The 72,089-nt window shown below is 44.0% G+C and overlaps 4 protein-coding genes and 1 long non-coding RNA gene across 5 annotated transcripts in view; 2 read left to right on the top strand and 3 right to left on the bottom strand.

The window, feature by feature from the left end:
- LOC309562644 (uncharacterized protein) overlaps nt 1-11,099 on the bottom strand; it is a 19,639-nt gene extending 8,540 nt beyond the window's left edge. Inside the window, exons 1-2 of the mRNA XM_082266917.1 lie at nt 11,003-11,099; nt 5,978-7,470 (exon numbers count right to left, since the gene is read on the bottom strand). Of these exons, the coding sequence (XP_082123043.1) occupies nt 5,978-7,470; nt 11,003-11,066 (1,557 nt within the window). The 5' untranslated portion in view covers nt 11,067-11,099. The remainder of the gene's footprint in view (nt 1-5,977; nt 7,471-11,002) is intronic.
- Nucleotides 11,100-20,090: 8,991 nt separating this feature from the next.
- Nucleotides 20,091-25,203, bottom strand: LOC309564401 (uncharacterized protein; the record flags this gene model as incomplete). Its single annotated transcript, XM_082269029.1, has 3 exons — nt 20,091-21,818; nt 24,284-24,475; nt 25,135-25,203. The coding sequence occupies 3 exons, from the start codon at nt 25,201-25,203 to the stop codon at nt 20,091-20,093; spliced, it is 1,989 nt and encodes a 662-aa protein (XP_082125155.1).
- Nucleotides 25,204-28,299: 3,096 nt separating this feature from the next.
- Nucleotides 28,300-57,944, top strand: LOC309564400 (uncharacterized protein). The gene is made up of 10 exons (XM_082269028.1): nt 28,300-28,360; nt 30,890-31,009; nt 31,808-31,915; nt 32,001-32,124; nt 32,343-32,626; nt 32,741-32,879; nt 36,216-38,017; nt 52,568-52,741; nt 53,248-53,386; nt 56,254-57,944. Exons 2-10 carry the CDS (start codon nt 30,914-30,916, stop codon nt 57,564-57,566), a joined length of 4,179 nt encoding a protein of 1,392 aa, XP_082125154.1. The 5' UTR covers nt 28,300-28,360; nt 30,890-30,913; the 3' UTR covers nt 57,567-57,944.
- Nucleotides 57,945-59,106: 1,162 nt separating this feature from the next.
- Nucleotides 59,107-59,549, bottom strand: LOC309563038. The gene is made up of 2 exons (XR_014225700.1): nt 59,278-59,549; nt 59,107-59,222 (listed from the first exon to the last, which is right to left on the bottom strand). It is a non-coding gene; the product is annotated as an uncharacterized lncRNA (long non-coding RNA).
- An 8,710-nt stretch (nt 59,550-68,259) lies between these two features.
- LOC309564399 (uncharacterized protein) overlaps nt 68,260-72,089 on the top strand; it is a 252,084-nt gene continuing 248,254 nt past the window's right edge. The window contains exons 1-3 of the mRNA XM_082269027.1: nt 68,260-68,352; nt 68,485-68,655; nt 68,742-68,865. Coding sequence (XP_082125153.1) covers nt 68,275-68,352; nt 68,485-68,655; nt 68,742-68,865 — 373 coding nt within the window. The 5' untranslated portion in view covers nt 68,260-68,274. The remainder of the gene's footprint in view (nt 68,353-68,484; nt 68,656-68,741; nt 68,866-72,089) is intronic.

The following is a 72,089-nucleotide window of genomic DNA, read 5'->3' as shown; positions in this document are numbered from 1 at the left end:
ATCATCATGATTGAATTTTGATCCACATCCCTGGGTGACGTGATTGACATTATGAGTTAAATATCAGCGGAGACGGATCCTTTGTGTGGTAAATGTAGATGGGTACCTGGGGACCTCATTCATCTCCTCTGGTGTTGCCTAAAGCTTCATCGATACTGGAGTGGGGTCCTATCAACTCACAATTGAGTTTTTCAAACTGATGAACCTCTGAAACGGATCTATTGCTTGTTGGGAGTCCTTGAGGAGGCGGTCCTGGAGGAGATAACTAGAGTGGCCTTTGCTCATTCCTTATTTCAGGCCAGGAAAGTGATTCTTGTAGCCTGGAATTCTGTAACTCCACCAACCATTAAAACATGGGTGATCCATATGGGGAATACTCTTCTCCTTGAACAATATAAAGTACATACCAACATAGGGGACGTCTGGGCAAGTTTGAGAAGCTCTTGGCCCCTTGGCTTAATATGCATGGGCTGAGCTCTAGGAAACTCATCCAGACGAGACCACTACAGTACCTGGTTGAATAACTATGTTTACTGTAGGGATGCACAGATCCGATATTCGGATCGAATATCGGCCATAATAGCTGGATCGGGGGATCGGTAAAATTAACATATCCACGGGCCGATCCGGTTTTGCTCTTTATATAGCTGTGAGGGAACAGAAAACAGCTGTCAAAGAAGAAGAGAAAAAAAAGAGCCTCCTGCAAATGCCTGTCAGTCTCCCAGTAAAGTAAACACAATGAATACAATGTATCTTTTCGTTCCTGCCGGAGGAGGGAAGTTTAACCTCTTAACCGGTTGCCGACCGCCGCACGACTATATACTGCGGTGGTCAGCCCCGGCCAGGCAGAGTGACGTATCGGTACGTCACTCGCCTGTCACTGACTTGCGAGCCTATCGCGGGCGGGCGCGCGCCCGCCGAGGCGCGCGCCCGCCGCGGCTCGTTCACAGACAAGTCAGTGCGTGTGACCGGCGGACTCGATGTCCGCCAGTCACACTGCGATCGCTCCTGTGAAGGGAGAAAGACAGAGCGGCTTGTGTAAACAAGCTGCCTGTCTGTTCTCCCTGTGTAAAAGTGAAGATCTGTCCGTTCTACTATGTAGAACGGTTGATCTTTGCTTTTACACCAATAGGAATGTCCCTACACAGTTAGAATCACGCCCCTAGGACACACTTAACCCCTCCCTGTCCAATAAAGTTAACCCCTTCCCTGCCAGTGTCATTTTTGCAGTAACAGTGCATATGTATAGCACTGATTACTGCAGTAATGTCACTGGTACCCCCAAAAGTGTCAAAAATGTCAGTCAAGGGTCCGATCTGTCCGCCGCAATGTCGCAGTACTGAAAAAAAAAAATCGCAGATCGCCGCCATTACGCGTTAAAAAAAAAAACACCAAAAATTACAAAAATCTTTCCCTTTGTTAGTAAACGAGATAACTTTTGCGCAAACCAATCAAAATACGCTTTTTGCGATTTTTTTTACCAAACATAGGTAGCATAAAACAAATTGGCCGAAAAATGTTAAAAAATTTTGATTTTTACTTTTTTTTTTGGGGAATTTCATATAAAAAAATGTGAAAAATATTGTTATTTTTGCAAAATTTACGCTCTTTTTTTGTTTATAGCGCGTGATCAAAAAATCGCACAGGTGATCAAATACCACCAAAAGAAAGCTCTGTTTGTGGGAAAAAAAGGACGTCAAATTCGTTTAGGTACAGCGTCGCACGACCGCGCAATTGTCCGTTAAAGTCACGCAGTAAAAAATCGCAAAAAAAACCCTGGTCCTTTAGCAGCCAAATCCTCCGGGGCTTAAGTGGTTAAATGCACATTGTTATAAGGTATCTGCCGATACCGATCCGGAAGTATTATTTCGTTATAAGCTCACAAAACAGTACTTCCGGATCGGACTCGGCGATTTCACAAAGCAAAAGATCAGCATCGGGATCGGGACCAAAAAAGTCGGATCGGTGCATCCCTACTTAATATGCCGGGGCTGAGCCCTAGGAAACTCATCCAGATGAGACTACTACAGTGCCCAGTTGAATAACTATGTTTAATGGCACTGAGCGTATATATGGTCTCTTTTTTCTTACCTTTGAATTATGTTATCTGGGTCAGATTTATTTTGGTTGCTCTTTTTTAGATGCGCTTCCAGATTCTGGTAAGAACCCCCAAAAAAAAACTTTTCTGGGCAAGAGATGTGGAGAAATGAATATCATGAGAGAATGTTCTATAGCAACCCCACCTTTCAATGGGGAAAGGATGTGGAGATAGGGAATTTATGAGGGAACATTCCATGTAGTGTCTCCATGTTTCCTGGACCTGGACCAATAAAACACCAATGGATGACTCTCTAGTAACCAAGCACGTTTTTACTTTTAAAATTGTAGTCAGTAAAGAAAAGAAAATGGACTCAGAACATAATATGGTAAGGCATAGACCTTTATTGTTTACTTTACAAAATTAGAATAACTGGTCACTAATACCAAGATGTCATCTAAATCTTGTGTAATTAGCTATTCTCTCTTCGCCAGAAATGGACTATGGATATCCCTGGACTAGATGATGACGACTGGAAGGAGATCTGGGATTTTTCCTCCTTTTTCTTCCCTTGTCTCAGCCGGAGATACAGTGGTACTATTTAAAATTCTGTATAGAGCGTACTATACCCCGTACAGGCTCCACAAGATGTCCACCTCACAGTTTCCAACTTGCTGGCGCTGGCCACACCAACCTGGTGACTTCTTTCACATCTTCTGGACCTGTCCCGGCTATAGTACAATATTGGCATGATATTCTAGAAGTGATAAGCCACAGGACACAGATAACTGTACCATATGAACCGAGACACTGTCTGCTTGGGCGAGTGGAACAGCTTCTCATGTCCACCTCACAGTTTCCAACTTGCTGGCGCTGGCCACACCAACCTGGTGACTTCTTTTACATCTTCTGGACCTGTCCCGGCTATAGTACAATATTGGCATGATATTCTAGAAGTGATAAGCCACAGGACACAGATAACTGTACCATATGAACCGAGATACTGTCTGCTTGGGCTAGTGGAACAGCTTCTCATGGTCGTAGCAAAGAGAACCTTGATCAACCCTTTGTTAGGTTACGCTCGTAAGGTAATTACTATGTGTTGGAAGTATTCCCCCCATGGTGTCCTTTTAGATGCGGCTGACCAACACCAGCCTACCTCGTTATATGGCCACTTACGCTAACAGAGGGTGCCCCCGTAAATTTGAAAAAATCTGGTCTTGCTCAATAGAGGACACCTCCAACGGTGCCTGAAGACGCACCTTAGAACAAAAGTCCAGATACAGTGAATTGCCTAGAAGAAATGCCTTGTGATATCTAAATGTATTCTTCACGACGTTTGAGCCTTATGCACATGACCAGGTCCCATCCCCCTCTATGGGGTTGTTGTTTTTTCAGTTTTAAGGTTTTGTTTTGTTTTTATAACAGGCTTTAGAGGCCCTGCCCCCACGTCGGTAACTTCCAGTAATGCAGAATGAAGTGCAATGACGAGCAGCAAAAAAAAGGTTCTTCTCCGAAAGATGGATCCTGATTGGGTTCAAGTGCTACAATGATCCTCTGTGTATTATTGGCATGTCTGTTAGATACAGTGCATCCAGAAAGTATTCACAGCGCTTCACTTTTTCCACATTTTGTTATGTTACAGCCTTATTCCAAAATGTACTAAATTCATTATTTTCCTCAAAATTCTACAAACAATCCCCCATAATGACAAGTTTGTTTGAAATCTTTGCAAATTTAGTAAAAATAAAAAAACGGACAAAATACCATGTACATAAGTATTCACACCCTTTGCCAGGACACTCAAAATTGAGCTCAAGTGCATCCTGTTTCCACTGATCATCCTTGACATGTTTCTACAAATTGATTGAAGTCCATCTGTGGTATATTTAGTTGATTGGACATGATTTGGAAAAGCACACACCTGTCTATATAAGGTCCAACAGTTAACAGTGCATGGCAGAGCACAAACCAAGACATGAAGTCTAAGAAATTGTCTGTAGACATCCGAAACAGGACTGTATGGAGGCACTGATCTGGGGAAGGGTACAGGAAAATTTCTGAGCATTGAAGATGCCAATGAGCTCAGTGAGATCCATCATCCGTAAATGGAAGAAGTTTGGAACCACCAGGACTCTTCCTAAAATAGGCCGCCTGGCCAAACTCAGCAATCGGGGGAGAATAGCCTTAGTCAGGGAGGTGATCAAGAACCCGATGGTCACTCTGACAGAGCTCCAGCATTTCTCTGGAGAGAGGAGAACCTTCCAGAAGAACAACCATCTCTGCAGCACTCTACCTATCAGGCCTGTATGGTCCCAATGAGCACAGTGACCTCCATCATCCGTAAATGGAAGAAGTTTGGAACCACCAGGACTCCTCCTAGAGCGGGCCGCCCGGCCAAACTGAGCGAACGGGGGAGAAGGTCAGGGAGGTGACCAAGAACCTGATGGTCACTCTAACAGAGCTCCAACATTTCTCTGTGGAGAGAGGAGAACCTTCCAGAAGAACAAACATCTCTGCAGCACTCCACCAATCAGGCCTGTATGGTCCCAATGAGCACAGTGACCTCCATCATTCGTAAATGGAAGAGGTTTGAAACTACCAGGACTCCTCCTAGAGCGGGCTGCCAGGCCAAACTGAGCGAACAGGGGAGAAGGTCAGGGAGGTGACCAAGAACCTGATGGTCACTCTGACAGAGCTCCAGCATTTCTCTGTGGAGAGAGGAGAACCTTCCAGAAAAACAACCATCTCTGCAGCACTCCACCAATCAGGCCTGTATGGTAGAGTGGCCAGACGAAAGCCACTCCTCAGTAAAAGGCACATGACAGCCTGCCTAGAGTTTGCCAAAAGGCACCTGAAGGCCATGAGAAACAAAATCCTCTGGTCTCATGAAACAAAGATTGAATGCTTTGGCCTAAATGGCAAGCATCATGTCTGGAGGAAAACAGGCACCGCTCATCATCTGGCCAATACCATCCCTACAGTGAAGCATGGAGGTGGCAGCATCATGCTGTGGGGATGTTTTTCAGAGGCAGGAACTGGGAGACTAGTCAGGATTGAGGGAAAGATGAATGCAGAAATATACAGAGACATCCTTGATGAAAACCTGTTCCAGAACACTCTGGAGCTCAGACTGGGGCGAAGGTTCAACGTCCAACAGGACAGCGACCCTAAGCTAACAAAGGAGTGGCTACTGGACAACTCTGAATGTCCTTGAGTGGTCCAGCCAGAGCCAAGACTTGAACATCTCTGGAGAGATCTGAAAATGGCTGTGCACCGATGCTCCCCATCCAACCTGATGGAGCTTGAGAGGTCCTGCAAAGAAGAATGGGAGAAACTGCCCAAAAATAGGAGTGCCAAGCTTGTAGCATCATACTCAAAAAGATTTGAGGCTGTAATTGGTGCCAAAGGAGCTTCACCAAAGTATTGAGCCAAGGCTGTGAATAATTACGTACATGGGATTTTTTCTCATTTTTTATTTTTAATAAATTTGCAAAGATTTCAAACGAACTTCTTTCACGTTGTCATTATGGGGGATTGTTTGTAGAATTTTGAGGAAAATAATGAATTTAATCCATTTTGGAATAAGGCTGTAACATAACAAAACGTGGAAAAAGCAAAACGTTGTGAATACGTTCTGGATGCATCATGTGTTAGATTACATCAACAAAAGGCACCTCGAAACAAAACACAAATGAGGGGTCTAAAGGGAAGGAATCTATTTACTAAAAGAGCTATAGGTGTCCGTGAGTGCGGGAAAGGTTTCACAATTTTCCCGAAATTCGGGTGCCATAATTTCCAAAATGTGCATTAAAAAAAAAAACATTCCTAATGTCGACATTTACAGCTTTTTATCATACATTGATTGTATAGACTACACAATTTAATATTTTAAATGGCACCTTCCAGTTGTCACCGGCATCAGCAAGTGTGTGTTCTCTGATGCCTAATAAGATTTCCCTTATTTGTAAAACACTTCCCGCACTCTGAACATGAAAAAGGACGCTCGCCTGTGTGACTTCTCTGGTGTGTGATAAGATTTTCTTTCTGAGTGAAACACTTCCCGCACACTGGACATAAATAAGGACGGTCGCCCTTGTGAGTTCTCTGGTGTCTAAGCAGGTGTGATCTCTGAGTGAAACATTTTCCGCACTCAGAACACGAATAAGGACGCTCCCCCGTGTGGATTCTCTGGTGTATAACAAGTCCTCTTTCCTCGGTGAAAAATTTCCCGCACTCCGAACACGAGAATGGAGGTTCACTCATGTGACTTCTCTGGTGTATAAGAAGAGCTCTTTTCTCAGTGAAACATTTCCCGCACTCTAAACATGAAAAAGGGCGCTCGCCCGTGTGACTCCTCTGGTGTGTAATAAGATGTTCTTTCTGAGTGAAACATTTCCCACAGACTGAACATGAAAAGGGACGTTCACCAGTGTGACTTCTCTGGTGTCTAAGCAAGCTTCTTTTCTGAGTGAAACATTTCCCGCACTCTGGACATGAATAAGGAGGTTCGCTCATGTGAATTCTCTGGTGTGTAAGAAGTGCTCTCTTCTCAGTGAACCCTTTTCCGCACTCTGAACATGAAAAAGGGCGCTCACCCGTGTGAACTCTCTGGTGACTTATAAGTTTCCCTTTCTCAGTGAAACATTTCCCGCACTCTGAACATGAGAAAGGATGTTCAACAGAGTGGCTTCTCTGGTGTCTAAGAAGCTTTCCTTTCCCGGCAAAACCTTTTCCGCACTCTGAGCATATAAAAGGGCGCTCACCTGTATGAATCCTCTGGTGTATAACAAGGGCACCTTTCTGAGTGAAACCTTTCCCACAATCAGAACATGAATACGGACGCTCACCCGTGTGGATTCGCTTGTGTCGAAGGAGGTCTCCTTTCAGAGTGAAACATTTCCCGCACTCAGAACATGAAAAAGGGCGCTCGCCTGTGTGAATTTTCAGATGGGTGAGAAGGTTTCCTTTTTCAGTGAAACATTTCCCGCACTCCGAACATGAGTAAGGGCGCTTGCCTGTGTGGATTCTCTGGTGTACGACAAATACTTTTTTCTCAGTGAAAGATTTCCCGCACTCCGAACATGAAAAGGTTGCACTGGTGTGAGATTTGAGATGGACAAGAAGATCAGGTTTCGTCTTGAAAGTTTTCCTACACCTCAAACATGACAACGAGCTCTCCCCTGAGGGAAATGTCTCTTGGCTTAGAGAAGATTCCTTGGGATTAGACGGATCCGTTGGTCTATCTGCGCTGTGAAATCTCCAATGGTTATCGGAAGTCAAAGTATGAGATTTTTCAGAAGATTCCTCAGGATTAGAGGGATCTATTGAGGTTTCCAAACAGTAAGGTCTGTGAGGAAGATTCTGAGTTATGGGATTTATTCCTGGAGAATACGGACTTCTCTTCGACTCGTTTCGTACATACCGACCATCTGTTGGAAAGCAATTTTAAATAAATGGTAAAAATAGCTTACATTTGATTTTGTATCTTCGTAACAAATATATAAACTATATGAGCATATTACCTTCTCCTCATTTATTTCAAACATTAGGTAGTTTAACATTTTTTGGAGATCAATGGAGAGGGACCTTCCATATGGCGTATAATACCTTCACCTCGTATTTTGGAACCATATATTGCATAATTAGACCTTTCATATGGTGTAGAGTATTTTCCTCATTTGTTGGGAACATGGCGTTATATTGAGGAATGGAGATGGACCTTTCATATGGTGTACAGTATCTCCTCCTCATTTGTTGGGAACATGACGTTATATTGAGGAATGGAGATGGACCTTTCCTATGGTGTACAGTATCTCCTCCTCATTTGTTGGGAACATGGCGTTATATTGAGGAATGGAGATGGACCTTTCATATGGTGTACAGTATCTCCTCCTCATTTGTTGGGAACATGACGTTATATTGAGGAATGGAGATGGACCTTTCATATGGTATATACAGTATTTCCGTAGACGACTGTTTAGTGGAAACGCGTCACAGAGGAGCGCCGCATCGTCATTGCAAGTTGCCGAGGACCGCACTGCAGGCGGCCACGGCCTCTCCAATATTGGTATCGGTTTCCTGTGTCCATTAGTTAACATCTAACTGTAAGTGCACTGGATACTTTTGTTTTAATAAATTGTCAAAGGTACTGCGCTATGGTCTGATTCTGTTTCTGTGAGATACACGTGGAAGCCCTCACCTGTGCGGAGAGTAACACCCAGAACAAGAGTGGACCGGGATTGGGTTGAGACACCGAAAGATCAGTGAGACAGTCGCCTTTTGGTTTGAGCGATCCGGTAAGAGGCCACACTTACTATCTGATTATTTCACGGTGACCTCCCTGAATTCCCAAGACACTACTGGGCTGATTATCCGTCCTTAACCTCTTTTCTCTATGGTAAGGGGCTAATCCCCACAAAGGTGGTGGAACCCATCTGCACCCCACGGATCTAGAGGAACCCACAGAGTGGATTTTACTTTAGCCTGTGAGGGGACGATTGGGACTTTATGCACTTTTATATGTATATGGACTATACACTGAGGTGGCAACCATTGAAATATTGGACACTTTTTCTTTGAATTACTTGTGCACTTTGTTGGTTTATGTTGGTATCACATTATCCATTTATTATCACCTATTCACCATAACACACCCAAGTATATGCACCAGGGTGCATAGTATTTACTGTACACCCGTTCAAGTGCACATCAATTTTGGAAACACATCACAGGTATATGGGGGACACTCATTATAGTGTCACACCTTTTCCTGATTTGTGACACTAGTGAATTTTAGCGCACCTGATTTCTTTTCTACACAATTTTATCACCATTTGGTTCGAAGGTTGCAGCTATTAACACTATTGATCCTGCGCACTTATTTAATTTTATACATATACAGTATTTCCTCCACATTTGTTGGGAACATGAGCTTATATTGAGGAATGGAGATGGACCTTTCATATGGTGTACAGTATCTCCTCCTCATTTGTTGGGAACATGACATTATATTGAGGAATGGAGATGAACCTTTCATATGGTGTACAGTATTTCCACCTCATTTGTTGGGAACATGACGTTATATTGAGGAATGGAGATGGACCTTTCATATGGTATATACAGTATATCCTCCACATTTGTTGGGAACATGACCTTATATTGAGGAATGGAGATGGACCTTTCATATGGTGTACAGTATCTCCTCCTCATTTGTTGGGAACATGACGTTATATTGAGGAATGGAGATGAACCTTTCATATGGTGTACAGTATTTCCACCTCATTTGTTGGGAACATGACGTTATACTGAGGAATGGAGATGGACCTTTCATATGGTGTACAGTATCTCCTCCTCATTTGTTGGGAACATGACGTTATATTGAGGAATGGAGATGGACCTTTCACATGGTGTACAGTATCTCCTCCCCATTTGTTGGGAACAGGACGTTATATTGGGGAATGGAGATAGACCTTTCATATGGTGTACAATATCTCCTCATCATTTGTTGGGAACATGACGTTATATTGAGGAATGGAGATGGACCTTTCATATGGTGTACAGTATCTCCTCCTCATTTGTTGGGAACATGACGTTATATTGAGGAATGGAGATGGACCTTTCATATGGTGTACAGTATCTCCACCTCATTTGTTGGGAACATGACCTTAAATTGAGGAAAGTATCTTATCTGATCATATGACATACCGACTTCCGTCCTTACATCTGCGGAGGCATCTGCCACTCATTCTATAGTAGACAGCTGAAGGGTTCAATCACGGCGTCCCGCATGTATCCAAACAGCATTTACAGCAGCAAAGGAGGCAGGCTCCGTAAGAGGGCGCGTGTCTTACGTCTGGAGTCACGCCCAGACAACGTCTTTTGATGACGAAACGTTGGCGACTCCAGACGTAACGTCCACACGCCCCCTTACGGAGCCCGCCTCCTTTGCTTCTGTAAATGCTGTTTGGATACATGCGGGATGCCGCAATTGAACCCTTCAGATGTCTACTTTATGTGCCTGCATTTGTCTTCTACATTGTGAGTAGTGCTTTTAAATAAATTTACTTTATGTGGTTTACGGGATTACACTATGGTCCTTATCTTCATTTCCCTCCATATGCTTATCTGACTAAACGGAGTGATTAGGAGAGATCAAGAGGTATCACCCACCTTCTTGGATTCACTGATGTATGGTTATTTATCTACATGCTGGGAGAGGCTTTCTCATTTATTTGAGTAGCCATGGCGCTCTGGTAAGCTGCTTTTATTATTTGTGCACTGAGGTGTCCCCCTCCTACACTTTCCCTGGGTGTCACCGGAAGGAACGTCTCTCACAATATTTTGCACCTGGATTTATTTGGACTTATATTTTTTTCTGGGATTTTATTCACCATAATTTATCCTGGACACTATCCTTATATTATTGTTTGTGGAATTTTTTTTTTCTCACTGGTTATTCACATTTATAGCGCTACACTTTATTAGTATTGCTTCTATGAATCACTGTTGGTTGATTTTGTGTTAGCTGCTTTTCATCATTAATTCATTCATCAATTTTTTTAGCGCAGAAACACCCCCTTTAGAATTTTATATGGTGTACAGTATCTCCACCTCATTTGTTGGGAACATGACGTTATATTGAGGAATGGAGATGGACCTTTCATATGGTGTACAGTATCTCCTCCTCATTTGTTGGGAACATGACGTTATATTGAGGAATGGACCTTTCATATATGTTGTACAGTATCTCCTCCTCATTGGGAATATGAAGTTATATTGAGGAATGGAGATGGACCTTTCATATGGTGTACAGTATCTCCTCCTCATTTGTTAGGATGTTATCCTGTGGAAAGGAGATGTGGAAATCTGTTCGTTCTTCAGAACTTTTGCTCACATCTCATACTTTATATCAATTTAAATAACATGAACATGTAATTAGTACATTTACTGTTTATTACTTACCTGTGCCAATATCTAGAGAAGATTCCTCCGGTTTACTTTTCACAATCATCTCCCTCTCCTCCATAGACTGCTGATCTCCACTCACCAACGTCTCTTCTTCTTCGTCTTTAATTTCAACTTTGATGTCTTTCAGTTCTTCTTCCTAAACCCCAAAATGATAAAAACACCTAGAAAAGTTAGCTCTATCACAACAGGAATGTCATCTCATACAGTTTAGAATAACTTTAAGGTCCCACTTACCTCCTGATGGTGAGGGATGGTGTGATCTTCCTGTGTGGAATCCCGGGAATACAGAGGACGGGGACATCTCTCTGGTGGGTTCCCATTACTGGATCCATCTGTAGGAAACACACACACTGACTGAATACATTGTTTCTATGTGTTTATCAGATGATGGGGGATCTAGGTGGAGCCTCCGTACTGCTCTCTCCTTTACAATAAATTCTCCTCTTACCCGGTGATGTGAGGGGCGGCTGATTCTCCATCATGACGTCCTTGTAGAGATCCTTGTGTCCTTCTATATACTCCCACTCCTCCATGGAGAAATAGACAGTGACATCCTGACACCTTATAGGAACCTGACACACACAATGATACAGTCACCATCCAGACACATCCCTTGTCTGTTACTGGATAATGTCCCAGAATTCCCGGCACCGCTCACCTCTCCTGTCAGCAGCTCAGTGATCTTGTTGGTGACTTCTAGAATCTTCTGCTTGTTCTCTCTCTCAAGACTCAAGAACGGAACTGGAGATATGCTGATGGGACTCAGTCCTGAGGACAAGCTGTGACTTCTCATTTTCGTATTATTCTCAACGGATGTTTTCATAACTACAGCACAGTCCTGTATTACACACAATAATCACAATAATATTAACGTTTTTCTCACCTCTCCTAATAGGACTGTTTTAATAATAACGATAAGAGTGATGTCATGTGACCTCTAAGAATCCTCCTCACCTCTCCGGTCATCAGGTAGAGGATCTCCAGGGTGTTTTTTAGAATCATGTCCTTAAAATAAATTTTCTTTTTTTCCATCTTTGCATAATGAAGAGATAATTGATCCTCCATGATGACATCCTTGTAGAGATCCTTGTGTCCTTCTAAATACTCCCACTCCTCCATGGAGAAATAGACAGTGACATCCTGACACCTTATAGGAACCTGACACACACAATGATACAGTCACCATCCAGACACATCCCTTGTCTGTTACTGGATAATGTCCCAGAATTCCCGTCACCACTCACCTCTCTAGATAGCAGCTCAATCATCTTCTTGGTAACTTCTAGAATCTTCTGGACACCATTTATCTCAGAAGTCAAGGAATAAGGTGGAGGCAACGTGACAGGTGATGTCCCTTGAGAAGAGATGGTGGGTGGTAATGGCTCACCAGATGTTTTCTTCACTACTTTATGATCCTGTGTAAAGACCGATAACAATAATTATTATGACAGACCTCCCAGAAGACTAGTCAAGTTTATGTATCTAGTTAGGGTTGTTTTTTAAATTACAGCAATAAATGTGACTTCATGTGACCCTCCCAGAATCCTCCTCACCTCTCCGCTCAGCAGGTAGATGATCTTCAAGGTGAGATCTAATAACCGCTCATTCGTATGGTTTTGGTCTTCATCCATCCTCATTGATGTGGTCACGTGATCTCTACAGGACGCTCCTCTATGGAGATGAAAAATAAACTGAGAATTATCTGGTCTGTACTGGGATGAATAATGTCTGCACAGTGAGTTCTCTGAGTGCCGCCAGAGTTCTGGCACCTTCTCTTATGATATTTACCACTTGCCAACCAGTCACGTTGACTGTGCTGCGGCAAAGTGGTTCGTTATCGTCTGGCGACGTAGACCTACGTCACCAGACATTCCCGCCTCACTCCCGCTGTATTCAGTTACAGTGGGAGTCGGGCCAGGGGAGGAGTAGCGGCTATCGCCGCTGCTCTTCCCCGATCATCGGGGAATCGAGTGTGGAGATCCGCCTGCTTGTGTAAACAAACCGGGCGGATCTCCTAAGTGACAGACAGGGTCAGATTGCAGGGTTCAGCATAGCTGAACATGCGATCTGTCCTTGTGTCACTCAGTCACCTCCCCCCACACACGTCAGTAAGCACCAGGCATACAGTAACCCCTCCCTCTCCAATAAAAATTAACCCCTTCCCTGCCCCCGCCGCCATTACTCGTTAAAAAAAAAAACACAAAATTACAGAAATCTTTCCCTTAGTTAGTAAACGCAATAATTTTTGCGCAAACCAATCAAAATATGCTTATTGCGATTTTATTTTACCAAAAATATGTAGCAGAAAACAAATTGGCCTAAAATGATAAAATATTTAGATTTTTACATTTTTTTGGGGGGGAATTTCATATAAAAAAATTTGAAAAATGTTGTTATTTTTTTCAAAATTGTCGCTCTTTTTTTGTTTATAGCGCAAAAAGTAAAAATCGCACAGGTGATCAAATACCACCAAAAGAAAGCTCTGTTTGTGGGGAAAAAGGAACGTAAATTTCGCAAAAAGTGGCCTGGATGTAAGACAGCAAAATCCTCCGGTGGTAAAGTGGTTAAGGCTACAACAATGGAAATTAGAGAAAATTAAAGAATCCCATTAAGGCCCAACTTTATCAAAACCGTTTATTTTGAGTAAAGATAGAATGGGAGGGATAAAACCTCTTTCCTATTAGACAGACCTGCATATAAGGATCTCCACAATGAAGACAGAAATAACAACCTGATTGAAGTACAAACCCTTCCTTACTTCACTCAAAAGTAATATGAAAGCTTATGCTGGATTTGAGCTTCAAAGGGGATTTACAAGTGTCAATGTGCACTGCATGCACTGTGCACATCGATGTCACCCAACGACCACCTCTACCAAAATAGGTCTGTGCTGTGATTGGTGCTCAGGATCAAATGATAGAGACAGCACAGCCAGTCGGGTTATGGTGAGGGGTCAAAGGGAACCAACAATCCTCTACTAACAGTGAGGTCCAGAACTGAAGCATCACTTCCATCAAATCACAAAATCAGGAGCTTCATCCCTATTCTATGTACTGTAGGGATGTTCATTCCTTCTGCTGCCTTGATTAGAACTTGTACTGTAGTTCAGTCTTGTTCCCCCCCATATCCTGATCCTGAGAAGACATGATGTCCATTATCTCACAGTGATGAGAGCCAACAACCCCGAGACAGCTTTATGGAGGATGGATAAATGGTTCTATATTTAGGATGAATCCGGTCTATAAACCAGAGGCTCTGGATGGACAGTTGGATAAATGGTTCTATATTTAGGATGTATCCGGTCTATAAACCAGAGGCTCTGGATGGACAGTTGGATAAATGGTTCTATATTTAGGATGTATCTGGTCTATAAACCAGAGGCTCTGGATGGACAGTTGGATAAATGGTTCTATATTTAGGATGTATCCGGTCTATAAACCAGAGGCTCTGGATGGACAGTTGGATAAATGGTTCTATATTTAGGATGTATCTGGTCTATAAACTGTTATTATTCGCTATATATGTGTGTATCATCATCTGCTGGAAATAAAAGACATCACAGTGACTATGGAGGAAGAGGACGGAACATGACGGGGGGGGGGGGGGGTTACTGGGTGTAAATATAAAATAATATCTCATTACCTCCTCTGCTGCCAGTTCCAGCAATGTCTCCTCTCTACTTCCTCCCTTCTCACCTTTCACCTGGAACTTCCTGTTAGTTTCCTACATCACTTCCTGTTTGTACCTTACATCACTTCCTGTTTGTGGTTTGCACCAATGATATACAAGCTCCCCGCCTTGAGGAGAATATGTAAACTGCGGTCTACGCTTTTTAATCGCTTTGGCTACAGCTCTGTTGTACGTTGTCCAGTTACGTTTCATATGAACCTTATACCTCAGTTAAAGGCTATGCAATGAAAAATGACTAAAAAACCCCAAAAAAGTTGGATCTTGTGCTCAAGTTCAAAAATACGTAAAACATGTAAAGTTATTATGCCGCAAAGCTCATCTTTTCCTATAAGATTCGGTCTTATTCTATAGTTTATACACTTTCAGGGAATGCCTGAGTAATCTTCCTGTAATGTGTCGGTCTGACTTGGAGGTGACTTCCATTCAAGTCTTTGGGCACAAGTCAGATAGAAGTCGCCTTGAAGTAGTACAGGAAGCTTTTCCAAAGTCGGAGCGAATTCCATAGTGCTAATTAAGACAGCTCTCATTGACTAACGTGGGGTTTTACGTGTCATGCGACTCAGGGTTTTACAAGTTGCGGCAGTGTGTGTACCGAGCCTAAACGTCATCAAATTGGATTATGCCAATACACCCATATCCTCTTCAGAAGAGCATTGAATATATCTTTATACGGATTCCTCTTCGGAAACACCCTGTGGATTACAAAGTTGATGGAAACTACTTTACATCTGACCAAGCCGGTACCTTGTGGGTTACAAATCAATACTTATGGATGTGCACGGTTGGTGTGTAAGGGGGCTTGTCGTTGGTCAGATGTTGAGACCAAACTAGACAAGTAAAACACAACATAGAACACAAGAGCGCTAAAACACAGACTTGTAGGTGGAAAGGAGCCCAATGGTAATTATTCATAAATGACTGTACAAAAGACAGGCAGGAATTCCACGATGAGTAACATGAAAAGCCAGTGTTTATTGTAAAAAACAGCTTAAAATGTACAAGATAGAACATAGGATGGCAGCCTCGATGGAAACCTTACTGTGTCACTGTGGCTTCATATGCATCCTTGTCAACAGTGGAGATGGATGTCCACGAGTGATGACGGAGATGCAGAAACCGAGTCAGGGCTCCGAACGAGGGGACACACAAGGTCTGCTGAGGGAGCCCGAGCCGCCGATGGACCGATAACGGAGGCAAGATGGAAAGAAGCCGCGTTCCAAGTTCGTAGAACGCACTGGACAGCCGGAAGTTGACAGGGCGCCCGATGATGATGTCAATCACCGCGCCAGGAAGTTTGAAGGCCATCAGGTAACAGAAGGCAGTGGAGGGCAAGCCAAAGCGAGTTGGTCCCTTTACTATGGCTATGGCCATAGTGACGGGACCAACCTCGGAACAACATTTCTGCCTCTCCATCGGCACTTGTGGACATCCATCTCCACTGTTGACAGGGATGCATATAAAGCCACAGTGTTTATTGTAAAAATCAGCTTAAAAGGTACAATATGGAACATAGGATAGCAGCCTCGATGGAAACCTTACTGTGTCACTGTGGCTTTATATACAACCTTGACAACAGTGGAGATGGATGTCCACAAGTGCCGATGGAGAGGCAGAAATGTTGCTCCGAGGTTGGTCCCGTCACTATGGCCATAGCCATAGTGACGGGACCAACTCGCTTTAGCTTTCCCTCCACTGCTTTCTGTTCCCTGATGGCCTTCCGACTTCCTGGCGCAGTGATTGATATCATCACCGGGCACCCTGTCAACTTCCGGCTGTCCAGTGCATTCCACAAACTTGGAACGTGGCTTCTTCCCATCTGGCCTCTGGTATCGGTCCATTGGCGGCTCAGGCTCCCTCAGCAAACCTTGTGTGTCCCCCGTTCGGAGCCCTGACTTGGTTTCTGCCTCTCCATCGGCATTCGTGGACATCCATCTCCACTATTGACAAGGATGCATATAAAGCCACAGTGTTTATTGTAAAAATCAGCATAAAAGGTACAATATGGAACATAGGATAGCAGCCTCGATGGAAACCTTACTGTGTCACTGTGGCTTTATATGCATCCTTGTCAACTGTGGAGATGGATGTCCACAAGTGCCAATGGAGAGGCAGAAATGTTGCTCCGAGGTTGGGCCCATCACTATGGCCATAGCCATAGTGACAGGACCAACTTGCTTTGGCTTGCCCTCCACTGCCTTCTGTTCCCTGATGGCCTTCTGACTTCCTGGCACGGTGATTGACATCATCATCAGGCGCCCTGTCAACTTCCGGCTGTCCAGTGCATTCCATGAACTTGGAACGCGGCTTCTTCCCATCTGGCTTCCGGTATCGGTCCATTGGCGGCTCGGGCTCCCTCAGCAATCCTTGTGTGTCCCCCCGTTCGGAGCCCTGACTCGGTTTCTGCCTCTCCATCGTTGACAAGGATGCATATGAAGCCAAAGTGACACAGTAAGGTTTCCATCGAGGCTGCCATCTTATGTTCTATATTGTACCTTTTAAGCTGTTTTTTACAATAAACACTGACTTTTCATGTTACTCATCGAGGAGTTCCTGCTTGTCTTTGTACAGTCATTTATAAATAATTACCATTGAGCTCCATTCCACCTACAAGTCTGTCTTTTAGCGCTCTTGCGTTCTATGTTGTGTTTTTTTGGTTACTGACTCTCCTTCCCATGGAGATGCTCTTGAGCAGCTAAGACACATTAGGCTGTGTCATTCCACCACCATCTTTTTAGCAGGTGCTAGATCTTTTTTCTGTGCATTTACCAAACTGGACAAGTTCCCACCCTGCTTCTTCTTGGACAAGACAGCTTCCCACCTGCTGTAGATGTAACCCTTCGCCATACGGTGTCACACTCCTGGCTGTAGGCTTACTAATGACATTCCTGGCCATAGGCCTTAATATTTGAGAATAAAGGAATACCCACATACAAATGCATTTTCCACACTTTACTGTAACTTACCAAGATTTTTGTGACATCTGACATCCATTGACATACTAGCCGAATTCTTTAGCATGGAGCGCCATACACAAGAGTAGACATTCCGTAGCTGTCATTTAGGTGCAGAATGCCAACATAGAATGTTGTAAGCCATCTTCCCTTTGCACCTCCTTGGGAGCACCAAAAATTTGAGACCCCTTTCCCCCTATGTATACTAGGTCAACAGCATTCAGCTTCCATCATCGAGCATAATCAAGGCGCCCACATTAGTATACCAGTCTCTCCCAATGTCCCTGCCCACCCGGAACACTCATTCCCAGGCGTACTAGTACTCACATCAAAGGACCCTGGCCTGGCCTAGGGAGGTCTTTTGCACCCCGCTTACTACACGCAGAAGATCGTAAAAAAGGGTCAGTGTGACTACAGCTGGTCCTTCCAAATTCAAAACCACCTTGCCTGAGATTGCCGCCCTGTAGATCAGTAGCCGATTTAATCCCAGTATCTCTGGGGTGTTTGGCTCCCATGGCCCATCTTACTAGGCCCCTCCCATCCTGGCACTTATATGGGCTCTAACTCCTCCCATTGTGTCACTAAAGGACGGTTTTCTCTAAAAGGGGCCTAACACCTAATGACCAATTTATCTTTACTATATAAAAAAAAAAAAAACAAAGACATAATATTTAAAATAAAGACTTTATTGATAAAAAAAATATATGTATAAAAAAGAATTGAATAGCACACATTATAGAATTTATAATAAAATTTATAATAAAGTATCAAAATTAAGGCTTCAAGAAAACGAAACAAGAAGGACGGACTACGATCCCTGCTGAATTTTGGATGCATTTTCTAATATGGAGAATTCAAGTCAAGGTGTAGGATCATCCCAAGGCATTCAGAAACAGAGCCTAGAAGTATCTAAGGCACATCTGGACACTATAATTTTTGAGATACAGAAGCTAGCAGGTGACTTAGAATTAGGGCTGCTGGTAGAAATCACGGGGACCCGTACAGCTTACCTCTGCATCCTTAAATGATCCCCTATACCCTGCAGCAGATGGCGGGAGGGAGAGGGAGAAGAAGCCATCAGACATACTAGAGAGGCACACATGTGTGTGTGTGTGGGGGGAGGTCCAGCATTAGAAGGAAAGGATATTGTCTACAGGAGGGGTGATCGTGCAGCAGGGGGCATTTACTAGAACAGATCCCTGGTAGTTTACCCCCTGCAGCAGCTGAAAGCTGGTGGGAGGGAGAGGAAGCCATCAGTGTTGCAGGAGGGGCACACTGGGGGGTCCAGCAGCAGGGGAAGGATACTGTCTACAGGAGGGGTGATCCTGCAGCAGGGGGCATTTACTAGAACAGATCCCCTGTAGTTTCCCCCCTGCAGCAGCTAAAAGTTAGTGGGAGGGAGAGGAGAAGAAGCCATCAGCGCTACTGGAGGGGCACACAGGGGGGTCCAGCAGCAGGGGAAGGATACTGTCTACAGGAGGGGTGATCCTACAGCAGGGGGCATTTATTAGAACACATCCCCTGTAGTTTCCCCCCTGCAGCAGCTAAAAGTTAGAGGGAGGGTGAGGAGAAGAAGCCATCAGCGTTAGTGGGGGGGGGGGGGCACACAGGGGGGTGCAGCACCAGAGGGAAGGATATTGTCTATAGTGATCGTGCAGCGGGGGGCATTTACTAGAATAGATCCCCTGTATTTTCCCTCCTGCAGCAGCTGAAAACTGGTGGGAGAGAGAAGAAAAGATGCCAACAGTGCTACTGGAGGGGCACACGGGTGGGGGTTAGGAGGGTCTAGCAGGAGGGGTATTCATGCAGTGGGGGCATTACTAGAACAGATCCCCTGTAGCTTCCCCCCTGAAAGCTGGTGGGAGGGAGAGAGGAAGCCATCAGCGCTACTGGACAGGGCAGGTCCAGCAGCAGGGGGAAGAATATTGTCTACAGGAAAGGTGATCATGCAGAGGGGGCATTTACTAAAACAGATCCCTTGTAGTTTCCCCCCTGCAGCAGCTGAAAGCTGGTGGAAGGGAGAGGAGAAGAGAAGAAGCCATTCGCGCTACTGGCGGGGCACACGGGGTGTGTCCAGCAGCTGGGGGAAGGATATTATCTACAGAAGGGGTGATCGTGTAGCGGGGGTCTTTTCCTAGAACAGATCCCATGTAGTTTCCCCCCTGCAGCAGCTAAAAGCTAGAGGGAGGATGAGGAGAAGAAGCCATTAGCGCTACTGGAGGGGCACACAGAGGGGTCCAGAAGCAGAGGGAAGGATATTGTCTATAGAAATGATCGTGCAGTGGGGGGCATTTACTAGAACAGATCCCCTGTAGTTTCCCCCCTGTGGTAGCTGAAAGCTGGTGGGAGGGAGAGGAGATGAAGCTGACTTTCAGCTGCTGCAGGGAGAGCCATACAGGGGATCAGAAAAATGCAACCGTTCCAATTCCACCATGCGTTTGTTAACAGAGTCCGCAGCCTTCTGTTCTCTGATGCCCAATTAGCTGACTTTTGTATGTAAAACATTTCCCGCACTCCGGACAAGGAAAAGGTTGTTCGCCTGTGTGAAGTCTCTGGTGAACAACAAGGTATCCCTTGTTAGAAAAACATTTTCCACATTCTGAGCATGTGAAAGGACGCTCACCTGTGTGAACTATCTGGTGTAAAAGAAGGTTTCGTTTCACAGGAAAACTTTTCCCGCACTCTTGACAGGAAAAAGGACGCTCACCTGTGTGTATTCTCTGGTGTGCAAGAAGCTGATGTTTTAATGTGAAACTATTGCCACACTCTAAACAAAGAAAAGGACGCTCGCCTGTGTGACTTCTCTGGTGTATAATCAGGTTTTGCTTATAAGTGAAACACTTCCCGCACTCTTTACAGGAAAGTGGATGTTGGCCCTTGTGACCTTCCTGGTGTACCAAAAAGTCTGCTTTATGAGAGAAACCTTTCCCACACTCTAAACAGGAAAAAGGACGCAGACCCGTATGAACTGTCTGGTGTGTAAGGAGGTTTTCTTTCTGAGCAAAACATTTCCCGCACTCTGGACAGGAAAAAGGACGCTCGCCTGTATGAACTTTCTGGTGTCTAAGAAGGTGTGACTTAGTATTGAAGCATTTCTCACACTCTGAACACGAAAAAGGTCGCTCACCTGAGTGAATTCTCTGGTGGAAACGAAGTTTGCTTTCGTAGATGAAACTTTTCCCGCACTCCAAACACGAAAAAGGAAGCCCACCTGTGTGAATTGTCTGGTGCACACAAAGCTTGCTTTTGTTGGTGAAACATTTCCCACACTCTGAACATGAAAATACACCCTCACCTGTGTGAATTCGCTGGTGTTCAGTAAGATATTTTCTCTGACTGAAACCTTTCCCGCACTCTGCACATGAATAAATACCCTCATCTTTGTGCCTTCTCTGGTGTAAAGTAAGGTATTTTTTCTGACTGAAACATTTTCCACACTCAGGACAGGAATAAGGACGCTCGCCTGTATGAATTCTCTGGTGTCTAAGAAGGTCTCCTTCCCTGCTGAAACATTTCCCGCACTCAGAGCACGAAAAAGGACGCTCGCCTGTGTGTATTTTTTGGTGTAGAAGAAGATGTTCTTCATCAACGAAACGTTTCCAGCATTTTGGACAAATAAAAGGCTTGTCGCTGGTGTGGAGCTTCAGATGAGTAGTCAGGCTTCCTTTACAAGAAAAACATCTTCCACACTCAGAACATGAAAAGGTCCTCCTAGCAGTGTGGACTTTCTGGTCTTTGACTAGTTTGATTGGGAAAGAGTTCTCACACTTCGAACATTTCAAGTTCTCAGCGGTGTGTTCCCGAAGTTTAGATTTGGTCTCCAAAGGTTTCCCACACTCTGAACAGGACAATGAGCTCTTGCCCGTGTGAAGCTTCCCACATTGAGCAAAAGAGGACTTCTGGGTGAAGCTTCGGCTGTACGCTGAGCTTGAAGAAGGCCTCCCTCTGGTTTGCTTTCTCAGGTGTTCAACATCTGCAGCACACTGTGAGCTAACATTATCTTCTGCATCGTAGCCTGGAGAAAAATGAAGATGTCCTCCCAAAGTGTTCCGGACATCGCGTCCATCTGCTGGAAATACAATTTTTAAAATTTGGTTTTGAAAAAAGGTGACGAGTTTGGAGTCAGAAGTCATCTGCTTTGGTCTAGTGATCTCAGCCGTGGGATGGAACTGGGTATCACCGTAACACCAACAAAAGAATTAAAATTAACAGGAGTGTCCCTATTCTAGGACAGGTAAGTCTGTGGAGCAGAGCAGAGTATAGCAGAATGGATACTTGTAGAGCAGAGGAACTATTTGCATTGATGAAGCAGAGGAGGTAGTCATATCCGTGGAGCAGGTACTGTGAGCTGTGAGGGATGTGCTATGTCCACGAATGGAGTAAAAAGAAAAGGAGGTGGATGCTTTGTCTGGTGGGAAGGTGTGGCGAAAGGGGAGGGGGTCTGGATAGGTTTGGAACGGGGTTCCCAGCAGCATAGCAGCATCACGGGATGAGGGGTGGGGAGTGGAGGACAGCGTCATCGGATAGGTGGTGAGGACCGGGGGTCAGCAGTGTCAAATGAAAGGGCAAGGATCAGGGGTCAACAGTTTCAGATAAGGGGCTGAGGAGCAAGGGTTAGCAGTGTAAGATGAGAGGGTGAAGGGCAGGGGTCAGCAATCCCAGAAGAGGGGGTGAGGAGCATTGGTCAGCAGTATCAGAAAAGGGGGTGAGGAGCAGGGGTCAGCAGTCTCAGAAAAGGGGGTGAGGAGCAGGGGTCAGCAGTCTCAGAAAAGGGGGTGAGGAGCAGGGGTCAGCAGTCCCAGAAGAGGGGGTGAGGAGCAAGGGTTGGCAGTCTCAGATGAGGGGATGAAGAACAGGGGTCAGCAATCTCAGATGAAGGGGTGAATAGCAGGGGTCAGCATTCTCAGATGGGGGGGGGGTGAGGAGCAGGGTTTAGCAGTCTCAGATAAGGGGGTAAGAAGCAGGGGTCAGCAGTTTCAGAGGAGGGGGTGAGGAGCAGGGGTTGGCAGTCTAAGATGAGGGGTGAGAAGCAGGGTTCTGCAGTCTCAGAAGAGGGGGTGAGGAGCAGGGGTCAGCAGTCCCAGGAGGAGGGGGTGAGGAGCAGGAGTCAGCAGTCTCAGATGAGGGGGTGAAGAGCAGGAGTCAGCAGTCTCAGATGAGGGGGTGAAGAGCAGGAGTCAGCAGTCTCAGATGAGGGGGTGAAGAGCAGGGGTTAGCAATCTCAGATGGGAGGGTGTAGAGCAGGGGTCAACAGTATCAGATGGGAGGGTTGAGGAGCAAGGGTTAGCAGTCTCAGATGAGGGGGTAAGAAGCAGGGGTCTGCAGTCTCAGAAGAGGGTGTAAGGATCAGGGGTCAGCAGTCTCAGAAGAAAGGGTAAGGAGCAGGGGTTAGCAGGGAAGAGGGGAAAGCACTGTCGGATGAGGAGAAAAAAACAGGAGACATCAATGTCAGACCAGGGGAGAATACTGAGAAACAGGGATAGATAACAGTGGCGGATGGATTGTGTATAGAGCGGGGGACAGCAATGTCAGATGGAGGGAAAGGAGCGGGGAATAGCCCTGTCACATGGGGGAAACTGAGCAGCAGGAGATAGCAGTGATTAATAGGGAATGAATAGTTTGGGGATAGAGACAGTAGCAAAGGATAGAGACAGCAGCCTAGAAAAGTAGGTGAGGAGCCCTTTGCTCTAGGGGAGTGCACTGTGTGTCCTAATATTTTATTTTCATTGGGGAAAAATCTGCAGACAGAAAGAAAGCTAAAAGAGGTTTTAGCCTTCTCCAACTCGACCTGGCATCTCAACCTAACGTCTACTATGTGAAACTGTCTCCTCTTACCCAGTGATGTGAGGGGCGGCTGATTCTCCATCATGACGTCCTTGTAGAGATTCTTGTGTCCTTCTATATACTCCCACTCCTCCATGGAGAAATAAACAGTGACATCCTGACACCTTATAGGAACCTGACACACACAATGATTCAGTCACCATCCAGACACATCCCTTGTCTGTTACTGGGTAATGTCCCAGAATTCCCAGCACCGCTCACCTCTCCTGTCAGCAGCTCAATCATCTTGTTGGTGACTTCTAGAATCTTCTCCTTGTTTTGTTTTTCAGTTATGGTAATTAGAACGGGAGGAAGGGCAATAGGGCTCTGGCTTTTAGTTAATCTTGTTGACATGCGGCGGGTTTGTTTCACGGTATTTTGCTCCATAGAGGTTACTACTGCATAGTCCTATATTATACAAAGATAAATACAAAAGTCTCAGAATCCGCCTCACCTCTCCGGTTAGGTCTGTGTTTTATTAATAGAGGCAAAGGCAAAAATGATGTCATGTGACCTCCCAGAATCCCCCTCACCTCTCCAGTAATCAGGTTGATGACCTCAAACATCATCTCCCTTAAGTTAAATTTCTTCTTTTCCATCTTTGCATAACTAAACGTTGGCAGGTTCTCCATCATGACGTCCTTGTAGAGATCCTTGTGTCCTTCTATATACTCCCACTCCTCCATGGAGAAATAGACAGTGACATCCTGACACCTTATAGGAACCTGACACACACAATGATACAGTCACCATCCAGACACATCCCTTGTCTGTTACTGGATAATGTCCCAGAATTCCCGGCACCGCTCACCTCTCCCGTCAGCAGCTCAATCATCTTCTGGGTGACTTCTAGAATCTTCTCATCATTTCTTCTCTCAGATATAAGGCACATAGATGAAGGGACAGTGATGTGTTTCCGAGTCCCTTTTGGTCCTTTTGAACAATGGATATGTCTACCAGGGGTCAAATACTCACCAGAGGTCTTTTTCATTACTGCATAACCCTGGAGAGAGAAAAAATAAATATGAACCCCTACTTTGATATATACAACCTGTGAAAAGAGTGATGTCATGTGACCTCCCAGAATCCTCCTCATCTCTCCAGCCATCAGGTGAATGATCTCCACGGCGAGGTCTAATAGTTTTGTCATGTGACTCTTAAGTCTTTGTTTTAGTAATAGAAATAAGAGTGATATCATGTGACCTACCGGAATCCTCCTCATCTCTCTGGTCAGCTCAATGTTTTATTAATAGAAATAAGAGTGATATCATGTGACTTCCCAGAATCCTCCTCACCTCTTTGGTCAGGTCTGCGTTTTATTAATAGAGATAAGAGTGATGCCATGTGACCTCCCAGAATCCTCCTCCCCTCTCCGGTCAGGTCTGTGTTTTAATAATAGAGATAAGAGTGATGTCATGTGACCTCCCAGAATCCTCCTCACCCTCTCCAGTCAGGTCTGTGTTTTAATAATAGAGATAAGAGTGATGTCATGTGACCTCCCAGAATCCTCCTCACCCTCTCCAGTCAGGTCTGCGTTTTATTAATAGAGATAAGAGTGAAGTCATGTGACTTCCCAGAATCCTCCTAACCTCTTCGGTCAGCTCTGTGTTTTATTAATAGAGATAAGAGTGATGTCATGTGACCTCCCAGAATCCTCCTCACCTCTCCAGCCATCAGGGGAATGATCTCCATGGACAGGTCTAATAGTTTTGTCATGCGACTCTTGTCCATATTCAGATATTCTTCACAGAAATCCTTCCTCCTTTCTCCGTTTTCCTATTCCTCCTCTGGTATGATGTAATCTGAAATTATTTTAGTGCAAATAAATTAAAAAGAAATGAATTTCCGAAATTCTATTTCCAATCCACTCTGCTTCATCAGACAGTCATGGACTTTGGCTGGATTATACGCTAAATTGATCCTTCTGTGATGCCATTGAGATATGGCTCCTCACTCTGGTTATGGGAAACACACATTGGGTTCAATAAGTCTCCGAATAACTCTCTAAACACACACACCCAACATACACAACACACACGCACCCAACATACACAACACAGAGCACACACACACCCAACATACACAACACAGAGTGTACACACACCCAACATACACAACACAGAGTGCACACGCACCCAACATACACAACACAGAGCACACAAGTACCCAACATACACAGCACACAAGCATCCGACATACACAACACAGAGCACACACGCACCCAACATACACAACACAGGGCACACACGCACCCAGCATACACAACACAGGGCACACACGCACCCAACATACACAATACTGAGCACACACGCACCCAACATACACAGCACACACGCACCCAACATACACAACACTGAGCACACACTCACCCAACATACACAACACTGAGCACACACGCACCCAACATACACAACACTGAGCACACACGCACCCAACATACACAACACTGAGCACACATGCACCCAACATACACAGCACAAATGCACCCAACATACACAAAACTGAGCACATACGCACCCAACATATACAGCACACACGCACCCGACATACACAACACTGAGCACACACGCACCCAACATACACAGCACTGAGCACAGAGAGCACACACACCCAACATACACAACACTAAGCACACACCTAACATACACAGCACAGAGCACCGAGCGCACACACACCCAACATACACAACACAGAGCACCGAGCGCACACACACCCAACATACACAACACAGAGCACCGAGCGCACACACACCCAACATACACAACACAGAGCACCGAGCGCACACACACCCAACATACACAACACAGAGCACAGACAGCACACGTACCCGCACATGTACCGCGCAGAGCACAGAACTCACCACGTACTGCGCAGAGCAGGTTTAAAACTTACAAGCAACACATAACATATATTTACAGAATAACCCCATTCACATGATCTACTCTATCCAATCCACAGTGAGTGCTGTGACGCCCTTCTCTCATATTAAGAAAACATTATTACCTCCCTGAGCACATACATCCAAACAAACCCTCCAAGAACATCCTTAAGCTAAAATCTTACCTTCTGCCTCCATTTCTGGTCTACAACAAAATGGCCACCACCCCTCCTGCACTGGGCAAACTTCCTCCTCTCCCAGGGCAGATTGTCTCCCTCTAGTGGTGACTCTGGAATAAACAGTTTATTGTTACTGTCTATCACTAGGTCAGTGTTTTTCAACCTTTTTTGTGCAAAGGCACACTTTTTTCATGAAAAAAATCACGAGGCACACCACCATTAGAAAATGTTAAAAAAATTTACGCACAGTGGAGTTGGTTTGTTTGCATCTCCAGTGAAAGTAAATCCAAATGAAATATAGCTTTCGCTATATTGCCTTGTGCCAGAGAATTTGCTTGAGCTAACTATCTTTGCTTTCTTTTGATCCCCACTCATACTTGGGCTCTCATCTGGCTCCGAATTTTGTTCAGAGTCCAGTTCTTTCCTTTTCAAAAACTTGTCCATCACTGCAGTATCTCACTGTCACTCAGTACTTACTGCGCTTGTCTCCTCCAGATAGCCGCTGTCCGTCACATTCAGCACTCTTCTGCACATGTCTCCATCCAGATCCATCAGTCAGCGCTCTTCTGCTCTTCTGCTCATGTCTCCTCCAGATCCAGATCCATCGGCGCTCTTCTGCTCATCGGCGATCTACTGCGATGTCTCCTCCTGTCCTCCTCCTGTCAGTGTAACAGTGACACCGGAGCTATTTATAGTCCTTAACATGCGCTTCGGATGAAATTGGAATTTTTCCCACGGCACACCAGGCAATATCTCACGGCACACTAGTGTGCCGCTGCACAGTGGTTGAAAAACACTGCACTAGGTCAACCAAGAAGCAGCTGAGTGGCTGGAAGGTGGGGTGGGGGGCACAAGGTGTAAGTGTTTCTTTTCCCCCATAAGGGAGATCCACACTCTCTATTTTTCCTGTTTACTGTTATCACCAAAAGTGAAAGAAAAGAAAAGCCAAAATTTTAAGTGGTCACCAGAACAGGGATAGAGGGGAAACCATCCAATGGGGACACAGATGGCAACAAAAAAAAACCCTCCCTTACGCCATCCAAAATGGCAAAGGCAAACTATAGTTTTGCCTTTATATCTCTTGAATGTCATGTTTCAAAAATGCGTAGGTAACATACCAGAAGATATACAAGGCCAAAGTTAAAGCGGAGTTCCACCCTGATTTTCTTCTTTACGGATTCCTGTAGGGATAAGCATGTTAAAAAAGAATTGGGCAATATTTTTTTTTTTTGGGGTCACTTACCTTATTTTAGGGGAATCTTTGTCCGACTTCCTCCTTCTGCGGCCGCGGGCCCGGACTTCACTTCCGGTTTCGCATTGCGTCCTGGAAGATGTGTGTCATCAATCCCAGGAGGCAATGGGCATGGCCGGCCGCTACTCTGATTGCCGATCGCAATCTACAGCGCATGCGTGAGATTGCGATCGGCATTCTAGGTAACCAAAAACCAGGAAGAGGGACACAGCAGCTTCAGATGCCCACACCGGAGATGGTCGCACTCTGCAATCAATTTTAAAGGTAAGAAATGATCTACATTAAAATACTGTACTGTACTGTAATGTGGGAATAGTGTTAGTGTAATTGGCGATATGTTAGGATTAGGGGGGTATTTTTATCTTAAAAATTTATTTTTGGCCGGAACTCCGCTTGAAAGTATTGAGCAACTGCAGTTATAATGTTCGCCACAAGGTGGTGATGTCCTTGACAACAGCTGGAACGCAAACACAGGAAGAGCTAGACAGGAAGTGATGTCAAGTATAAAAGGGAAGTTACGTGAGACCAGAGTTGGAGGGAGGTACAGAGGAGACATTGCTGGAACTGGCAGCAGAGGAGGTAATAAAATATTATTTTATATTTATACCCAGTAACCCCCCCCCCATCCTCTTCCTCCATAGTCACTGTGATGTGTTTTTACTGGGCACAGGAGGGACTAGAATAATCAGAGTAATCCAAAGTTTGTTGACACAAAGGAGATAGAACTGGTGGCCGGCCACACACGTTGTCGAGGAGAATAAATACAATTATCAAAGATAAAGTCCAGTATGGTGTTTGAGGCATGTGGCGCACAATGTTGCGCGAGTCAGGGTGCAGTGCAGGTGTGAACGGAAAGTTCGTAGTATAGGAGGGAGTTGAAAGATGGAAAAAATTGGCTCCATTGCTCATCCACAGCTTGGGGGGGTTCTGAGATTCCGAAATTGGAGGTTTCTGTGTTTTCTCTGCACCAGGTTGAGGAAATTTCAGGCTATAGATATAGAAATATTCTCAAAGTGTCACCATTCTCCTACCTGTGTCTAAGTTGGGCAGCTGGACTGGCACCCTTCATAAAGCTTCCACCTGTCCATGTTCCCAGGCTTCCGCATGTTTAATCAAACAAAATACTCAAAATTCCCCATTACAAGTCCCGTAAATTATCCCTTATTGCTAAAATTTCTCAAATAAGTTTTTCCATCAGGATAAGTCTAGCAGGCTATGCCACCATTGTGCCCGCCAAAGCCGGAGCCATCTTAACTCAATTTCAGCTCTCCACTTCCTCGTTGTTTAGAACCTCTTACTGCCGATGTACCTACTAAGTCCTACTGGATGAATCCAACCCATGTATGAGATAACTAGTCGCCATGGTGTTGATGACGTAAAACACGAGGTACAAGCCTTCTCCATGAAAAAGTTAGAGAGCTGGGAACTAGAAAAGGCTCCTGCCAGGGTGTGGGAGGAAGGGCTGTTGTGACCCCAACACAGCATACAACAAATCCTGGCACTTGACGGAAGCCAAGAATTTAGCAGAGATTGAGCATGTGTCCTGGCCTACCAGACATAAAAGAATATGTTACCCTAAATCGCTCATTTCTTATGGTCCTTTTGTAAGATGGGCTTTTAAACGGGATAGTCTTTAATTGTTGTTTAGTTTTGCTCCAAACCCACTGAACCTAACCTATCAGGGAATGGCTCACCAGATATATATTCAGGACTTTAATAGTAACTCTGAGATGACCCCACTGCACCACAAACATTAGTAAATATCATTGTAGTACAAAGTTTTGAGGTCCTACACTCAAGAAGACTTTGCTTGGACAGTTTGGTACATCCAGTCCACACCAGATAACACCAATAGGTAGAAAAGCACACACGGCGCAGGCACAGCCAACCTATGAATAAGCATACATGACTTACATACCTGTGGGTTTTCAGTGTGAGACCATCTCATAGGTTGGGTAGGGACTTCCTGTTGGCACCCTGCAAATGTTAAGATGTATCCTGTTTCAGGAATATCTCTAGGTGGCTATAACAGAGCTCCAATACCCAGCCTAGGTATCTCCGCTGTATAATCCTTGAAGCTGAGGAAGTACTAAAATATCCAAGGCAAAATCCCCCCCAGTAACTGGACGGCACACCTGAGAGTCAACTAGAATTAATCTGTTTATTGAAAACACAAGAGATCTACAATCTGGGAAAACCCCTCCCTCTTCGAGCCATTCCACAAACAAACCTACACATCCCATAATAAGCTTACTCTAGGCAGACAGGAACAATAGGACAATGGAATGCAGGTATTCAACAATAACAAACCCCACCCCACTGGCATGGGTCTATGAAACCCTTCTGCCATATTCTAGCAATAATACATCTCCTGAGGGACACTGCTCAGAAATATTATGGTCCCAAGTGAAAGAGTCCCTCACTCTTTCAACCCAAAGCACACTCTGGGTCCATTCCGCTACACTGCTCCCCCTTAACCACAAGCCGGCATACACAGTCTGATCCATAACAGATCGGCTTGGGGATGTCCGGGCAGTACTCACAGATCATTTTTCCAGTTCAGTTTGTCGCGATAACCCGTCAGCATTGCCATTCTGTTTAGTCTCTCATTGTGTGAAGTCCTTTGTTGTAGGCAGCTTAGGCCTAGAGTCTGTGTTGCTTGAGGTGACAGGGACTTGAATTCAAAGTAACAGTACTCCAAGGGTCTCCTAGCATACACCCCCACACAGAGTCACGCTCCCCTACAAGCCAGGGCCTGTAGTCCGTGGGCAGGAGGCTGGCCTCCACACTCCTCCAGTAGCTCGTGGCGAACGTCCCAGCAAATGGGCATTCGTCACAGTGGCTGCAACCATTTTTATGAAAACCATTATGCTGTCATGGTAATTTACTAGGCTTCTGGAATATGGCTTCCAAAGGAGGATCATATAAAGTGTTCCTGTGATTATGACAAGAAGCCATCATTGATGAAATGATAGGGCTGATACAGCTGAGAGAAGAACAGATGTGAGGGCTGGGGGCAGCTTTAGGTCTGGTAGAACAGTTTGGGAAGAGTATGGAAATATTATTCTTCCCAGTAAAGTCCAGATAATTATCATTATGCCTCTACAGAGAGGAGTGCCGTCTACAGATCACATGATCACACCAATGACAATGGACAAGGACTGGGATAACATGATCAAGAGATTATTAAACCTCACTCTGGAGATCATCTGTGTGCTGATTGGAGAGGTGAGGAGGATCTTGGGAGGTCACATAACATCACTTTTATCTCTATTAATAAAACACAGACCTGACCGCAGAGGTGAGGGGGATTCTGGGAGGTCACATGACATCACTCCTATCTCTATTAATAAAACTCAGACCTGACCGGAGAGGTGAGGAGGATTCTGGGAGGTCACATGACATCACTCTTATCTCTATTAATAAAACTCAGACCTGACCGCAGAGGTGAGGGGGATTCTGGGAGGTCACATGACATCACTCTTATCTCTATTAATAAAACAGACCTGACCGGAGAGGTGAGGAGGATTCTGGGAGGTCACATGGCATCACTCCTATCTCTAATAATAAAACACAGACCTGACCGGAGAGGTGAGGAGGATTCTGGGAGGTCACATGACATCACTCTTATCTCTATTAATAAAACTCAGACCTGACCGCAGAGGTGAGGGGGATTCTGGGAGGTCACATGACATCACTCCTATCTCTATTAATAAAACTCAGACCTGACCGGAGAGGTGAGGAGGATTCTGGGAGGTCACATGACATCACTCTTATCTCTATTAATAAAACTCAGACCTGACCGCAGAGGTGAGGGGGATTCTGGGAGGTCACATGACATCACTCTTATCTCTATTAATAAAACAGACCTGACCGGAGAGGTGAGGAGGATTCTGGGAGGTCACATAACGTCACTCTTATTTCTAATTTTAAAACACAGACCTCACCGGAGAGGTGAGGAGGATTCTGGGAGAGTCATACAACATCATTGATAGCCTTTTAATAAAGACTTTTTCCCCTATAAAGCCTGGAGATCAATTTGTTCCTCCACCTCCTGACCTGCCACCTGAGAAAAAACATAAGAAGAAAATTCTAGAAGTCACCAACAAGATCTTTGGGCTACTGACAGGAGAGGTGAGCGGTGCCGGGAATTCTGGGACATTATCAGTAACAGACAAGGGATGTGTCTGGATGGTGACTGTATCATTGTGTGTGTCAGGTTCCTATAAGGTGTCAGGATGTCACTGTCTATTTCTCCATGGAGGAGTGGGAGTATTTAGAAGGACACAAGGATCTCTACAAGGACGTCATGATGGAGAATCAGCCGCCCCTCACATCACCGGGTAAGAGGAGACTTTATTGTAAAGGAGAGAGCAGTACGGAGGGTCCACCTAGATCCCCCATCATCTGATAAACACATAGAAACAATGTATTCAGTCAGTATGTGTGTTTCCTACAGATGGATCCAGTAATGGGAAGCCACCAGAGAGATGTCCCCGTCCTCTGTATTCCCGGGATTCCACACAGGAAGGTCACACCATCCCTCACCATCATCAGGTAGATGGACCCAGTAATGGGAACCCACCAGAGAGATGTCCCCATTCTCTATATTCCCAGGATTCCTCACAGGAAGATCATATCATCTCGCATAAGATTAAAGAGGAGATAAAAGAGGAGGAAGATGAGTTTGATGTAATGGGGGAGTTTTTGGAAGGACAACAAGACTCCTTTAAGGTGGTCGTGATGGAGGCGTTCAGCGAAGAAAACCCAGCAGAGAGATGTCCTTATCCTCTGTATTCCCGAGATTCCATACAGGAAGCTCATGAGATCCCTCACCATGATCAGGTATAAGGAAACAAAATTATAGAACACAAAAGTAACTACAAACTGGGTAATAGTACTTTTCTAGGAAGTCTCAGCTTTTTAATAATGTTATTTTTTATCATTTTATGGGTCAAGGCTGAAGAACAGATTGAACTGAAAACTGATTATAAAAACATAGTAGAAACACGTGTAGGAGCTGATAAGACATCTGGGGAAGAGGACAATATGGAGGTGATATTAAAAGAGGAGGAATCTTCTCTACATATCAACACAGGTAATTAACGCCAAAAAGCAAAAACAATTCATGTTTTAATATTCCTTCTACAAGTTAAAGGCATTTAGGCCAATTATACGGGATGGAGACTTAGTACACCTTCTCCTCATCAGGTAAGATGGGACGCCATAGTGAAATAAAGGTAGGTTCAGCTCACAACGAAGGTGGTGTCATGCTTGGTTTTGTTGTGTTGTACACTTTATCTGTTGGCTTCTCTTTGAAATTTGTTGACTATTAGACCAACTACTACACCAAAATACATGGTTCTTGACTGCACAACGTGAAGAACAAGAATGTACTCGTTGCAACATTTCCGCACATGTACTCGTGCAACATTTTATATATCAGTTATGAAACTGAAACTGAAAGTGATTTGATACGTGTAAAGCTATCTGATATGGCAATGATGTTATTCTGGTTATAGATGGGCCAGCTGTTGTCATTACCCAATGCCCCTTATGGCCCGTACACACGATCCGAAAATCAGACGAAAAATAACGCTTGTGAAAAGATTGGACGATAATCTGATCGTTAGTACACAGCTTACGAGAGGCGATCACGACAGTTCGCCCGATATTATCCGGTCGTGCGAGCATAAAAATTTTGATCGTATTATAACAAATCGTACGATAATCGTATTATCAGTATGTTGTTCGTCCGAAAAAAAATGGTGAGCAGTAGACAGCGCATGAGCAGTAGACATCATTTCCCCTCACACGCTACGGCGTGGTTACGCATACCGGAAGCTTTTGAATCATCATCCGAGAAAAATAGTATCGTAAGTAACCTCTGCCATTTGCGAATATAATTGAGAGTTCCTAGCAAACAAACAAAAATGGACGGAGCGTCGTCCGATTTTCGGATCGTGTGTACTGGGCATAAGGACCAGTGAAGCAGCTTTACCTAATACGATGTATCTGAATGTTTTATCACAGTTACGGGATAGTTTGCATTTTTGGGGATTTTATACCAGAAGTGCAAAGAGAGATCACACAAACATTTGTAGGTATAACATTTATTTATTTATTTTATTTTCAGGTTCTTATATAGCGCTGTCAATTTACGCAGCACTTAACATATACATTGCACATTCACATCAATCCCTGCCCTCAAGGAGCTTACAATCTAAGGTCCCTAACTCACATTCATACATACATAGTAGGGCCAATTTTATACAGGATCCAATGAACCTACCAGCATGTCTTTGGAGTGTGGGAGGAAACCCACGCAGGCACAGGGAGAACATGCAAACTCCAGGCAGGAAGTGTCGTGGTTGGGATTCGAACCAGCGACCCTCTTGCTGCTAGGTGAAAGTGCTAACCACTACACCACTTTGCCGCCCAATTGAGTAATGACAGATACTGATAACAAATGTAATAGTTAGGGATGCACCAATATATCGGCCGCAGAAAATTATCAGTCGAAAATATGGTTATAGGCATTTTGTCGATAATGGCATGCTGCGTCCCATTGACTTCAATGCAAAATCGCGTCCCATTGACTTCAATGCAAAAACGCCCCTATTGGCTTCAACGAAAAGTCGCGTCCTATTGACTTCAATGAAAAATCTCATTCAATTGACTTCATTGCAAAACCGTATCCCATTGACGTCAATGCAAATTCGTGTCCCAGTGACTTCAATGCAAATATGCCCCCTATTAACTCCAATGCAAAATCGTGTCCCATTGACTTTAAGGCAAAAACACCAGCCACATTAATTAAATTTAATTTTTTTTTTTTTTTTTTTTAAACTGTCCATTTCAGTTTTCGGCCAGGTGCATCCAGAATTTTCATTTAGGTGCACCAGTAGTAATAATATTAGAAAATGTAACAAGAATACCTAACTACAGATGCCTTTTTGCCAAGGAGTCCCGCCCTCATCTACTGCGGCTTGGCACAGATGATCAAAATCAGGCACGTGTATTAAAGCAGTTCTGAGACAAGACTGACTATTCCAAATTTTTGCTGCAGTATATAGGGTAGCATTTGGCCAATTAAAAACTCTGAATAGCAGTTATACCTTTTTAAAGAGTTAGCCCACCCTGGTCAGTTTACAATGACATTCCTATAGCATTAGGTCATCTAATGCCCCGTACACACGCGTCGAAAATTGGCAGGGAATTTTTGGCCAACGTCCGATCTGCCGATTTTCGGCTTGTTAGTATGATGCTTCCGACAACCAACTCCGACTTTTCGGCCGAAAAAAATCTGATCCGATTTTCATGCAGTCAGTACAGATTTCGACAGGGAAAAATCTGATGAGCAAGTCTGGGCATGCTCAGTGAAGAAAAAACGCAAAGAAAACAAACCAACACATGACATCACTTCTGAAGTAGATTTTTGTTGGCCGAGAAAATTTGTGTGCAGTCTAGGCACATTCCAACCAACAAAACACCACTTGGAAAAAAGTCAGACGATCAGTCGGCCGATAATCGTTGCGTGTGTACAAGGCTTTAAGGCAATTAGATATTGTGAGACAATAATACTAATGAAATATGACATTACTCCATCAATGGTAGAGGGTCATAATTGAAAGATTCCATCTCCTGGGTAAGACTTTGGGTCTGCAGTGTTGTATGGGAGTTATATCTGCCCCAGAGGGAATGTGGGAAAATAGCCAAATCAAAGCACCACAAGACATACTGCAGCGCTGATGATGATTAAATATGCTTGCTGCCCATCATTAAGGGATGTATGGGCACATTGTAACCTAATAGTGACATGGGTCAAGCAACTTGCCCACAAAATGAGGACAACATCTGCTGGAGGATGTTCGGGAACATGGCAAAAATGAGGATAGGGTGAAGGACACTTAAGGGGCTGGAAGGGATGAGGATGTAGGAGTGCCTTATGCCTCGTGCACACGCAACGATTATCGGCCGACCGATCGGTTGACTTTTGTCCAGTGTTGTTGTGTTGGTTGAAATGTGCTCTAGACTGCACACAAATTTTCTCGGCCAACAAAAACCAACTTCAGAAGTGATGTCATGTGCTGGTTTACTTCCCGTGTGTTTTTTCTTCTCTGAGCATGCCCAGTCTTGCTCATAAGATTTTTGTCTGCCGAAATCTGTACTGACTGAAAGAAAATCGGCCATTCTGTTGACGGCCAACAAAAATTTTATAGCCTGCACACCAGATTTTGTTCGGCCGAAAAGTCGGAGTCGGTAGTCGAAAGCATCATACTAACAAGCCGAAAATCGGCCGATCGGACGTTGGCCGAAAATTCACGGCCAACTATCGATGCGTGTGTACGAGGCATTAGTATGAGTGGGGTCTTTTGAATTATAAAAAGGACTGAACAGATTAGCTTAACCAAAAACCATTTATTTCCAACAGATGGATGTAATTCCCAGATGACCTCGGAGGGACTTCTTTTTTTATTTCCAAACCATGATGCAGAAGATAACAGCAAGGACCAATGTTCTCCTGGGACAAACCACTCTGTTCAAAATATACCCCTTGTTGTGGCTAGATCAGCAGATTTTTCTAATCCTGAGGAACTTTCTGATAAATCTCAAACTATTCTTGCAATTATGCCTCAAAGATCTAACCTTACAGAAGTTCCACTAGATCCATCTGGTCCTGGGGAACCCTCTTGTGATGCGTCACAAATGGTTATCTCAATGATGTCTTCAAGATCTCAGGTTACACAGAGACCACTAGATCCATCTGGTCCTGAGGAACCTTCTTGTGATACATTACAAATGTTTACCTCAATGATGTCTTCAAGATCTCACGTTAGACCGAGACAATTAATTCCATCTGGTCCTGAGGAACCTTCTTGTGATACATTACAAATGTTTACCTCAACGATGTCTTCAAGATCTCACGTTACACAGAGACCTCCAGGTCCATCTAGTCCTGAGGAACCCTTTTGTGATACATCACAAATGTTTACCTCAATGATGTCTTCAAAATCTCACATTACACAGAGACCCCTAGGTCCATATGGTCCTGAGGAACCCCCTTGTGATCCATCACAAACCTTTACCTCAGTTATGTCTTCAAGATCTCACGTTACACCGAGGCCCTTAATTCCATCTGGGCCTGAGGAACCCTCTGCTGATGCATCACAAATGTTTGCCTCAATGATGTCTTCAAGATCCCACACTACACAGAGACCCCTGGGTCCATCTGGTCCTGAGGAACCCTTTTTTGATCTATCAAAAACATTTACCTCAATTATGTCTTCAAAATCTCATGTTTCACAGAGACCCTTAATTCCATCTGGTCCAGAGGAACTCTCTTGTGATGCATCACAAATGTTTACATCAATGATGTCTTCAAGATCTCACGTTACACACAGACCCTTTATTCCATTTGGTCCTGAGGAACCCTCTTGTGATCCATCACAAATGTTTAACTCAATTATGTCCTCAAGATCTCACATTATGCAAACAGCCCTAAGTCCATCTGATCCTGAGGAACCCTCTTCTGATAAGTCCCATACTGTCAGACCTGGAGGTGAGAAGATATTTCAATGTTCAGAATGTAATAAGAGCTTTAGAGAAAGAGACAACCTCCTTTTACATCAGCGTGTGCACATCAGTGAGCATCCTTTTCCATGTCTGGAAGGTGATAAATGTTTTGAGTGGAAGTCCGACCTCGTCAATAACCAAAACTTTCACCCCAGAGACCAGGGCTTTTCATGTACGGAGTGCGGGATATCATTCAAACATGGTCCAGAACTCGCCAAACATTTCAGGAGCCACGCAAAGGAGAGGCCCTTCCTGTGTTGGGAATGTGGCAAGTGTTTTAAACAAAACACCCATCTACAGAGACATATCAAAGTCCACACGGGCGAGACTCCGTTCTCATGTTCAGAGTGCGGCAAAGGATTTCCAGTGAAAGGGGCGCTAGTTTCGCACCAGTGGATGCACACCGGTGAAAAGTTATTTATGTGTAACGAGTGCGGAAAAGGCTTTACCCGGAAAGACAAGTATATATTACATCAGATGACCCACAGGGGTGAAATGCCGTATCTCTGCCCACAATGTGGGAGAGGTTTCACGGAGAAAAATAAGCTAAATAGGCACCAGCTGACGCATACAGGCGAGCGTCCATTTTCCTGTACGGAGTGCGGCAAGAGCTTCACGCAGAGGTTCGGTCTCGATCGACATCGCAGGCTACACATGCACGTTTAATGTTAAGAGCCTGGTTAGTGGTTTAAGATCAGAACTTTGAAAAATGAGTGTGTAATAGAGGTCCTTCAGTGAGCTGGGTGCTCAAGATGATTTAAAACAAACTTATAACTGGGTAGACGCCAGAGAGATCACACCAGCGAAGAGCACCATTTGAGTTTTGAATGCAACAAATTGTTTGTCGCCACCAAAAAAAAGTATTTGAAAGTTTGCAGTAGCGAGAGGACATTTCGCTTTTCGATGTGCAGGAAATGTTTCATTCAGAAAAGCAAGAGAAGAGTCTAAAGCCTCGTACACACGCGTTGAAAATCGGCAGGGAATTTTCGTCCGACGACCGATCTGCCGATGATGCTTCCGACAACCGACTCCGACTTTTCGGCCGAAAAAAAATCTGGTGTGCAGGCTATAAAATTTTTGTCTGCCGTCAAAACACGGCCGATTTTCGTGCAGTCAGTACAGATTTCGACAGGGAAAAATCTGAGCAAGTCTGGTCATGCTCAGTGAAGAAAGAAAGCAAACCAACACATGACATCACTTCTGAAGTAGAATTTTGTTGGGCGAGAAAATTCGTGTGCAGTCTAGAGCACATTCCAACCAACAAAACACAAGTCTGGACAAAAGACGGAGGATCGGTTGGCCGATAATCGTTGCGTGTGTACGGGGCTTTACCCAACATCAGAGATGGACTCATTATGCTTATATGGTTGTTCTTGAATACCTTGATTCAACCTTTGGCAGTACCATGAAAGTGATATTTTGGCTATAAATTAAATCCGAAGAACTGAGTCACCCACCGGCATCTTAAATATTTTAGTCTTCAGTGGAGAAGGTGTCTTCTCCATTGGTGTTTTTTAATCCTGTTATTCTTTCCATTTTATTTTTCTCAAACAACCTTGGAGTTTTTCCACATTTTTAACCCACTATGGGGTGCTCGACTATTCTCCTACCTACATACATTAGGGAGTTGCCATGTTTTCTACACCCAACTTGGAGTGCTTCTATGCATTTCCAACCCCCCAGGGATACATGTTTGCCCAGCCATTGCTACCACAATTTTTTTCAATGGCATTGTGGTGCCCACACGTTTTTCAGGCCTCGGGCTGTTCATAGGTTTCACCACAAAAGTCCACTATATGGACTACGTCTCTCCCACCAAATAGGTTTATCTTTCAATCCACCTCAAGGTGCCCCCATGTTTTATCCACCCACCTTGATGTGTTTTCACATTTTTTCTTCCTACTTTGGAATGCTCTTCTGCTTTTTTAAGCCCCCTGAGATGTACTCATGTTTTTCCATCTATGTTAGGGGCCCCAACTTTTTTTTATTGGGGTTTCTAACATGCCTTTTGCCAGCCAACTTGGGGTGCTTACATGGTTTTTCTACCGATCATGGTGTGCCCCTACGTTTTTTCCAAACCTCCTGGGGTGAAGTCATGTTTTTCCAACCATCTTAAGATGCTCCTATGTTTTTTTTACCCACCCTGAGGTGCTTCCACGTTATTTTCTACCCACCTTGGAGTGCTCTTACACTTTGCCAAGCCCCTTGGGATGACCTCATGTTTTTTTCCTGCCTTGTTAAGGTGCCCCCATAATTTTTTTTATTCCCCTTGGAGTTTCTAACATGCTTTTTTTCCAGCCAACTTGAGGAATCTTACGTGGCTTCTCAACCTATTATGGAGCGCTCCTACATTTTTCCAAACCCCGGGATGAAGTCATATTTTTCCAACCACCTTAAGGTGCAGCCATGTTTTTCCACCCACCTTGAGGTGCTTCCACATTTTTTTCTACCCACTTTCGAGTGCTCTTACGCTTTCCAAGCCCCCTGTGATGAACTCCTGATTTTCCATTCACCTTAGGGTGCCACCACTGTAAGAATATTTAATAATAAATATCTTGCGCTCGTACTTATGTCAGAATATTTATACTGCTCTGAATATAGCAGTGTATTTATTTATGGTTAATAAGCAAAGATCTGTGCTGTAGGAGAGTCTCCACTTATTCCATAAATCAATGTCGAGAATTCTTTTTAATTGATTAATTTCTTTTTAAAAGCATATACCAATCTTAGTGAGTACAGTCTACAGCGTGGAATATATATAAAAATATTTATTCTCAAGACATGCAAACACAATATATGATCAAACAAGAAGTGACACAAAAATAACTCTACATAAAAATACTAACTTCAAATAATCAATGCAATGTGATGTTTAGCTCAATAATGAAAGTGAAAGTAAAACAAAGTGAAACTAAAACAAAGTGAAAGTGAAACCAAAGTAAAAGCAAGATTACCATTTCTTCCCAGGTATAGTATAAGCCATAAATTAATGTTCTATATAAACAGACTACAATGGTCTGCGAATCACATAGCCCAAAGTCATTCCACTGCAGAAGGAATGAGAATAAGCCATGCAAAACGGAAGACTTAAAATTGCAAATAATGCACTAAATCTGATATTAATAAAAATGTATAAAAACAAAAATCAGCTTTTTAGAGAAAAATATACCATGGCTTATACGGCTGGGATTGTAATCTCATTACCCTTAAATATGCAATATAAAACATATAAGGAAAGAATAAACAATTGTTGAATAAAATCAAATAATACAGCAAGGCATAATTACCACACTTAAGATGGCCGCTAGAGTCCTAAGATGGATGCCTTTCTTAAGATGGTGGATTCCCTTCAAGTTTCAGATGAATGATGTGGATTAGGGAGTATGTCTGGATGAGTCTATTGAAAAATGTAATAGCGTGTGTGGTGTAAGTGTGAGGTGTGTTGTCAGTAGTGTAAAGTGTTGTGTCCTCTCTCTCATCTGGGTTGGTCTTTTATATGGTAAGAACAAAGAGCTATAAAAATTACCATAAGTAAAACCCAAAGGGATGAAACATTATCCCAATTGGTCGGGATATTCTATACCTAAACTAGTGAGGTCAGAGACACACCCCTTTTGATAATTAACCCCATACTTGGTCTAATAAAGTTAAGGATGATTCCTCTATATGTGAGATTAATCATATAACACAACATAAAACTTTGTCCAGACTACCAGTACATACATAAATGTCCACCTGTATTTCCATCATTCATCTTGGCAAGTAATGCCATTTCAATAATTATATTATTTAACACAATATAATATTTTTATATGGAAATCTGAAATTATCTCAAGACTGCACCTGGTATTTCGCCTCCAGAGGGCAGTATCGTACCGTTCATTAGATTTTGTATTTAACATAATTAAAACAATTTGTTATCTGATGACCTATTGACCTGTCGGCTAGTGAGAAGCCATTACTTATATGACCATGCCATACACTGTCAATTAAGATGTCTGGCCTGTAGGATTTACAACACTTTGAGCACTTAGACTAGACTTCTCTGAAATGAGGTAACTAGTGACGAGATACACATGTCCTTACACTTATTAGAAAAATAATTCTAAGTAAGATTGTTACTATGAGAATATAAACCCAAAATGTGATATAACATTCCTAAATATATATGTATATGCCTTACATAATATAATAATATAATTATGGCTAATATCGTCTCACATATAATTATGTACCTTTAAAAAAACTTATATAGTTCATCTTTAAATGTTTGATGAGAAACACTGAGCCATTGTCTATTGTTAAATACTTATAGACAGACTGAGATATCACCCCCTTTAACATAGCGTCAGACTGACTAAATTTTATCTGATCAAGATGTCAAAAGAAATCTTATTTACGATTACATAGAAATACAAAGATCTCTGTTGAAACCATAGACCCTTTGTAAGCCTGTGAGAGACATTTTGTTTAACAAGTATATATATGAACTTTGTTTCACCTTAAAAACAAGATGGACGCCATCCTGTTCAGAATCTCTTATATGCATAATATGAAATATACATGGCTTTTAAAATCATTTTTCTTTTTACCTATTATTATTTTAATCAACCCCCAATAACCCCGACACCACTTTTCTTTTATTTCCCTTGAGGTTTCTAACATGTTTTTTATCCAGCCAACTTAGGGTACTTACATGGTTTTTCTACCCGTCTTGGCATGCTCCTGTGTTTTTCAAAACCCCCTGGGATTACCTTGTGTTTTTCTAACCATCTTAATGTGCTCCCATGTTTTTTCCACCCACCTTGAGATGCTTCCATGTTTTTTTCTAACCACTTTGGAGTGGTCTTACATTTTTCCAAGCCTCCTGGGATGATGTCATGTTTTTCCAACCACCTTAAGATGCTCCTATGTTTTTTTCACCCACCCTGAGGTGTTTCCACGTTTTATTCTACCCACCTTGGAGTGCTCCTACGCTTTTCCCAGCCTCCTGGTATGAAGTCATGTGTTTCCAACCACCTTAAGGTGCTTCCATATTTTTTTTTCTATCCACTTTGAGTGCTCCTATGCTTTTTCAAGTCCCCTGGGAGGAACTCTTGGTTTTCCATTCACCTTAGGGTGCCACCACTTTTCTTTTATCCCCCTTGGGGTTTCCTAACATGCCTTTTTATCCAGCCAACTTAGGGTACTTGCATGGTTTTTCTACCCATCTTGGCATGCTCCTTCGTTTTTCAAAGCCCCCTGGGATTACCTCCATGTTTTTCCAACCATCTTAAGGTGCTCCCATGTTTTTTCCACCCACCCTGAGATGCTCCTATTTTTTTTTCACCCACCCTGAGGTGCTTCCACGTTTTTTTTCTACCCACCTTGGAGTGCGCCTACGCTTTTCCCAGCCCCCTGGGATGAAGTCATGTGTTTCCAACCACTTTAAGGTGCTCCCATGTCTTTTCCACCCACCTTGAGGTGCTTCCACATTTTTTTTCTACCCACTTTGGAGTGCTCCTACGCTTTTCCAAGCCCCCTGGGAGGAACTCTTGGTTTTCCATTCACCTTAGGGTGCCACCACTTTTCTTTTATTCCCCTTGGGGTTTCCTAACATGCCTTTTTTTTCCAGCCAACTTAGGGTACTTACATGGTTTTCTATCCATTTTGGCATGCTCCTGTGTTTTTCAATGCCCCCTGGGATTACCTCATTTTTTTCCAGCCATCCTAAGGTGCTCCCATGTTTTTTTCCACCCACCTTGAAATGCTTCCATGTTTTTTTCTAACCTTTTTGGAGTGCTCTTACATTTTTTCCAAGCCTCCTGGGATGAAGTCATGTTTTTCCAACAACCCTAAGATTCTCCTATGTTTTTTTTTCACCCAAACTGAGGTGCTTCCTTGTTTTATTCTACCCACCTTGGAGTGCTCCTACTCTTTTCTCAGCCTCCTGGGATGAAGTCATGTGTTTCCAACCACCTTAAGGTGCTCTCATGTTTTTTCCACCCACCTTGAGGTACTTCCATATTTTTTTTTTTCTACCCACTTTGGAGTTCTCCTATGCTTTTTCAAGTCCCCTGGGAGGAACTCTTGGTTTTCATTCACCTTAGGGTGCCACCACTTTTCTTTTATTCCCCTTGTGGTTTCCTAACATGCCTTTTTATCCAGCCAACTTAGGGTACTTACATGGTTTTCTACCCATCTTGGCATGCTCCTGTGTTTTTCAAAGCCCCCTGGGATTACCTCCATGTTTTTTCCACCCACCCTGAGATGCTCCTATTTTTTTCACCCACCCTGAGGTGCTTCCACGTTTTTTTTTCTACCCACCTTGGAGTGCGCCTAAGCTTTTCCCAGCCCCCTGGGATGAAGTCATGTGTTTCCAACCACCTTAAGGTGATCCCATGTTTTTTCCACCCACCTTGAGGTGCTTCCACATTTTTTTTCTACCCACTTTGGAGTGCTCTGATGCTTTTCCAAGCATGGGATGAATTCCGTGGGATGAATTCCTTAAGGTGCTCCCACTTTTTTTTTATTCCCCTCACATGCTTTTTTTAGCCATCTTTGGGTGCTCACATGGTTTTCTCGCCTTGGAATGGTCTTCAAGAGCTTTAAGAGCAAAGGTCTCACCGCAGAAGTCCCTAAGAGATACAAAGTAACCATTTTGTGGACTGATACTTTACTACTACTCAGTGCACCCCTCAAACTAAAGAAGAGGAGGAGAGGACCCTTTTTGAAAGATCTTCCAATCGAAGAAGTGGAGATGTAAGAGGACATAGCGGAGGTTGACGATCTTCAAAGGGGGCAATTTTTCCATACAAAAGTGTTGGCAGTTTATAAATGGAAATCTTTTTTACAATCAATTTTACAATGTATATATATTTTTTATAAATAAAAATTATCATAAACCATCACCTTGGTGTATATATTCTTATCAACGAGTGTAGAATGTGTGAATATATAAAAACATGGGGGCAGCTACGTATATTTGTTTAGCAGATCTGCTTAAAGAATGAATAATCAAAATACGGTACAGCAAACAGAATGTTATCGCAACGATCGCTTCTTACATTTTAAATTAGCTCTTCCTGCAGGTAATAGAGGCTTGTCTGGGTAATGTCTAGTAATAATCGAGCAGTTATCAATAAAGTATAAAGTTCAATATATATTCAATAAAGTACATTGAATAATATAATAATACAATAAAATATCATGTATATTATGATACTACATAGTAATAATAAAATCATATTGATCAAAAATAGATTTTTACGGTTGAGGATATTTTATATTTTATTACAAAATTCTAAATTTGCTAATTAGCATTTGATTAATTAAAGCTGAAGGTTAATCTGTTTATTATTTGCCCGCCCCCATCAACAAGCTAATGATATTTTTCATATAAAACCTCTCTGGTTTCATTACTTACCTTATTTTAGACCCACTTATGTCATCAGTGGGTCTCTCAGCTTCTCTATGCAATGTGGCGGGCAGATCATGGCCGGTGGAAAGGCTGCACATAGCACCCTTCCTCAATGCTGATGCAAGTAGTGGGATGGCTCTTGGGAGTAGTTATGCAAATACCAAAATGCTTTGATGGAAGGGTGTCAGTCCAGAGGAGACCACCACAGGTAATGCCTACATGTGACGCTGAGCCTCCATAAATGAAAGAACTGAAATCCAATGAGCGAAAGAGGTGGGCTAGGGACAGCCAGTCTGGAGAGGAAAGCGCTTGATGATAATGAACGTTCTCCAGCCAAAATGAGGCGGGCTCTATCTGACTTGCAGCTTCTTATGCATACTGTGAGAAGCTCACATTGTGCGGTGAAATCAGAGTAAGCCATTTCATTTCAGGAGTGGAGCCGGTACAAGTGTGAAGGGAGGCCGGAGGTCAGACCCCACCCCAGCCAGCTTGACACCATCCTCTAGCCTTCTTCATTTTAATGAGGCCACCCATCATATTAAAGTGCCAATTTGAAGTTACACATTGAAGAGGCAGGTTTATCTTTTACTTTTGGTTGTGGACACGGGTCAGCATGGGCACCCTGATGTTGGGTGAGAAGACCTTGCTCACAATCAATCTTCCGAATCACCCCAAACGTTTTCAGTAGGGTTGAGGTTGGAACTTGTAGGCCACTCAAGTTCCTCCACACCAATCTGGTTAAGCCATGTCTTTATGGAACCGGTTTGGACACAGGGGCACAGTCAAGCTGGACCAGAAAAGGACCTTGCCTAATTTGTTACATAAAGCCCGTGGTGTATGTGCCCCTGGGGTGGCAGCCCAGGGGTGCCGTAATTCTCATTGGTGAGGCGCAGTTCACTTTTGAGTTTTTGCCACCTTGGTAACTGCACCACATCACACTTTTTTCGCACCTGCCTCTTAGGACGGGCCTTTTGGCCAGCACCAGAGGAATTTTTTATTCCTGGCCGGGGGGCCTGTCAAGGTCTTGCACTTTGACACTACCCAGCACTTCTCCACTTCCCTTTCCCCACTCCTTTTGTTTTGTTGTGTGTCACGTTTGTCCCTTTTTGGTTGTTCACTGGCACGACAAGTATGGCGTAGGTCCTCGGGCCTGCCCTGAACGTCTTGGGAGGGGGTGGACATGGCCTTCTGGCTTAGTTCGCCCTCTCTCATGGGGTCTCCCTTCGGGGGAGCCCCACCAAGTACTTGGGGTGAGCTGTTTCGGCAGTCCCCCCGGAGAATGGGGTCATCCTGGCTTTGGCTGGGCAGGCCATAGTGAGTACCTTAGTTCCCGTCAAGAGTCTTACGCCCCGGGGGTTCAGGGTTAGGGCCCTTCCTCTTCGGAGGAGGGCTATGTGTACGCCTTTTGCACTTTTTGTGTGTCTCACGTTTTGCGTATGTGCACTTTTTTATGCACCGGGTGTAAGTCTTTTGAGTGTGTTCATACACCACGGGCTTTAAAAAAAAAAAAAAAAAGTTGGAAGAGCACATTTGTCCAAAAATGTCTTTGTATGAATGTAGCATTAACTAGGACCCTTCACTGGAAACACCTGAAGTCCATGATTGGTAGTGGTGTCCACATACACTCACCTGCCACTGTATTAGGTACACCTGTTCAATTACACAACACAAATTGCTAAATAGCCAATCACATGGCAGCAACTCAATGCATCTTGACGTGATGAAGAGGACTTGCTGAATTTCAGGCCAAGCATCAGAATGGGGAAGAAAGGGGATTTAAGTGACTTTGAACGTGGCATGGTTGTTGGTGGCAGAAGGGCTGGTCTGAGTATTTCAAAAACTGCTGATCTAATGGGACTTTCACACACAACCATCTCTCGGGTTTACAAAGAATGGTGGAAAAAAGAGAAAATATCCAGTGAGCGGCGGTTGTGTGGAGGAAAATGCCTTGTTGATGTCAGAGGTCAGATGAGAATGGGCAGACTGGTTCCAGATGATAGAAAGGCAACAGTAACTCAAAGAACCACTTGTTACAACCAAGGTATGCAGAAAACCATCTCTGAACGCACAACACATCCAACCTTTAAGCAGATGGGCTGCAGGAACAGAAGACCACCCCGGGTGCCACTCCTGTCAGCTAAGAACAGGAAACTGAAGCTACAATTTGCACAGGATCACCAAAATTGGTTAATAGAAGATTGCCTGGTCTTATGAGTCTCGATTTCAGCTGCGACATTCAGATGTTAGAATCAGATTTTGACCTAAACGACATGAAAGCATGGATCAACAGTTCAGGCTGGTGGTGGTGGAGTAATGGTGTGGGGGATATTTTCTTGGCACACTTTGGGCCCCTTGGTACCAACTGAGCATCGTTTAAATGCCATGGCCTACCTGAGTATTGTTGCTGACCATGTCCATCCCTTTATGACTACAGTGTCCCCATCTTCTGATGGCTCCTTCCAGCAGGATAATGCACCATGTCACAAAGCTCAAATCATCTCACCACTGGTTTATTCAACATGACAATGAGGTCACTGTATTCCAATGGCCTCCACACTCACTACATCTCAATCCAATAGAGCACCTTTGGGATGTGGTGGAATGGGAGATTGGCATCATGGATGTGCAGCTGACAAATCCTCAGCAACTGCGTGATGCTATCATGTCACTGTGGTCACCGTACTCCAATGGCCTCCACACTCACCAGATCATGTCACTATGAGGTCACTGTACTCCAATGGCCTCCACACTCACCAGATCATGTCACTATGAGGTCACCGTACTCCAGCTATGTGCAAACTATGGCCCTCCAGCTGTTCAGGAACTACAATTCCCATCATGCCTTGTTATGTCTGTGAATGTCAGAGATTTACAATGCCTCATGGGAATTGTAGTTCCTGAACAGCTGAAGGGCCATAGTTTGGACACCCCTGCGTACTCCAATGGCCTCCACACTCACCAGATCATGTCACTATGAGGTCACCGTACTCCAATGACATCCACGCTCACCAGATCATGTCACTATGAGGTCACCGTACTCCAATGGCCTCCACACTCACCAGATCATATCACTATGAGGTCACCGTACTCCAATGGCCTCCACACTCACCAGATCATGTCACTATGAGGTCACTGTACTCCAATGGCCTCCACACTCACCACATCTCATCCAATAGAGCACCTTTGGGATTTGGTGGAACGGGAGATTGGCATCATGGATGGGCTGACGACAAATCTGTAGCAAATGCATGATGCTATCATGTCACTATGGAGCAAAATCTCTGAGGAATGTTTCCAACACCTTGTTGAATCTATGCCATGGAGAATGAAGGCAGTTCTGAAGGCAAAAGGGGGTCCAACCGGGTACTAGCAAGGTGTACCTAATAAAGTGGCCGGTGAGTGTATGTCTGGCCACACAACGATGGTTGCAGTTCCTAATTTCTCCACAAGATGGTGATCTCACTTTCACCATCTAAAACGCAAAAACGAAAAGCGATGGAACGCAAACACAAAAATAGATGGGACGCACAGACAGGAAGTGATGTTAGATGCAGACAAGGGGTTCCAGGTGAGAGGTGGTTCGGGAGGAAGTAGAGAGGAGACATTGCTGGAACTGGCAGCAGAGGAGGTAATAAGATATTATTTTCTATTTACACCCTGTAACCCCCCCGTCATGTTCCGTCCTCGTCCTCCGTAGTCACTGTGATGTCTGCTGTCTACAGCAGATACGGATACATCTAAAATATATGAATTTCTATTATTCCTTTCTATAGCTCTGACACATACAGAGAAGACACTACTGTTCTGGAGAAGGACGTCTTCCTTTCCCGATCTAACCATTTGTTCCAGATTAGGGACTCTTGACAGTACTGACAGCCATATGTCAAGCTTTTTCAGTAGGGAGCCGCCAATGATGGCCTTTGAATTTCTAGGTTTACTAATAACTTCTGCAGTAGGGCAATAGCCTTTGGGCAGGTATCCAACATCTGGGGATCAGAAAATGATGGCACTCTCCGATAAACCTTTTATCCACCTGGCCTCAGCTCTATAAAGCCCCGTACACACGCGTCGAAAATTGGCAGGGAATTTTCGGCCAACGTCCGATCTGCCGATTTTCAGGTTGTTAGTATGATGCTTCCGACAACCGACTCTGACTTTTCGGTCGAAAAAAATCTGGTGTGCAGACTATAAAATTTTTGTTGGCCGTCAACACAACGGCCGATTTTCGTGCAGTCAGTACAGATTTCGACAGGGAAAAATCTGATGAGCAAGACTGGGCATGCTCAGTGAAGAAAAAACACAAAGAAAACAAACCAACACATGACATCACTTCTGAAGTAGAATTTTGTTGGCCGTGCAGTCTAGGCACATTCCAACCAACAAAACACAACTTGGACAAAAGTCGGACGATCGGTCGGCCGATAATCGTTGCGTGTGTACGGGGCTTAAGACAGATGGCATCCACCTGAATCAAGTTCTCTATGTGTCACGGGTCCTCCCTTTGTCTGAACTTCTCTGAGGAGCTCCAACAACCAAAAGCCAAAGTGTCTTGCGCTGGCTCCATTCCATTATCCTATAATGGTGGGATGCCACGTGCTGGGCTGCATAATCGCCACGTGTACTCTACCCCATTCATGCCTGGACAAGGAAGAGGAAGTGGAGAAAAGGAAAAGGTGGGCCAATAGATCAAATATATTAAGACCAGGCCTTTTCTGACAGTTTTACTGACAAGTAAAAATCTGTATTGTTTTGCTAGAAAATTACCTAGAACCCCCAAGAAGCCCAACTACTGTCGGGAGCCAGGCTGGCATTAACCCTAAAGCCTCGTACACACTATAAGAAAATCTGAAGGGAAATTTCGTCCGACGACCGATCTGCCGATTTTCGGATTGTTAGTATGGTGCTTTCGACGGCCGACTCCGACTTTTTGGTTGACAAAATTCTGGTTTGCAGGCTATAAAATTTTTGTTGTCCGTAATACAACGTTCAATTTTCGCCTCATTAGTACAGATTTAGACGGAAAAAAATCATAAGAGCAAGACTAGGCATGCTCAGAGATGAAAGAACACATACAAAGCAATCCAACACATGACATCACTTCTGAATTAGAATTCTGTCGTACGGGAAAATTCGTATGAAAAAACCTCAGTCTAGCATGCCACAAAAAACAGACGACAGATCGTTCGATAATCTGATCGTGTGTATGGGGCTTAAGGCTACGTTTAGACGTAAGACTAACCTTGCTGCAGCTCTGAAAAGGGATCCATGGTGGATCTCTTTACAGAGGTGTTTGACAGGTGATCGGGAGGTGATCTGTTGCTTGTTCTGACCCTAAGAACACCATCGCTACAGTCAAGCACGGAGGTGGAAACATTATGCTTTGAGGTTGTTTCTCCGCTAAAGCTATAGACCGACTCTGCCGCATTGAGGGGCCAGAGAACAGGGCCATGTATTGTAAAATTTTGGATGAGAACCTTCTTCCCTCAGCCAGAACTCTAAAGATGGGTCATGGATGGGTCTTCCAGCATGACAATGACCCAAAACATACCACCAAGGCAACAAAGGAGTGGCTCAAAAAGAAGCACATTAAGGTCATGGAGTGGCCTAGCCAGTCTCCAGACCTTAATCCTATAGAAAATTTATGGAAGGAGCTGAAACTTTGAGTTGCCAAGTGACAGCCAAGAAACCTTAAGGATTTAGAGAAGATCTGTAAAGAAGAGTGGACCAAAATCCCTCCTGAGATGTGTGCAAACCTGGTCACCGACTGCGAGAAATGCCTTAGCTCTGTGCTTGCCAACAAGGGTTTCTCCACCAACTACTAAATCATGTTTTTTTCTTGGGGATCAAATTCCTATTTTTACTTAAGCCTCGTACACACGCAACTAATTTCCGCCGACCGGTCGTCCGTCTTTTGTCCAGAGTGGTGTCTGTTGGTTGGAATGTGCTCTAGACTGCACACAAATTTTCCCGTACGACAGAATTCTACTTCAGAAGTGATGTCATGTGTTGGATTGCTTTGTATGTGTTCTTTCATCTCTGAGCATACCTAGTCTTGCTCATAAGATTTTTCCCCGTCTAAATCTGTACTAATGAGGCGAAAATCGGACGTTGTGTTGACAGAGGACAAAAATTTTAATGCCTGCACATCAGGATTTTGTCAGCCGAAAAGTCGGAGTCGGCTGTCGAAAGCACCATACTAACAATACGAAAATCGGCAGATCGGTCGTCGGACAAAATTTCCCTTCCGAATTTCTTTTCGTGTGTACGGGGCTTTACTTAACTGCAACTTAATTTATATTTGTATCATGTGTTTTTTTCTGGATTTTGGGTTATTATTCTGTCTCTATCATTTAAAATACACCTATGATAAAAAAATTATAGACCATTCATTTCTTTGCAGGTGGGCAAACTTATAAAATCTGCAGGGGATCAAATAGTTATTTTCCCCACTGTATAAATTAGGGCTGAGGAGAATCTTTTTAAACCGTTATAGTAGGCAAATCTAAAATAAGCATTTTAAACATTAAAAAAAATAAAATACAAAAATTGGATATTTTTGATCCATTTCACAGTCCAAAAGGCTGCAAGGTACGCAGGTCTCAAAGTAACATTCAAACATCAAAATGACTGGACTACGTGTCCATATATAACAAACTTACCAACCATGCCATGGCAAGAGCCAGATAATCCCTAACCTGTCTCCCTCACATTATATATACCTATCACCAGTCCTACAGTTCAGATGACTTTTATTATCCATCCGCAGAGAGGAGCATTCTGTAAAAATTACATGATTAAAGATGGACAAGAACTTGAGTCACCTGACTGAGAGGATATTGGACCTCACCCTGGAGATCATCTACCTGGTAACCGGAGAGGTGAGGAGGATTCTGGGAGGTCACATGACATCACTCTTATCTCTAATAATAAAACACAGACCTGACCGGAGAGGTGAGGAGGATTCTGGGAGGTCACATGACATCACTCTTATCTCTATTAATAAAACATAGGCCTGACCGGGAGGTGAGGAGGATTCTGGGAGGTCACATGACATCACTCTTATATCTATTAATAAAACATAGGCCTGACCGGAGAGGTGAGGAGGATTCTGTGAGGTCACATGACATCACTCTTATCTCTATTAATAAAACACGGAGCTGACCGGAGAGGTGAGGAGGATTCTGGGAGGTCACATGACATCACTCTTATCTCTATTAATAAAACACAGACCTGACCGGAGAGGTGAGGAGGATTCTGGGAGGTCACATGACCTCAATCCTATCTCTATTAATAAAACACAGACCTGACCGGAGAGGTGAGGAGGATTCTGGGAGGTCACATGACATCAATCCTATCTCTATTAATAAAACACAGAGCTGACCGGAGAGGTGAGGAGGATTCTGGGAGGTCACATGACATCACTCTTATCTCTATTAATAAAACACAGATCTGCCCGGAGAGGTGAGGAGGATTCTGGGAGGTCACATGACATCACTCTTATCTCTATTAATAAAACACAGACCTGACCGGAGAGGTGAGGAGGATTCTGGGAGGTCACATGACATCACTCTTATCTCTATTAATAAAAAACAGACCTGACCGGAGAGGTGAGGAGGATTCTGGGAGGTCACATGACATCACTCTTATCTCTATTAATAAAACACAGAGCTGACCGAAGAGGTGAGGAGGATTCTGGGAGGTCACATGACATTACTCTTATCTCTATTAATAAAACACAGACCTGACCGGAGAGGGAAGGAGGATTCTGGAAAGGTACATAACAATAATTGATTATGCCTTTTTTTATATAGAATTATGAAATGGTGAAGAAGACATCTGGTGAGCAATGGACACTTACAAGCCATCCTTATGTACCCTATGCAATCACAGAATACCCCCCTCCTCTTTCCTTGAAAACTGGGGGTATTAGCTTAAAGAAGATTCTAGAAGTTGCCAAGAAGATGATTGAGCTGCTGACAGGAGAGGTGAGCGGTGCCGGGAATTCTGGGACATTATCCAGTAACAGACAAGGGATGTGTCTGGATGGTGACTGTATCATTGTGTGTGTCAGGTTCCTATAAGGTGTCAGGATGTCACTGTCTATTTCTCCATGGAGGAGTGGGAGTATTTAGAAGGACACAAGGATCTCTACAAGGACGTCATGATGGAGAATAAGCCGCCCCTCACATCACAGGGTAAGAGGAGACTTTATTGTAAAGGAGAGAGCAGTACGGAGGGTCCACCTAGATCCCCCATCATCTGATAAACACATAGAAACAATGTATTCAGTCAGTGTGTGTGTTTCCTACAGATGGATCCAGTAATGGGAACCCACCAGAAAGATGTCCCCGTCCTCTGTATTCCCAGGATTCCACACAGGAAGGTCACACCATCCCTCACCATCATCAGGTAGACTGTTTATATTTTTCTACCTAGTCTCAGTTTTTTAAAGTTCTTGTTTGTACAATAATTTTTTTCATGACTTTTTTAGGGTGAAGAATTGAAAGATATGAAAGTCAATATTAAACAAGAAGAAGAAATGTTTGTGAAGGATGATCAGCAGTCTTCAGAGGAAGTTGGAATAATGGTGACAATTAAAGAGGAGGAATCTTCTGTTGATGGCAGCACAGGTCAGTACAAAAAACACTAAATGTGAAAACTTTCAAATTTTCTAAATTCCTTAATCAAGTTTAAGGGATGCAGATTCATTAGAAGTGACTTCAACTTGACAGATCTTCATATCTTTAGCTAAATATTAAATACTATTTTGTGACAAAATTGTTTCCCACTTTAATGGAATTTGAGTACATTGGGTCCAAAGTGTTCCATGAAAGATGGAGAAGTATCTATTGTTATCCGTGGCAATATCACCTAATGTATAATAAAGTCCGGTGGAGATATTTTATACTGTAGGAAAGGTCCATCTCCATTCCTCAATATAACGTCATGTTCCCAACAAATGAGGAGGAGATACTGTACACCATATGAAAGGTCCATCCCCATTCCTTAATATAACGCCATGTTCCCAACAAATGAGGAAGAGATACTGTACACCATATGAAAGGTCCATCTCCATTCCTCAATATAATGTCATGTTCCCTACAAATGAGGTGGAGATACTGTACACCATATGAAAGGTCCATCTCCATTCCTCAATATAACGTCATGTTCCCAACAAATGAGGAGGAGATACTGTACACCATATGAAAGGTCCATCTCTATTCCTCAATATAACGTCATGTTCCCAACAAATGAGGAGGAGATACTGTACACCATATGAAAGGTCCATCTCCATTCCTCAATATAACGTCATGTTCCCAACAAATGAGGAGGAGATACTGTACACCATATGAAAGGTCCATCCCCATTCCTTAATATAACGCCATGTTCCCAACAAATGAGGAAGAGATACTGTACACCATATGAAAGGTCCATCTCCATTCCTCAATATAACGTCATGTTCCCAACAAATGGGGAGGAGATATTGTACACCATATGAAAGGTCCATCTACATTCCTCAATATAATGTCATGTTCCCTACAAATGAGGTGGAGATACTGTACACCATATGAAAGGTCCATCTCCATTCCTCAATATAACGTCATGTTCCCAACAAATGAGGAGGAGATACTGTACACCATATGAAAGGTCCATCTCTATTCCTCAATATAACGTCATGTTCCCAACAAATAAGGAGGAGATACTGTACACCATATGAAAGGTCCATCTCCATTCCTCAATATAACGTCATGTTCCCAACAAATGAGGAGGAGATACTGTACACCATATGAAGGGTCCATCTCCATTCCTCAATATAACGTCATGTTCCCAACAAATAAGGAGGAGATACTGTACACCATATGAAAGGTCCATCTCCATTCCCCAATATAACGTCATGTTCCCGACAAATGAGGACGAGATACTGTACACCAGGGATCCTCAAACTACGGCCCCCCAGCTGTTGCGGAGCTACACATCCCATGAGGCATTGTAAAACTCTGACATTCACAGACATGAACAGGCATGATGGTAATTGGAAATCCCGAACAACTGGAGGGCCATAGTTTGAAGACCCCTGCTGTACACCATATGAAAGATCCATCTCCATTCCTCGATATAACGTCATATTCCCTACAAATGAGAAGGAGATACTGTACACCATATGAAAGGTCCATCTCCATTCCTCAATATAACGTCATGTTCCCATTAAATGAGGAGGAGATACTGTACACCATATGAAAGGTCCATCTCTATTCCTCAATATAACGTCATGTTCCCAACAAATGAGGAGGAGATACTGTACACCATATGAAAGATCCATCTCCATTCCTCGATATAACGTCATATTCCCTACAAATGAGAAGGAGATACTGTACACCATATGAAAGGTCCATCTCCATTCCTCAATATAACGTCATGTTCCCAACAAATAAGGAGGAGATACTGTATACCATATGAATGGTCCATCTCCATTCCTCAATATAACATCATGTTCCCAACAAATGAGGAGGAGATACTGTACACCATATGAAAGGTCCATCTCTATTCCCCAATATAACGTCATGTTCCCAACAAACGAGGAGGAGATACTGTACACCATATGAAAGGTCCATCTCTATTCCCCAATATAACGTCATGTTCCCGACAAATGAGGACGAGATACTGTACACCAGGGATCCTCAAACTACGGCCCCCCAGCTGTTGCGGAGCTACACATCCCATGAGGCATTGTAAAACTCTGACATTCACAGACATGAACAGGCATGATGGTAATTGGAAATCCCGAACAACTGGAGGGCCATAGTTTGAAGACCCCTGCTGTACACCATATGAAAGGTCCATCTCCATTCCTCAATATAACGTCATGTTCCCAACAAATGAGGTGGAGATACTGTACACCATACGGAAGGTCCATCTCCATTGCTCAATATAACGTCATGTTCCCTACAAATAAAGTGGAGATACTGTACACCATATGAAGGGTCCATCTCCATTCCTCAATACATGGTCATGTTCCCATTAAATGAGGAGATACATTACAACATACGAAAGGTCCATCTCCATTCCTCAATATATCGTCATGTTGCCCTACAAATGGAGTGGAGATACTGTACACCATATGAAAGGTCCATCTCCATTCTTCGATATAACGTCATATTCCCAACAAATGAGGTGGAGATACTGTACACCATATGAAAGGTCCATCTCCATTCTTCGATATAACGTCATATTCCCTATAAATCAGGTGGAGTTACATGACACTTTAAAAAAAGGTCCATTTCCTTTCCTTTGTATAACAATGTTATCAGTGTATATACAGTATGTACACTGTTACTCATTGGTTGGTTGTTTTGTATTATTTTCTTTTTTCGATTTATGTTTTTATTGTTAAGGTGCATATGAAGTTATTGACTTCTAGACAAATATACATGAAGCCTTAAGCAAATCATGGGAAACGAATGTACTTTTAGTATTCATAATTCCATTTTTCCGACAGATGAACATGATGCCTGGAATGCCTCAGTGGGAGATCTTTATTCATCTACAGAATATATTGCAGAAGATCATGACATCCCACAATATTCCCACAGTATTCCCACTGCTGAAAATTTGCATTTCCCGCTTTACCATGGTGATAGATCTACAGATCTATGTGATCCAGAGGAATCTTCTGATTTATCACATATCGTTGCTCCTAATATCGATCTACAATTTTATAGTCCAGACAGATCACCAGATCTATCTAATCTAGAGGGATCCTCTTTGGATAAACCACATACATCTGGACATCGAGGTGACAAGGCATTTCTTTGTCCTAAGTCCAAAAAAAGTTCCAAAAAGAAGTCAGATCTTTTTGTATGCGAGAGAGCACCCGCAGGGTCCGGGGGACATTTGTTTCCATGTCCTGAGTGCGGGAAATGCTTTAAATGGAGATCACATCTTGCTAGGCATCAAGGGTATCATGCTGGAGTGCGACCATATCCCTGTACAGAGTGCTCTAGATGTTTCCCATCAAAGTCCCATCTAACCCTTCATCAGAGGTCGCACACTGGGGAGCGTCCGTATTTATGTTCAGAGTGCGGGAAGTGTTTCGTATCAACTTCCGATCTTGCCAAGCATCAAAGACACCACACAGGAGTGCGGCCCTACTCCTGTACAGAGTGCGAGAAATCTTTTACATCCGGATCTGACCTCGTCAAGCACCAGAGGCTTCACACCGGTGTGCGGCCCTACACCTGTTCAGAGTGCGGGATAGCATTCAAAGACAATTCGGACCTCGTCAAGCATCTGAGAAACCACACCGGCGAGAGGCCTTATTTGTGCTCAGAGTGCGGCCAGTGTTTTAAAAGGACCACGCACCTCCAGAGGCATCTTCGGGTGCACACAGGGGAGACTCCGTTTTCCTGCTCAGAGTGCGGCAAAGGCTTTGCCGTGAAGGGATCCCTTGTCAGACACCAGCAAATCCACACGGGGGAAAAGTTATTCAGGTGTACAGAGTGCAATAAGGGCTTTACGCAGAAGAGCGGGCTCATCATCCACCAGCGGACCCACACCGGTGAAATGCCCTTTAAGTGCACGGACTGCGTGAAAGGTTTCACGCGGAAAGACAAGCTTGTCAAACACCAAAGAACCCACACGGGTGAGCGCCCGTTTCCCTGTCCTGAGTGCGGAAAATGCTTCACCCAGAAATTCTGCCTCGTACGGCATCTTAAAATTCACAGAGATGACCACTTGTTGGATTATTCGGCATTTGACCCATCTTTGCAGTATACATCTGATTTTCATATACAGCAGAGGTTAGATGCTTGAGATCTTTTCACAGAAGGGGTGTAGGACATCATCCTCAGCAAAACCGGACTTTATTATACAAAGAAGAGTTCGTACCAGGGTGTTGTGAATGATTTCCACAAAAAGGAGGCCTCCCTATAAATTCATGCTAAAGAAAAACTCTTTGTGCTGCTGAACGTCTGACACACCAGTAAAATATGGTAAAAATGAACAATCCCCACACTCAACCACAAATTCTGCTTCTTGTGACTGAGAACCGGTGCTCTGGCTGGAGTGTCTCCACAATCACATGGCAAATTCAAGCTGGCCACTCCGCGTCATCCATAGAAGAGCAAATCTTTATTGGCTACATGTAAAACACAACTGTATCAGGCTAACGCGTTTCGGCGTCTCAAAGCACAATGCCGAAATGTGTTAGATGATACAGTTGTGCTTTACATGTAGCCAATAACGATTTGCATTTCTATGGATGACACCGAGTGGCCGGCTTAAGTTTACTACATGTTTGACACACCAGTGAGGTCAAGATCTGGGACCTCCTTTACCATTCCAGGGCTGCTTAAAACCCAGTTGCACCAAAATCAAATCTCTTTCCACACCAAAGACCCAGAACTGGTCAATAGCACTTTTTCGTTGTCCAATTGCGCCATATGCTTCTCAGAAATTAAGAACACAAAGACGTTTTGGAGCATCTTCACTGATGAAGAGTTCAGATTGTGGGAAAGGTACTGAAGAAGGCAACAAGAGTTAATTTTCACCATTTAAGGGTGGAGTGTGGATATATTTTATTCTTTTTACACATTTACCATGCACACAAAATTATTGATACAAACATCTTCAATGCACAAGTATTCTATGGTCAGAACAACCCTTGTATGGTCACTTATAGTGACCATAGAGTCCAAAGATCTCACCACTGGGGTAATATAACGGTTTGACGATGAATCTCCCACCATTTTCTACTCCTTTGGGTAGATGCACACTTTATTACACCATACTCCGAGACACGAGGAGAAGAAGACTTTTTCTAAACAAGCTCAACTAGTTGTAGAAGGACACGGTTGAGCTTCGTGTTATCCAGATGAGAACTTTTAGTCAAGAGTTGGCAAGTCCATTGCACATCATATAAAGGTTTTTTTCACATTTTTATATACATGCAAACGCTATTAGCTTAATGTCATAATCTCACAACTGCCAATGCTTTGTTTATGTGTAGAGCGTACTATATGGCCAAACGTTTGTAGGCCTATGACCATCACACTTGTATGACATCCCATTCCCAACCCATCGGCAAAAATATAAAAGTTGTCCCCTTTGCAGCTACAACATCCTTCACTTTTCGGGGGAAGACTTTCCACAAGATTTCGGGGTGTGTTTGTGGAAATATGGGCCCATTTCAGCCAACAGGGTATTTTTCAGATCAGGTACTGATGTTGTAGAGAGGAAGAGAAGTCATGGCTTCTCCTAATTCACCGAAGAGGATTCAGTAGGGAAGAGGTTAGGGCTCTGTGCAGGCCACTCAAGTTTCGTCCCACCAAACTTGACATACCGTGTCTTTAGTGTGCCAGGGAAAAGAAAAGGGCCTTCCGCAAACTGTTGTCACAAGGTTGGAAGCACACAATGGTCTAAAATGTATTTGGTTGCTGTCGTTTTAGCAGAAGCCCTCACTAGAAATGACTAGGAAAGGCCACTCGCGCCACGGGATTATATAACTTGTGTTCACTAGAAATACCTGAAATCTGAGTAATTTGCAAGGGCTGCTCACCTACCTTTGATCATATACTGTATGTGAATATTAAAGCATAACTGAAGGCAAAACTTTTTCTTTCATTTTGGGTAGAATGGAGAGTGATTAACCCCCCCCCCCCCCCATCCGGTTTTTATTGCTGTTATGGAGATTCATGCTCGTTATTTGTCCTGGTTGCTTTTCTCACTGAAAGTGAAAGAAAATCTCAAATTTTGAGTGGTCACTAGAACAAGAATAGAGGGGAAATTTCCCAATGTGGCCACCTCACTGTGGATTCCCTCACTTTGGATGGATTCCCTCCCACTTCCTGTTGTGGCAATAGGGCAGGAAGTGAGGGGAAATCTCCCCAATGGAACACAAATCTAAAAATGTTTTGCTTTTAATTTAACTTTAGGATTACATGAGTTCACACATATAGGAATGGCCGTTTCTTGCATGTCTTTGAAGGAGCTTGGGACCATTATTCTAGGTAAGTCGGTGCCCTGGAACTAGCATGCTTACATGGGGTTCCCCAACAATCGTGTTTCAGGTCAGTGACTCAAAAATAGGAAAGATAGGATGATGACCCTGAGACTGCACCCTCAACAGCATGTTTGCACTGTCAGATCCTACATGTGTTCCCTGCCAGGCACCTTTGAAATAATGTCAGTTAATCGTTCTATTTTCTATCCTGACAAGGCTGCTGGCTGCCTCCTTAGAAGTAATGATGTAGTGGCAGAGTGACTTTCACAAAGGTTTAGCCTAGGGGTCTTCAAACTATGGCCCTTCAGTTGTTTAGGTACTACAATTCCCATCATGCCTAGTCATGTCTGGGCATGTCAGAGTTTTACAATGCCTCATGGGATGTGTAGTTCCACAACAGCTGGAGGGCCGTAGTTTGAGGATCCCTGGTTTAGCCAAAAAGTGGTTAGAAGTCTTTTCCCAAGTCTGTAGGACTTTGAAATGGATTCTCAAGGATCTAGGTAAGTGGTTTCCCAAGGATATAGGTAAGTAGACTCTTAAGGATTTAAATAAGTGGATTTCCGAGGATCTAGGTCAGTGGATTCTTGAGAATTTAGATACGTTTATTGCCAAGGATCTAGATATGTGGATTCCCAAGGATCTGGATAAGTGGATTCTTCAGTATTCAGATAAGTGGATTCCCAAAGATCTGGATAGGTGGATTCTTCAGGATTTAGATACGTGGTATCCCAAGGAAAGTGGATTTCCGAGAATCTACATAAGTGGATCTAAGGGTTAAGGCCCTTACACACGATAAGAAATACGGAAGGAAAAATTCGTCCGACGACCGATCTGCCGATTTTCGGATTGTTAGTATGGTGCTTTCGACAGCCGACTCCGACTTTTCGGCTGACAAAATCCTGATGTGCAGGCTATAAAATTTTTGTCCTCCGTCAACACACGTCCGATTTTCGTCTCATTAGTACAGATTTTGACGGGGAAAAATCTTATGAGCAAGACTAGGCATGCTCAGAGAAGAAAGAACACATAGAAAGCAATCCAACACATGACATCACTTCTGAAGTAGAATTCTGTCGTACGGGAAAATTTGTATGAAAATAACCTCTTCACTTTCCACATCAGACTAGCATGCCACAAAAAACGGATGACAGATCGTTCGATAATCTGATCGTGTGTATGGGGCTTTAGGTTGAAGTGATCGTCACGTCCTCCATTTTTTCCACTCCTTGTTGGGCACCAAGCAAGGGTCACATGAGAGGCCTACCTCGGGGTGGGTTCTTTGGGCTACACCAGGCGTAGAACGTGGTCACTAGCCCTTGCTTGTGGGGTAACACTTAGTTCGAAGGCGTGCTTACCAATGCCTGGGACCAGACGGGAGCCACAGTCATGTGAAGAGTCAAACATTAAGGCGGCCTCCTAACTCCGAGATGAGCCACATGTGTGCAGAGCCCAAAATACAGAGTTCCTCCATAAGCTGCTTCATCCCACCGTCCTACCCACTTGTACTGATTTATGTAGAAAAGTCCTGGATGTTGCACATCTCTGCAAAACCCTGCAAGAAGGTGCATGACAGCCTCGGCCCCAGCTCCAACCAAGCCAGGTCCCAACACATTTCACTCCCAAGAGTGAAACGTGTTAAGGGCATCGTCTGGTTGTAGCCCAGGCTGAGGCTGTCATACGCCTTCTTACGGGCTTTTACAGAGATGTGCAACATCCAGGACTTTTCCCTTTTCCATTAGATTTCTAGAGCTAGTACGAGCTCTGTACTTGTCTGCACTTCAAGCGGTTGCTACATAAGAGGACCTGGTGGAGCCTTGAGTGGCACCTGTAAATTTAGTTTGTGTACTGATGTATGTATTGCAATCGGATGGACAGGCTGAGCCTATGCCCACTTCACTCGTCAGTGTACCTCTATTACCTCACTCCAAGTAACAGAATGGGGTTCCGCCGAGCACACTGCGCAGACCTCATACGTGCTCTCACTTAACTCTTCTCTTACCGTACCATGTGACCAGGTCATAGATCTCCGTAACGGTAGTTCACTCCCAGGGGCAGAGATGGACAGCTGGGGAGGATGTCAAGGCACTGAACCCCTCGCTACCAGAAAACCTGTCATCTAACCAGATACCACACCAACAACTTGCTGCTGCTTTTCCTTGCGATTATTCATGGCAATTACCTCTTCCTTCTTGCCTTGTTGAATTAATCTTTGTCATAGTGATGTTACACGTACCCCATTTTGTGGTTATGGACCCAGGTTCCTTAATAATACGCAAAGACCTCACATGCCCCTCTTGAGTAACTTCAGAGCAGGCTCTGAGCAGTTGACTCAACTTTTACTGTAAACTTCGCACATGTATAACATGGAATAACGTCTTTTTCCTAACTTAACCTAACTGTGGCTGCCCCAGGTTACCTGAACAGGTGAAGTCTCTTTGGCAAAAGTCCATGCTTGGCAAGGCTCAAACAGAGAAGTCCATGTTCTTGGGGCTCTTCTGGCAAATCCTCCTTCCAGAGCGGACCACAGATCCCAGCAGGTCTCTAGTTGCGTATGTTTCCCATGCGTTTCTCCAAGCGCTCCCAGGAGTCCCCTTAGGATCCAGACCTCTTCCCTTTTATAGAACACGGGAGGGAGGCTGGACCCCAGCAACCGACCGGGGAAAGGTGGCAAAATATTAACCCCTTCCCCCCTGACCTGGGCGCTAACTATAATTAAGGTAATAGGTGTAGGCTACCTGCCTACATGGATTCCCGAGGATCTCAATAAGCAGGGTACCCCTCCAAAAAATTATTTGGATCAGTGCACAAAGCAAGCGAGTTTGGGGCGGAGGAACTTGACTGGCCTGCACAAAGTCTGAACCTCAACCCAGTAGAACAACTTTGGGATGAACTAGAGCGGAGACTGCGAGGCACGTCTTTTTGCCCTACATCAGTGCTTGACCTCACAAATGCGCTTCTGGAAGAATGGTGAAACATTCCCATAGACACACTCCTAAACCTTGTGGATGGCCTTCCCAGAAGAGTTGAAGCTGTTATAACTGTAAAGGTTGGGCCAACTCAATATTGAACCCTACGGACTAAGACTGGGATGCCATTAAAGTTCATGTGCATGTAAAGGCAGGCGTCCCAATACTTTTGACAATATAGTGTATACAAGAAGTTTTGTATGTGCAAAAAAAGACACTGAATTATAATGTGCAAATATTTATTAAAGTGATGAAACAAGAAGTGAATAAAAGTGCTCCAAAAGAAATTCTCCCCACTTTTCCAGTAAGGTAAGTATCCATTCCGAATTCCAAATAACAGGTGCTCCCCTCAAAACTGGTAATTTTAAAGTGCTCCACTCAAAGTTGATCAATCACAAATAAATGTGCTTCCCGTGTTCACACCCTTTGGACTGACAGTACTCACCAGTGGTGTAACTAGAACCTTCAGGGGCCACAATGAAAGAAATCATAAAGGGCTCCCACTGACCCCAGGCCGAAGTCCCTTTCCTCCGAGCCCAGTGGCCTGGTAGCAAGTGCGACCTTTGTGACCCCGGTAGTTCCTCCACTGGTGTCAGTAGTTTTATTTTTGTTTTTTTATTATTTTTTTACCATTTATTTATTTATTTATTTATTGTTACAATATTATTTTTTAAATTATGTTTAATTGTAGCACTGCCCCCTAGAGGACTGCTGAGAATTACACTTTTAGGATTCCCCTGGGTTATCCTTAGCAAATGGCAGTAGACAATCAGCCATTAAAGTCCTTAACTCAGTCAATAACCAATCCAGGGGGTGTTGTTTTTGTGTTTTTATTGAGAACTTGGATAGGAGAAGGGATGATTGGGATACTCCAACTAATAACTATTCAAAGTCTTGAGGACAACTAACTGTAGAATGCGGCAAGGCCGCTGCTTCACTCTGCCACTGAAGTGAAGATGCTTTAAATGTTCCTGCTTGAATATTCTCTTCAAGGTTCTAAACTTGGCACCCCCTTTTACTCTCACTCTCTGTGTGTTGACACCCATCCGCTGACTCTAGCCTCTGGAGTAGTCCCCATCCTGGGCAGACCCCCGGGCAAGTTCCTCTGTACTCACGGACACTGTTTTTCCAGAGTCACCGTTGCCTTCAACTCCACCAGTCAGCTTCCACTGGACCTCTGGGTTCAGCCACACACTCTGGTTCACCAGGCCGACTGCCTGTGACCACCTTCCACAGCTTCAGAAGAAGAGACAGCTGCCACCCTCCTTCCAGGACTTGACTTCCCACCCAAAGACCTCCTGCCTCATGTGTCCTTGGCTTTTATACCCTATCCCAGGATGCACCACTGGTCTGTGCCAACCCACTGGGTCAGTTACAAAAGCCTGCGAATCATTGGCTGGGTTTCCTCCACTGTCCAATGGACCTCTCCATTGGATACAGCGGGAACACTCCCTCAGCCCACATGAATACACACTGGACATACTGAGCAGGTCTAACTAACAGATCCAACTCCCTGTCAAGCAGAGAGCACAAAATGTTTTTTGCCTACTGCTTTTCTGTTAAGCAGACAAAGCCAAAACTAAATCTGCTATCCAGCACCTGACTAGGAGGGTGCTACACTATTTTTTTTAGGAGCCCTGTTGGAGGGCTGTGGTGAGATATCAGGGGTATAAACAGACCTCTGATGTTCCCCCGTTGATACAGAGAAAGGAGATTGATGACAGAGACCTCAATCTCTATCTCTGCTGCCTCAGCAGCACAGAACGAATGAACAGGAATAGCTCTGTACAGAGCTTCCCCTTCATTCACAAACTGAAGCAGAGTAACATAGTTTATTTATGAATGGACAGAGTTAGGGATCAGTACAGATCACTGACTTTATTCATTCAGACAAGGAAGGGGCCGGTTAATTGCACATTTACCATCCCCTTCCCTACTCTTCATTCTGATGCATTTTCCGCAGCAGCCAAGGATGAGGGGGGACCAGGAGAGAGCATGGGGGGGGGCGGGAAAGAGCTTGGGGGGGTGGGGGCTGGAGAGCACATGGGGAGGGGGGCAGCAGAAAGAAACTGGTTAGGAGGAGCAGTGGGGGTGGCTGCATATAGAGGAACCAATCCCTCTATTTTTCTCCTGTAGCCGCTGAATGCCTGCGGGAGGGAGAGGAGGAGAAGCCGGAATTCATCGGCTGCAGGAGGAAAATGAAAAGATCAGTTCCTCTATGTGTAGCCACCCCCAACGCTCCTCCTATCCAGGTGTACAGGGAGGCTGCACAAGCCCTCTGGAGCTAGGGGCCAGGTCACAATTGCAACCCCTGCTTCCCCTGTAGGTACTCCCCTGTGACTCACAAGAAAGGTTGGACCTTTAAGATAAAAAGGTCAAAAAGCGCGGTTGGTATATTAATAAATACCAATCTGCATTTATCCTCAACTCCATACCATCAGATAGAATAAGACCACATACAGGATTGATCCTGTGTGGACTCATCGCATTAAATGTATTAAAAAAAAACAAAAGTCAAACAACAACATAGGGTGCACTGACATTTAAAAGTATCTTACATAATCCGGCACAAATAGTATTGCTTTCACCTCTAGAGGGAGCACGGTCACTCCACCTTTATCTTTAGGGAGCCAGCGTGCATTCCACTCCAAGGCCGGAAGCTGGTAGTTCGGTGCTGGAAGTAATGTCACCAATGGTTAGAACCATGCCCCAACGTGTTTTGTCCATAATGCGGATGTCGCCTAATAGGCAAAGTTGTGTCTGGGTCTGTTCTCAGGTCCACAATGGCCACTCAGCAATTGTTGCAAAAGCTGTAGCTGCTTTATGAATCAAATTCTTGGTCCATCCATCACCAGGGATGTCAACCACAACACTTGACTCTGGTTTACCCTTCGTTCTTTACATCACCTGGCGGTGGTGACTGGGTCCATCTAGACTCTTAGATAAATTAATGCAGTCATCTCTCTGCAAAAGGGGCCAAAAGGTGTTCCAGACAAGCACCTGCTTGAAGCACTACCCTCGAAGGAGCCGCTGGATTGTTTGGTACAGGACAGAGGGACCCAATGATGACCTGCCCTTATCTGGAACCGAGTGATCACCGGCATACCACAAACAGTTAAATGGGCCCTATTATAAGTGGAATAAGCCCTGTAAGGAAAGTTTGGTTAATCACAGTGATAAGGTTGTTATACAGACAGCATTTTACAATATCAGATATTGGCACAGGCAAATTGGAAATGCAGCACAGTATACAGGAGACGGGGCTATCACGCAAGGAAATTGGCCTATCTATAAAAAGGAGGCTTACCCAAGCCAGTGGCCACTAACAGTCTGCAGGTGTTGAGGCCCTTAAATTCTAAACTCACCCGCTCTCTATGAGAGAAAATGTAATCCAAGCCAACATCTCAGTTCCCCTGATGTTTCATTGATGAACAATGACTGTAGCCTCAGCCCAGTAGCTCTGGAGTCCCACAGCAGCAACCTCTCTGCAGAGCATTAGACTGAAACAGCAGAAAGCTGAAGCAGCAGGAACACTGGTACAGCAGCTTAGTACGTAGTCTATGCAACTCTCTCTCTTTCTCAAAGAAAATAATGCAGTTGCTTTTGCAGCAGTCTCTCCTTGCAACTTGATTCTCTGCGGGAGCAGTAGCCGCCAGGTCTCCAGGTAGGGGGGAAGACAATAACTTTGAGGTCTCAATCTGCTGTGCAGTTTAAAAGGGCAACCAGCAACTTTACACTACACTCTCCCCCCACTGAAAGTTCTTTGGTCCTCCACATACATTTAGCTACACCTCCATTGTAGCTATCGCATTACATAACTGTCTAATTTTTTTAAACTCAAGCGGGATGTGCTGTCACCACATGTGCATAGTTTCAAACACTCCTTGAGCTACCAAGATGATTGCTTTGTGCACGAGCCTTGAGCCTACAGGTCAGCATTTGTTCAGCACCATAGCTGAGCCTTTGTGGCACCTCAACCTTATTCCAGCTAAAGCCGCAGGCCCAAGTCTCTTCTGCACCCATGCCTGGTCACCACTGCCTCCACAGCCACCTCTACATGTGCTGCCTGAGTCACCATAGCACCCTAACCTGCACTCACAGCGTCTGCGGCTCCTCAACTTCATCCACAGTCTTCACCTCATCTCTGCTGCACCCACAGCCTCTGTTGTTCCTCAGCTGCCTTGCAGCCTTCATAGCATTCACAGTCTTAGTGCCCTTGCACTCACCTCAGCCCTCGCAGCACCCAGAGCTCCAGCTTCATTATCTCAGCACTGGCACTCCCTACTGAACGGACCTCCGCAGAGCCACCTCCAGTCGCACTTAAGCATCTTTTGGGTGACCTGGGACTAGTAAACAGTTAAGCCCAAACTGTTTCCTGGCAGAACTCCAGCTGCTGCTTAGGGTAGTTGTACAGAGGAGCTGGGCCAACATCCCGGTTTGTGACAGTCATGGTGCAGCTAGTTGTAGGAGTCATTTTCAACTTGAATTGTTCGAAAGACAATGTTTTTAATATTTTTTTTTTCATTATAGTCACATTTGTGAATTATAGAAAATGAAAGTGCTATTAAACCCAAAACCAAAAATGTAATGTATTGCAGGTTACTGATCACTAAATGTGGTGGCTGCATTAGTTTTCTTTGGAGTTTTCACCTGGGGTTGCACGACCACGCAATTGTCAGTTAAAGTCACGCAGTGCCGAATCGCAAAATAGGCCCTGGTCAGGAAGGGGGTAAAATCTTTCGAGGCTTAAGTGGTTAATACTGCTTTATGAGAAATTAACCCAAGCACTTGGAAAACATTTAAGGCTGCAGTTTTACTACTCTACACAAGATGGCAGTCTCACTTCTGCTCATTGAAATGCACAGACTGGAAGTGGTGTCCCCAAGAGCAGGAAATACTCTCATGGAATCAGGAAGTGATGTATGGTACAGGCAGGAAGTTCCGGGTCAGAGGTGAGTTGTGAGGAAGTAGAGAGGAGACATTGCTGGAACTGGCAGCAGAGGAGGTAATAAGATATTATTTTATATTTACACCTAGTAACCCCCCCGTCATGTTCCGTCCTCTTCCTCCATAGTCACTGTGTTGTCTTTTATCTTCTGTAAAGCCATTCATTCACTTGTCCATCCTGAGCCTCTGGTTTATAGACCGGATACAACCTAAATATAGAACCATTTATCCAACTGTCCATCCAGAGCCTCTGGTTTATAGATCAGATACATCCTAAATATAGAACCATTTATCCAAATGTCAATCCAGAGCCTCTGGTTTATAGATCAGATACATCCTAAATATAGAACCATTTATCCAATTTTCCATCCAGAGCCTCTGGTTTATAGACCAGATACATCCTAAATATAGAACCATTTATCCAATTGTCCATCCAGAGCCTCTGGTTTATAGCCCAGGAATGTCTTAAAATAGGTAAAAATCACAGCATGACCTGGTAACAATGGACAACACTATAGGGAACGTTATTCTCCATGTACAATACAGATAATTATCAGTTTATTATTCGTCTATTGTCTGTATAGATCACATAACCACCCCAATAAGGATGGACAAAGGCCAAAGTCAAATAACCGAGCGGATATTGGACCTCACCCTGGAGATCATGTACCTGCTGACCGGAGAGGTGAGGAGGATTCTGGGAGGTCACATGACATCACTATTACCTCCTAAAAATAATTTAAAAAAAACCAGACCTGACTGGTAAGGAGGATTTTGGAAGTTTTATGGCAATTACTATTAGTGTCTTTTTACTCAGGTTTATGAAGTGCAGAAGAAGACATCTGGAAAGCGACTGACACCCAGCAGCCAACCTCTTGGATCATCTCTCATCACAGTTCCTCTACTTCATTCACAGACTCCTGAAACAAAGGACCTCAAGAAGATTCTAGAAGTCACCCAGAAGATCATTGATCTGCTGACAGGAGAGGTGAGCGGTGCCGGGAATTCTGGGACATTATCCAGTAACAGACAAGGGATGTGTCTGGATGGTGACTGTATCATTGTGTGTGTCAGGTTCCTATAAGGTGTCAGGATGTCACTGTCTATTTCTCCATGGAGGAGTGGGAGTATTTAGAAGGACACAAGGATCTCTACAAGGACGTCATGATGGAGAATCAGCCGCCCCTCACATCACTGGGTAAGAGGAGACTGAGTTTCACATGGTAGACGTTGCGTTGAGATGCCAGGTGGAGTTGGAGAAGGCTAAAACCTCTTTTAGCTTTCTTTCTGTCTGCAGATTTTCCCCCCAATGAAAATAAAATATTAGGACACAGTGCACTCCCCTAGAGCCAAGGGCTCCTCTCTTACATTTCTAAGCTGCTGTCTCTATCCTTTGCTGCTGTCTCTATCCCCCCAGGGACGTCATGATGGAGAATCAGCCGCCCCTCACATCCCCGGGTAAGAGGAGACTTTATTGTAAAGGAGAGAGCAGTACGGAGGATCCACCTAGACCCCCCATCATCTGATAAACACATAGAAACAATGTATTCAGTCAGTGTGTGTGTTTCCTACAGATGGATCCAGTAATGGGAACCCACCAGAGAGATCTCCCCGTCCTCTGTATTCCCGGGATTCCACACAGGAAGATCACACCATTCCTCACCATCATCAGGTAGGGTGAACTGACTGCCTAGATCTGAAAACTCCCTAAATCTCTGATCTTGCTTTAGTAGTATTCACATATTTATGTTGTTTTGTGAGTTTAGGGAAAGGCAACGATCAATGTAAAAGCTGAAGTTAAAAAGGAACAACCAGATGTGATGAGTGATCAGAGGCCTACAGAGAAGGTTGAGGTGGTGATCGAAGCTAAGGAAGAGGAACCTTCTCTAGATGTCAGCACAGGTAAGTAATAAGTTATTATCTTACCTCTGTGGAAATAAGCTATGCAGATCAAACATGAAAAAGAATCCGCATTCCTTTTTTTTTTTTTTTTTTCAACAATAAATCTTTATTAAACTCAAAAATGAATTGCAAATTCAATGAACCAAGTCAGTTATCACCAGTCCTTTACATCATCAATTATACCTGGAAGACCAGCAAACTAGACGTGCCAGTTTATTTAAAGATAAACTCCAGCCTTCCCCTTAGTTTTCCACAGGCCCCTCTCCTGTACAGAATTGAATTACATTGATTTTACTGCACACTGTAAGCTTCTCACAATGTGCATTAGAAGCTGCAAGCCAGATAGAGCCCTCTAATTTATCCAGCAATCAAGGTTCTTTGAGGCTGCGCATACTCCAGGCCAAAAATTGTGTATTGCCCTTCAGCTCTTTAACCACTCTACTACCGCTCACGGTAATAGTACTGCGGCAGAGTGGCTCGTTCCCGTCCAGTCACGTAGTATTAACGTGACTGGACTCCTCCCCTTCTGGGCGGCGCTTGCGCGCCGCCGGAGGCTCGCTCCCGCTGTTTTCATTCACAGCGGGAGTCGGGCCAGGGGAGGAGCAGCGGCGATCGCCGCTGCTCTTACCCGATCGTCGGGGATCGAGTCTGGAGATCCGCCCGCTGTGTGTAAACACAGCGGGCGGATCTCCATAGTGACAGGGAGTGACAGATCGGACTGTTCAGCATAGCTGGACATCCGATCTGTCCATGAATCACATAGTCACCTCCCCCCCTACACGTCAGTAAGCACCAGGCATACATTAACCCCTCCCTCTCCAATAAAATTAACCCCTTCCCTGCCAGTGTCATTTTTACAGTAACAGTGCATATATATAGCACTGATTACTGCAGTAATGTCACTGGTACCCCAAAAAGTGTCAAAAATGTCAGTCAGGGGTCCGGTCTGTCCGCCGCAATGTCGCAGTCCCGCAAAAAAAATCGCAGATCGCCGCCATTACGCGTTAAAAAAAAAACACCAAAAATGACAGAAATCTTTCCCTTTGTTAGTAAACGCAATAACTTTTGCGCAAACCAATCAAAATACGCTTATTGCGATTTTTTTTACCAAACATATGTAGCATAAAACAAATTGGCCAAAAACTTTTAAAAAAATTGGTTTTTACATCTTTTTTGGGGGGAATTTCATATAAAAAAATGTGAAAAATATTGTTATTTTTTCAAAATAAACGCTCTTTTTTTGTTTATAGCGCAAAAAGTAAAAATCGCACAGGTGATCAAATACCACCAAAAGAAAGCTCTGTTTGTGGGAGAAAAAGGACGTAAATTTCGTTTGGGTACGGCGTCGCACGACCGCGCAATTGTCAGTTGAAGTCGCACAGCGCCGAATCGCAAAAAGTGGCCTGGACGGAAGACAGCAAAATCCTCCGGTTGTAAAGTGGTTAAGAAATAAAATGATTAACCCCTTCAATACTAGACACTTTCATCCCCCTCCTGCCCAGGCCAATTTTCAGCTTTCAGCGCTGTCACAATTTAAGTGACAATTGTGCGGTCATGCAACGCTGTACCCATGTGACATTTTTATCATTTTTGTGAGACAGATGAAGCTTTCTTTTGGTGGTATTTAATCACCACTGGGTTTTTCTAATGCTAAACAAACAAAAAAAGACCAAAAAAAACTCCACATTTTTCTTTTTTCAGTTTCTGTTATAAAATTTTGCAAATAAGTAATTTTTCTTCTTCACTGATGTCCGCTGATGAGGCTGCACTGATAGGCAGTGATGAGGCTTCACTTATTGGCAGTGATGAGGCTGCACTGATGGGCAGTGATGAGGCTGCACTGATGGGCAGTGATGAGGGTGCACTGATGGGCAGTGATGAGGCTGCACTGATGAGGCTGCCAGTGATAAGCCTGCACTGATGGGCAGTGATGAGGCTGCCAGTAATGAGGCTGCACTGATGTGCAATGATGAGGTTGCATTGATGGGCAGTGATGAGGCTGCCATTAATGAGGCTGCACAGATGTGCAGTGATGAGGCTGCACTGATGGGCAGTGATGAGGCTGCACTGATAAGCAACACTGATTGACACTGTTGTGGCTGCACTGATAATCAGTGTAAATGTGTGCTGTCAGAATTGCAGGTTACTGGCTCTCCTCTCCTCTTGCTGTGACCGTGTGTGAGGAAACGAGTGCCGATACCCAGCAAGTTTGTTTACATGTGCTCTGACACAGCTGATCATATGGTAAAGGATCGCTGTTATTGTCCCTTTACCGCGATCTGTAATCAGCTGTATCCGTGGTTAAAGTGGTTGTAAACCCTTACCTATACGAAGTGAAGTGACTGGCCTCAGGTGATACACAGAGATGAAACAAATCCTCCTACATAAGCTGTACCTGTTTACCTGCAGCCTTTTCCCTACAGCGGTTCAAAGTCCAGAATTTTACAGCTTGTCTGAGCTCTCAGAAAGCAGGGGGCGGGGAGCTGAAATTAAAGTGATTGTAAAGTCTTGTGGGTTTTT

This window comes from Pelophylax lessonae (genome assembly GCF_965119305.1).
Source record: "Pelophylax lessonae genome assembly, chromosome: 9".
Taxonomy (NCBI): Eukaryota; Metazoa; Chordata; class Amphibia; order Anura; family Ranidae; genus Pelophylax; species Pelophylax lessonae.
Note: the sequence above shows the minus strand (reverse complement) of the source record. Positions and strands in the feature narration are given on the sequence as shown.

Excerpts from the sequence above, each read along its gene's own strand:
- LOC309564400 (XM_082269028.1), top strand. The coding sequence starts at position 30,914 with ATGATCACACCAATGACAATGGACAAGGACTGGGATAACATGATCAAG. Across the intron at positions 52,742-53,247 it reads TTGAGCTGCTGACAGGAGAG|GGTGAAGAATTGAAAGATAT; the intron begins GTGAGCGGTGCC and ends TGACTTTTTTAG. Across the intron at positions 53,387-56,253 it reads TTCTGTTGATGGCAGCACAG|ATGAACATGATGCCTGGAAT; the intron begins GTCAGTACAAAA and ends TTTTTCCGACAG.